The 69667-nt window shown below is 36.8% G+C and overlaps 7 protein-coding genes across 10 annotated transcripts; 6 read left to right on the top strand and 1 right to left on the bottom strand.

The window, feature by feature from the left end:
• Positions 1-10853: 10853 nt before the first annotated feature.
• On the top strand, positions 10854-15086 carry LOC132191050 (small ribosomal subunit protein eS24z-like). Of its 2 annotated transcripts, none has more exons than XM_059606079.1 (6): positions 10854-10968; positions 11091-11175; positions 11385-11426; positions 11554-11724; positions 14558-14644; positions 14762-15086. In XM_059606079.1, exons 2-6 carry the CDS (start codon positions 11101-11103, stop codon positions 14801-14803), a joined length of 417 nt encoding a protein of 138 aa, XP_059462062.1. In that variant the 5' UTR covers positions 10854-10968; positions 11091-11100; the 3' UTR covers positions 14804-15086. The 2 variants fall into 2 exon arrangements, with proteins under 2 accessions (XP_059462062.1, XP_059462056.1); XM_059606073.1 differs by having other exon boundaries at positions 10854-11000.
• A 1637-nt stretch (positions 15087-16723) lies between these two features.
• LOC132161758 (uncharacterized) lies at positions 16724-23903 on the top strand. The gene is made up of 8 exons (XM_059571944.1): positions 16724-16833; positions 16945-17011; positions 21196-21271; positions 21396-21673; positions 21783-21865; positions 22233-22344; positions 23274-23348; positions 23426-23903. The coding sequence occupies exons 3-8, from the start codon at positions 21256-21258 to the stop codon at positions 23615-23617; spliced, it is 756 nt and encodes a 251-aa protein (XP_059427927.1). The 5' UTR covers positions 16724-16833; positions 16945-17011; positions 21196-21255; the 3' UTR covers positions 23618-23903.
• Positions 23904-25915: 2012 nt separating this feature from the next.
• Positions 25916-38265, top strand: LOC132177211 (uncharacterized). Its single transcript, XM_059589465.1, has 8 exons — positions 25916-28506; positions 29562-29694; positions 29809-29897; positions 33033-33271; positions 34688-34774; positions 35579-35678; positions 35819-36032; positions 36119-38265. Exons 1-8 carry the CDS (start codon positions 26269-26271, stop codon positions 37345-37347), a joined length of 4329 nt encoding a protein of 1442 aa, XP_059445448.1. The 5' UTR covers positions 25916-26268; the 3' UTR covers positions 37348-38265.
• Positions 38266-38944: 679 nt separating this feature from the next.
• On the top strand, positions 38945-43326 carry LOC132168055 (imidazoleglycerol-phosphate dehydratase, chloroplastic-like). 2 transcript variants are annotated; one of them, XM_059579125.1, is made up of 9 exons: positions 38945-39265; positions 39360-39484; positions 39821-39925; positions 40287-40379; positions 41425-41499; positions 41736-41798; positions 42033-42142; positions 42896-42944; positions 43041-43326. In XM_059579125.1, the coding sequence occupies exons 1-8, from the start codon at positions 39016-39018 to the stop codon at positions 42921-42923; spliced, it is 849 nt and encodes a 282-aa protein (XP_059435108.1). In that variant the 5' UTR covers positions 38945-39015; the 3' UTR covers positions 42924-42944; positions 43041-43326. The 2 variants fall into 2 exon arrangements, with proteins under 2 accessions (XP_059435108.1, XP_059435107.1); XM_059579124.1 differs by having other exon boundaries at positions 42896-43326.
• Positions 43327-43786: 460 nt separating this feature from the next.
• On the bottom strand, positions 43787-45695 carry LOC132165364 (photosystem II D1 precursor processing protein PSB27-H2, chloroplastic-like). Of its 2 annotated transcripts, none has more exons than XM_059575901.1 (4): positions 45540-45695; positions 45168-45402; positions 44241-44653; positions 43787-44147 (listed from the first exon to the last, which is right to left on the bottom strand). In XM_059575901.1, exons 2-4 carry the CDS (start codon positions 45247-45249, stop codon positions 44010-44012), a joined length of 633 nt encoding a protein of 210 aa, XP_059431884.1. In that variant the 5' UTR covers positions 45250-45402; positions 45540-45695; the 3' UTR covers positions 43787-44009. The 2 variants fall into 2 exon arrangements, with proteins under 2 accessions (XP_059431884.1, XP_059431876.1); XM_059575893.1 differs by having other exon boundaries at positions 45168-45336.
• A 1792-nt stretch (positions 45696-47487) lies between these two features.
• Positions 47488-51156, top strand: LOC132168079 (small ribosomal subunit protein uS13z/uS13y/uS13x-like). Its single transcript, XM_059579151.1, has 4 exons — positions 47488-47616; positions 47734-47894; positions 48617-48805; positions 50828-51156. Exons 1-4 carry the CDS (start codon positions 47614-47616, stop codon positions 50931-50933), a joined length of 459 nt encoding a protein of 152 aa, XP_059435134.1. The 5' UTR covers positions 47488-47613; the 3' UTR covers positions 50934-51156.
• A 1898-nt stretch (positions 51157-53054) lies between these two features.
• On the top strand, positions 53055-68197 carry LOC132183425 (uncharacterized). Its single transcript, XM_059596863.1, has 3 exons — positions 53055-54018; positions 59402-59709; positions 67443-68197. Exons 1-3 carry the CDS (start codon positions 53138-53140, stop codon positions 67793-67795), a joined length of 1542 nt encoding a protein of 513 aa, XP_059452846.1. The 5' UTR covers positions 53055-53137; the 3' UTR covers positions 67796-68197.
• Positions 68198-69667: the final 1470 nt, after the last annotated feature.

Here is a 69667-nt window from a genome sequence, read left to right as displayed (position 1 = left end):
TGCTCCAACAAAATTGAACGAACACTAAATATTAACAATTTGTTCCATATAATAAATTTGCAAGTTACAATCTTTTCCTATACTAAGAGGAGAATAAATTTGCAAGTTACAATGTTTCTGTTAAGGATAAAAATAAGTCTCAAGATAATCTCTAAGTTCAAATTCAAAAGAATCTTCAAGATAAAGCTTCTCAAGATAAAGATTATAAGAGAAGTTAGAATTTAAATTATATGTTTCAGAATTCAAATGTATTTCATATATTTTAGAATTCAAATGTATTCTCAAATCTGTAAATTGTTATCTATTGTAACAACTTTAATTATAAATACAAAGCCTATACCAATGTTAAGGTAAGGTAGTACATTTGAAAATACTTCTGATTATCAAAGTCTTTATGGTATCGGAGCTATTTTTTTGACTCACGTCAGTTTTTCTTTCCTGCCACCTATTTTCATTTTTTTTCTATTCCCATCTCACTACCCATTCAGATTTTTTTTCTCACTCCTCTCAACCGCAATGACTGATGCATCATCTTCCATTGTGGTTCCCACCTCATATGCTACCATCACCACTACAACCACCACTATCCACACTTCTGTTACTCACAAGCTTTCAAAAGACAATTATTGTTTGTGGAAGGCTACTATTGTGCCCATTCTCAAAGGCCACTCTGTCTATGGCTTCGTTGATGGCACTATCAAACCTCCACCCCAAATCATTGAAGTCGTGTCCTCCACCACTGATGGAGTTGAAACTATCGAAAAGCAACAAAATCCAGCGTATGCAACATGGAAGCAGCAGGACCAACTCATCCTAGGTGCTCTTACATCCTCCTTAACGGAGTCCATCCTCACTTATGTGCTCAAGTGTACCACTTCCCGTGATCTTTGGTTCACTCTTGAACGCCTGTTCACCTCTCACTCTCAGGCTCGCCTTATGCAAGTTCATCTCCAACTTGTTACCCTCAAGAAGGGTGATTCCTCCGTCTCCGACTATTTTCAGAAATTCACAGACCTCGTGGATACTCTTGCTACCGTTGATCAACCACTCAATGATTTTGAGCTCACTGCATTTCTCCTTACCGGCCTTGGGTTTGACTATGACTCATTTGTCACATCTGTTACCACCCGTGTGACTCCTATGGCGATTGATGATCTATATGGGCATCTTCTTGCTCATGAGCACCGTCTTTTTCACAATGCTGCAACACTAGATGCTACCCCTGTAGATGCAAACTTTGTGACTAAAAATAGGCCAACCCGTGGACGTGGAGGCCGCCATTCTCCATCCAATTTTAATTATGGCCGTGGTGGGAGATACTCCCAGCAAAATCGTCCACCTTACCAATTTGGAAATCAGCGTGGCAGGGGGCGTGGTGGACGATCCTCTCATTCTCAGTCCCGACTTTTTTGTCAGGTATGTCTAAAAGCTGGTCACAGAGCTCTCACATGTCACCACCGATTTGATGATTCTTTTCAACAAGAGCATACATCAAATGCTCACGCCTATGTTGCTGCACCTCCCTCCCTTGTGGATCACAATTGGTACCCAAACTCTGGGGCCTCGCATCACATCACTTCGGATTTTGCCAATCTCAACTTGAAGGCCGAAGAATATGGTGGTTCTGACCAAATCCGTGTTGGTAATGGTACTGGGCTTTCTATCAAGCATATTGGGACTGCCCAAATTTCTACCCCTTCTCTTCAATTTCAATTAAATAATGTTCTCCATGTCCCTCAAATTCGGAAAAACCTATTGTCTGTGCATCAATTTAACAAAGCTACAAAAACTTATTTTGAATTTCACCCATATAAATTTTTTGTTAAGGACCAAGCTACAGGGAACACTCTTCTGCAAAGGCGGAGTAATCACGGGCTCTCTATCATTCCTCCTTTTTCAAATGTCAATAAAGTGCGCGATCCAACTGCTTTGGTGGGTGAACGTGCGTCTGTGTCAAGTTGGCATTCCCGTTTGGGTCATCCGGCTTTTAGTGTCGTTCGTCGTGTCTTATCTTCATTCAAGCTTCCATTTTTGCAAAATAAAAAGGACTCCATGTCTTGTGCTGCTTGCCTTGGATCCAAGAGTCATCAACTCCCTTTCTCCAAGTCTCTACATCGTAGTAAATTTCCTTTAGAATTAATGTACACAGATGTTTGGGGTCCTTCTCCCATCTGTTCAAAATCTGGTTTCAGATATTATGTTTCATTTATGGATGATTTTAGTCGTTATTCTTGGCTTTTTCCAATTATGCGCAAAAGTGATGTCTTTGATATTTTTGTTAAATTTCAATCTTACGTTGAACGATTTTTTAACAGAAAAATCAAGTGTGTCCAATCTGATTGGGGAGGCGAATACCGCTCTCTCCATAAATATTTTCAACAAAATGACATCACTCACAGACTATCTTGTCCTCATATCCATCAACAAAATGGGGCTATTGAAAGAAAACATCGACATATTGTCGAAACTGGATTAGTTCTTCTCTCTCATGCATCTGTTTCCCTTCGTTTTTGGGAAGATGCTTTTGTCACAGCATGTTATCTTATAAATCGAATGCCAACAAACACTTTACAAAAAAAATCTCCTTCTGAAATTATTTTCAAAATTCAACCTGACTACAATTTTTTGAAGGTTTTCGGTTCAGCCTGTTGGCCAAACTTACGACCCTACAACACAAATAAGTTGCAGCCTCGGTCTGTCCAGTGTCTCTTTCTTGGGTATAGTCTTTTACACAAAGGTTACAAATGTTTGCATATTCCAACCGGTAGAGTTTACTTCTCACGAGATGTGATATTTCAAGAAGAAATCTTTCCTTTTTCCCAGGCTGAAAAATCGCCTTCTTTGTTGTCATCTAATGCATCAATTTTGGGTCCAGCTCCTTTTCAACTCTCTCTCCTCCAACCCGTGAGTTCTCTACCAGCAGCAAGTGTGCTTCTGCAAGCTACTTCACATGCACCTACCCTCACCCACGTCACTCCTCACATGCCAAACAACCCATCTACATCTGCACAAAGACCCACCCGTGCGCCTAGACCAACAACCTTATTAACCGGTCCCTCAATGGTTTCCCAAGCACCTTCCACAAACCATCTATGACAAGTCCCTCTCAAACTCATCAATTTCCTGCCACACCTGTTGAAAATCCAGCCGCTAGCCCACCTGAAAATCACTCAACAACCGTAGCTCACCCAAACTACATTCAACCCGTGAACCCCCTAGTCTCACCCACCCCCACGTCTGTAGGTCCCCACATTACAAACCAAATATCCCTACCAACACCCATTCCATGACTACAAGAGCCAAACATGGTATTATCAAACCAAAAATACCCACCAATAGTACCACAAAATATCCTCTCCTTCATGCTCTCCTAACCGAAGCTAACTTGGATTTGGTAGAACCAACTTGCTACTCTTCTGCCATCAACCATCCGGAATGGAGAAAAGCAATGAATTGTGAATTTGATGCATTGTTACAGAATTGAACATGGAAATTAGTTTCCCCTTCGGAGGCTCAAAATATTATAGGATGTAAGTGGGTATTCCGCATCAAACGACGGGTTGATGGTTCGGTTGAAAGATACAAAGCACGTCTTGTTGCCAAGGGCTTTCATCAACAACCTGGTGTGGACTTTGGTGAAACCTTCAGCCCTGTAGTTAAATCCACTATGGTACGTACAGTTATTTCTATTGCAATTTCAAATGGCTGGGCTATTCGTCAAATTGACGTAAACAATGCATTCCTACATGGGATATTATCTGAAGAAGTTTATATGACTCAACGCCCTGGATTTACTCATCCTCAATTTCCTCTGCATCTATGCAGGCTGCAAAAAGCTCTTTATGGGCTAAAACAAGCTCCCCGAGCTTGGTTTTCAAGGTTAAGCACTCGTTTAATTGCTCTTGGTTTTCATGGTTCAAAATCTGATACGTCATTTTCATATATAAATCTGCTGCCATCAGTGGCAGATCCAGGACTTAATTCTACCAGGGGCGTCAATAAAATAATAAAATATAATGATAATTTTTTTTTTCTTTATATATTATATTTTTATTATAATATGATAAATACAATAAAAAAAAAAATTATACCACAATATATGTATCACAAAAAGCATATTTATATGCTAAATTGATATATTAGTTACCATGTAGGCACTAGTACAAAAGTAAAGAAAAATACAAAATACAAAGTGCCTAAAATTGCATTCTATGCGGTCTAAGAAAAATAAAATCATCAAGTATCAAATCTGAATCGAAGCTTTCAGGAATTTCCCTTTCGATGTAGACAAGTAAATTATCTTCAAGAAATTCATCTTCCATTTTGTTACGAAGTATTGTTTTAATAATTGTTTACTTCTCATACTCTAATGATATTATAATAAAATTATTAGCATATTCCGATAGCTATTAGCCTAAAATGAATTAATAAAAAGAACAAATCTAAGATTGGCAATAATCTTCTGAAACTCATTGATGCTTGACAAAATCTCAAAGTATAAAAAACACACCAAACAAAAAGAAAAATAGCAATATTGTTTTAGAATAAGATAAATAAAATGATGAAAATGAGAGATACATCTCAATTAAAAAGCTTAAATTATAACAAAGACAAATCAAGGCGTTAATGGCTTTAATTATAAGCTTTACTCTCAACTTACTCGGTTGGGTACTTGGATAATGACAAGAAAATGCCAAATATTGATAAATAAACATTAAATTTCTTGACTTCTTTTTTTTAATGTGAAACCAAGAAACCGAAACAGATGGAGGAGTTTTTTTTTTTTTTTTTTAACCTAGGGCAGTAAACAATTTATGCCAAAAAATTACTTAAATTTTTTTTTTTAATTTTTTTTTACCAGGGGCGACCGCCCCCAGGTCGCCCCCTCTTCTCTCTGCCACTGTTCTTAGGAGTAATTATAACAACATTTCTCAAGACGTGCCATGATATGCTCTGCTTTTGGAGTTTGGAACATAAGAGAATATGGGCCACTTTCGCACACATAAAATATCAAATGTGAGATTCAATTCAATATGTTGCGGATGCATGAAAAACAGAGAAAATGAAGAACAGAGTATGCGAGCACAGAAAGTATTCTTTGGTTGAATCACCAGAATTTTGTATTAATGAATAAAAAATTTACAGAAGAGTATTTATACAAAAGACTTTGCTGTAAAAAATACACTCAACTAGTAATAAACTTCTCCACTAAGTTTCAGCTAATCTAACACATGTTTAATCCTAATCCAGCACATGTTTCATGTGTGTTCCAATACAGCTCATGCCAGCTAATTTAACACATGTTTCATGTGGATTCCAATACCACCCCCCCCAATAAAGATGAACAATGTATATTAATAATGTTCATCTTGGATAGAAGTGTTTGAAAAACATCATAACCAAGAGCCTTAGTGAACAAATCAGCTAGTTGATTAGTAGAAGAAACATGAAGTGTTCGAACTAAGCCAAGTTGGATCTTTTCTCGCACAACATGGCAATCGATTTCAATATGTTTAGTCCTCTCGTGGTAAACAGGATTAGCAGCTATATGAAGAGCGGCTTTACTGTCACAGAATAAAAGAGCAGCTTGAGGATGGGGAATCTGAAAATCCTTAAGCAAATGAAGCAACCAAGTTAACTTACAATAAGCAGCTGCCATAGAACGATATTCGGCTTCAGCTGATGATCTGGAAATTGTGGTTTGCTTCTTAGACTTCCAAGAGATTAATGAATCTCCTAAGAAAACACAAAAACCAGATACTGATGTTCTGGTGTTTGGACAACCAGCCCAATCAGAGTCACAAAAAGCCTTTAAATGAAGAGCGGAAGATGCTAGAAAGAAAATCCCTTGGCCAGGAGCTGCTTTGATGTATCTAAGAATTCTATATGCAACATCAAGGTGAGGCTGCCGAGGAGCTTGCATAAACTGACTCAAAGTGTGGACTAAATATGTTAAATCAGGCCTAGTGATTGTGAGATATAGCAGCCTGCCAATCAACCTTCGATACATTGTGAGATCATCAAGTAAGGCTCCATCCATAGTAGAAAACTTGGTATTAGATTCTATAGGAAATTTGGAAGGCTTTGTAGCTAAATGACCAGCATCACTGAGAATATCTAGAGCAAATTTTCTTTGACATAGTGAAATCCCTTGAGAATTTCGAGCAATCTCCAACCCAAGAAAAAACTTCAAAGGACCCAAGTCTTTCAACTTAAACTGAGTGTTCAAAAACACAATCAAATCTGCTATAGCTTGACTATCATTGCTAGCTAGAACTATGTCATCAACATAAACTAAGAGGGCCATAAAAGAAGAACCTTTGGGCATAGTAAATAATGAATAGTTTGCTTTGGATTGAATGAACCCGTGAGCAAGCAGAGTTGAGGAAAATTTGTTAAACCATTGTCTAGAGGCCTGTTTTAGACCATATAAAGACTTGTTCAAACGACAAACCCTATTGTCTCCCTTGGTGCCAAAGCCAAGAGGAGGTTTCATGAACACTTCTTCATCTAGATCTCCATGCAAAAATGCATTGTTTACATCTAGTTGATGAAGCTCCCAGTTATTGATTGCTGCCAATGCAAGTAAACACCTGACGGTGGTGAGTTTAGCCACTGGAGAGAATGTTTCAAAGTAGTCTAAGCCTTCACATTGAGTGAATCCTTTGGCTACAAGCCTTACTTTGTACCTTTCAACTGACCCATCTGCTTTGTGCTTCACCTTGTAAACCCATTTACAGCCAATAACAACTTTGTTAGGAGGTAAAGACACAAGAGTCTATGTATTATTATCTTCAAAAACTTTGATTTCAGCTTGCATTGCTTCACGCCAACATGCATGCTGAACAGCTTGGTGATAGTATTGTGGCTCAACATGTGTTGAAATCGAAAGAAGATAATGTTTATAAGAAGGAGACAGTTTATCATATGAAATGACAGATGAGAGATTATAAGGAATACCTGAATCCATTGGATGAATGCTTTGAGGTGATAAGGATGAAGTAGTTGCCATTTGACAATGAAAATGTTGTAAGTAACTAGGCTTATGTTTAATCCTAGATGATTTTCTAATGGGAATACTAGGAACATGTGTAGTACGAACAGAATCCAAATGTGTTTCATGATTATTGGGATCAGAAACATCATTAGAAATAGAAGGAACAAGATTATTAACAATATAAGTAAAATGATTTGGAATAGAAATAGAATTATCATTATAATCTGGAATAGGATTTGGAAGAACAGTGTTATGATGGATAATATGAGAGAGTTTAAAATTTGGATGATAAGGAAAAACACTTTCATGAAATATAACATCACGAGAAATAAAAATTGTTTTAGTGGACAAATCAAACAATTTATATCCTTTGATGTTATATGGATATCCAATGAAAACACATGGTTTTGCTCTTGAATCAAACTTAGATCAATTTCTAGTGAGAGTTGAAGCAAAACACAAACAACCAAATATTCTAAGATGAGAATAATTTGGAGGAGTTGAAAACAGACACTCATAGGGTGTTTTGTTAGACAAAATAGGAGTAGGAATTCTGTTGATTATATGAACAGCTGAAAGAATACATTCACCCCAAAAAATGAGTGGCAGATTAGCTTGAAATCTTAAAGCTCATGCTACATTTAACAAGTGTTGATGTTTTCTTTCAACTATTGAGTTTTGTTGAGGTGTCTCAACACAACTCAATTGATGAATGATGTCTTTGGATTGGTAAAAATCAGATAGCTAGAATTCAAGACCATTGTCACTTCGAATGCATTTGACTTTAGATTCAAATTGGGTTTCAATCATATGAACGAAAGATGTAATCAAATTTCTGGTTTGAGACTTAGCAACCATTAGATGAACCCAAGTGAATCTAGAATAATCATCTACTATGGTGAGAAAATATTTAACACCATTGAAAGAATTAGTAGAAAAGGGACCCCAAATGTCACAATGCAGCAAATCAAAAGCTTTATTAGAAACAAAATGGCTTACAGGAAAAGGTAATCTTTGTTGCTTAGCTAAAGGGCAAATGGTACAACACTTATTGGAGTCAACAGATATACTAGAATATAATTGACTTAGAAGCTTAAGACGTGAAGTAGACAAATGACCTAAACGGTAATGCCATACATCTGAAGAAACATTCTTAACAGAAAGACTAACAACAGGAATTGAAATACTTGATACAGGCTTTACTAGTTTATTGACCAAATAGAACAAGCCTTCATGTTCCTTACCCACTCCAATCATTCTCCAAGTCAACAGGTGCTGAATAAAACAGAAATCAGCAAGAAAAATGAGACAACAAGAAAGATTTTTAGTTAGTTTACTTGCTGAAATGAGATTGAAATTGAAAGATGGAACACAAAGCACATTGGTTAAAATGAATGACGCAGAAATTTGAACAGTACCAACATGTGTAACTGAAACAAATTGACCATTAGGTAGTTTTACAAATTTAGAAACAGTTGATGTAATTGTAGTAAGAAAAGAAAGTGAACAGACCATATGGTCAGTAGCACCTGTATCTATGATCCATGGATTGTTTTCAAGTTTCGAGGCAACTTGAAAAGATGAAATGGATGAGAAACCAGAGTGTGGAGATTGAATTGGAAAGAAGTTACCTGACATCTGAGACACTAGGTGACTCTGATGTTCACCTGGTTGAATGATTGGTGGAGCCATATCAGACTTCGGCTACAGCAAAGTAAGCAATTGCTGAATTTGCTCCCGGATGATTGGCAAACTTACAGGCAGATTGGTTGACAAGTTACGGGATGACTCAAGATCATAAACTTGATGAACAGAGTGATTGGCAGCAAGTCTCCCTTTGGTAAATTTGAAACCAGGTGGGAAACCGTGTAATTTGTAACATTTTTCAACAGTATGTCCATATACACCACAGTGAGTGCATGTAGGTCTATCCTTGCGGATGACATTCGATTTACTAAATCGAGTACTCGCATAAGCAAGAGAAGAATTGGAAGATGAAGAAGACATTATTAACCATCATGGCAGTAGTATTATGAAACATGGAATCAATCGAACCAGAAATCATCCTCTGGCGTTCATCTTGAACAACCAAGGAGAACACCTTGTTAATAGGTGGAAGTGGATCCATTAACAGTATTTGGCCTATCACATGAGAAAAAGAGTCATTCAATCCCATGAGGAACTGAAGAATATACTCTTGGTGATGATACTCAGAGAGAGTTTCACACAACCACAAGTACATTTACCACACAAACAGATTGGTATTGGACGATACATGAGTAATTCATCCCACAATCCTTTGAGAGCTGTGTAGTAAGTGCTTACCGATTGATTCTCCTGAGTAATTGCAGAAATTGCCTTATGAATTTGGAAAATCCTCAGGCCATTATACTGAGAAAAGCGATCACGAAGATCATTCCACATAGTTTCTGCTGAATCAATAGAAATGACACTGGTTGCAATTTCCTTCGTCACAGAATTGATGAGCCAAGAAAGAACCATATTATTGCAACGTGTCCATGCGAAGTAATCTGGATCAAAAGTTAGTCGTTTTGGCAGTTTACCATTGATGAACTGGAGCTTGTTTTTCGCCGTCAAGGCCATGGTCATGGATCTAGCCCATGTGTAGTAGTTTTCTCCATTGAGTGGAGAGGAAACAATCACTGAACCAGGACTATTACTATGGTGAAAAAACAATGGATTTGAATCCATTGCAGAGTTAACAGAAGTTGAAAAAGTTGAAGAATTCGAAAGATTTGACTCCATGGAACAAGATGAAGCCATGATTGCAAAAAAAAAATCAAGAAGATATCTAAATAGAAAAGAATGAACGCGGAAGAAAATTGAGTTAAAAATTCTCTGATACCATATCAAATGTGAGATTCAATATGTTGTGGATGAATGAAAAACAGAGAAAATGAAGAACAGAGTATGTGAGCACAGAAAGTATTCTTTGGTTGAATCACCAAAATTTTGTATTAATGAATAAAAAATTTACAGAAGAGTAATTATACAAAAGACTTTGCTGTAAAAAATACATTCAACTAATAATAAACTTCTCCACTAAGTTTCAGCTAATCTAACACATGTTTAATCCTAATCCAGCACATGTTTCATGTGTGTTCCAATACAGCTCATGCCAGCTAATTTAACACATGTTTCATGTGGATTCCAATATAAAATTCCCCTTTAGCATGCATGGTCACCTCGTCTTTTTTTTAAAAAAAAAACATATTTATTTCCACTTCTCTTACTATTCAAGCATCCCCAAAAATGTTAAATGAGGTACCTTTGAACCATGCACTTGCAATCATTATGGAGTGGTTCGGCCACTCATGTCAACACAGGGGATGGTTGAGCCACTTTTTTGGCCAAACGTGGGTAGTCAAGTCACCCAAAACCACCTCCATTGGCCATTACGCTGACTAAAGAAAGTGTTTGAGCCACGCCTTTAGCTAAATGGAGGTGGTCGAGCCAAAAATGATTAAAAGTGATTTGAGTCACCTCATCTACATGCATTTGGCTAAAGGGAGATTTTTTTTATTTTGTTAAAAAAAAATTAATATTTTTATTTTTAATAATACTAATATGATATGGAACACATGAAATTGTTGACATGACGGGTCATTGAATTTTTGATAGGAAATAGATAATACCAATTCCATTTATAAGTTGTCCACAACTACCATTTGTGATACTTTTATAAACCAATGGCTATTTGATTCAGAAACAAATCACACGTACTAAAAAAAATACATTTAACCCTAAAAATAAAGTAAACACCTACCGATTCTTATTCGATACTAAAGCGGGACTCGGACAACTCCAGTCCGCATCCGGAGCCTAACTCCCTAAGAAGCCAAACAGACCCAAAGTATTTCTCTCCCTCTTAAACCCTAGTATCATCTAGCAGTTCCAACCAAACGCACCGGCGCCAAGGTGACCAAACCGAAAACAACTATTGCAATACGGTGCTCAACCTCTTCCTCTTCCAACAATTAGGGTTTGCACTCCTTATATTTGTTGTTGAACGAGAGTAGGGTTTTCACTCCTTATATTTGTTGTTGTTGAACGAGAGGCTTTTTTTTCTCAGAACGATAACAATGGCGGACAGCAAGGCGGTGACTATTCGGACGAGGAAGTTCATGACCAACAGGCTCCTGTCCAGGAAGCAATTCGTGAGTTCTACTATATCCTACTGATCTGTTTGGTTGCTGAGAAACTGTAGGGAAAATAGACCCAGAATTTTTTGTATCCTCAAGACAATCATTGGTTTAGTTTAGGCGAAATCTTCATTTTTGGGACATTGGTTTTCTTCTTCCTGTTTAAACTTTTTGCCAACTAAATAGGTTATTACAGCTACAATTGTACTGTGTGTTTGACGCAGGTCATTGACGTTTTGCATCCTGGGAGGCCCAATGTGTCTAAGGTATGAGTTTTTATTTTTCCGTTGTGTATTTGTTTTCTCCCCTTCCATTTTATTGGTATGTACTCCGCTGTTTTTTTTGTTCAATCCATTTGTACACACTCATGATTGATCTCTAATTTTTATAAAGGCTGAGCTGAAAGAGAAGCTGTCAAGGATGTACGAGGTGAAAGACCCCAATTCCATATTTGTTTTCAAGTTCCGTACTCATTTTGGTGGCGGGAAGTCCACTGGGTTCGGGTTGATTTATGATTCTGTTGAGAATGCGAAGAAGTACGAGCCCAAGTACCGGCTAATCAGGGTAATCTCATCTTTATGGCTTTTACATGTAGTGACCAATGACTCTGATATTCCTTGATTTGGATACCATGGTACATGTAGAATTCTTCTGTTACAATTTATATTCTGTTCATATTGTTCATATGCCAAGTTAGTTCTTAGCTAAATAGATTATCTCAAACTAGATTATAATGGTTTTTTTTTTTTTAAGCCTTAATCAATTAACAGCAAGAGTGACGTGATAAAGTTTCAAAAGATTTAGAATCGTGCATATTGAAGGGATATTGCTTTCAGATATTAAAGCAATATTGAGGTGGTATAGTAATTTGAGGTTAATATGGAGGTTTTGTATGTATGTTAAGAATACAATCATGGCTTTACTACAAGGGTTTTACTGGTAAAGTTTGAAATATGAAAACTTTTGATGCACATAGAGCTGTAAGCAGTGTTAATTGAAGACTTCCCATTTTGATTGCTGAAAGCATTGGGCCTTTAAGACGCAACATTGATTTGTTCAGTGCAAAATAGTTGGAGGACATGCACGAGGATTTAAGACCCATTGGTTGCCTGTGTAACTTCCAATAAAAAAATTGGGTAATGCTCTATAAATTAGATATTGATGTAAGACTAGACTCTTAATAAAGGGATATTGCTTTCAGATATTTTCTGCTTGTGTACTTCTATTTTTCTTTCTAGGAACGGCACTAGATAGGGCCAAGCTGTATAAATGAATTATACAATCGATTCCAATTAGCTGAGTTGAGTTGAACTTTTTTGTTCTAGAATACTTGTGTAGAAGATGATGATTTGATGAAGAACTTCTTGTTAGGACCTCCTTTTATCTATCTTTCAAGGTGTTGGTGTGATGTGGCTAGGACGGGTGAATTGTAAAACTGATGGTATGTTGAATATAATTATATGAAATGCTGCTGCATCACTATTGGTATTTAGATATAGTCTCCAATATGTACCACCATTTGTCATGACACTGGAGATTAAGTATACGAGGGCTTGTGCCGGCTTAAGATTGTCCCCAGGCTCTTTTTCCAGGTTGGGTTGGAAAGGAAAAAAGAAGGGGGTGGGGGAGGTAGTAATAGGTTGGAATAATCAACAATGAATGGTACCATTTTCCATGTCTGTCCCTAAATAAATAAATAAAAGAAGAAAGTGTGGGGCTCATTTATGGCCTTTAACCTTTATGTAATTCTCTACGGAGCTTTGCTTATGAACAATGAGCTATATGCAGAGCACATTATTCATATGCTGTTGAGGGGTCCTTCTGTACAGTGACCAAGTGTTATGCTGGTTGTGCTGTAACCCTCCTTTCTTTGGGCTGGGGATAGACTATAAAACTTAGGGCACTAAGTACTGCACAAGTGAAGGTCAGATGGATGAATGGGAATAATAGGAAAGATAATGACTTAGAATGCTTCCTAAGCTAAATGTAGCTGAAGTGAGAATGCTAAGATGGATAGGTGAGAATATAGGTAAAGATAAGTAATGAAGCCATCTGTTTGAAGGCAAGGGTGGCTGCTATCGAGAGAGCAAATGAAAAAGGTTCACTTAAGATGGTATGATTATGTGTAATGGATACTGATCCATGAACTAACAGGAAGGACTTATTTGAATCAAGTTGAGGGAGTGAAAGAAGCAGAGGGAGATTTAAGATAACATGGGTAGAAATAGGGAAGAAGGATATGTTAATTAGAGAAGCGACAAAGATGATTGTTTTAGATAAGGATATAATTGTGGAAAAAGATATATGTGGCCAACCCAGATTAGTTGATAAGGATCTATAGCCGACCTAATCTAATTGAGATTAAGATTTTATTGAGTTGAGTTATTCATTTGCAATTGTAAAACCAATTAAGTTCTCCCTCCCTTACTGTGCTGCAAGAGAGTGTACATTAGATAGTAGAATGTCTTAAATTTCCATTTATAATTTCTCTTAACAGAAAATTTCATCAAATCTAATATGCTGGAATGAGGACTTAAGTGTTGTAGACATTGCTGGTCTTTTTCCCTTCCAATATTGTAACTCTGGATTCCCTCCCTTAATATGCTGGCTCAGATATTTATCTAGGAAAACCCTATGTCTTGCTCATTGTGACTCGTATCTAATTTTTTGTTAGATTAATTGTTTAATTGTTTTATTATAATTGATGAGATGTGGGTGGGATGAAGAGAGAGCGACGACTTAGTCACATGTGAGCAAGCATGTACAAGTAAGATTTACAGTGCTTATATAATGTCCCGATAGATTCAAATGTCCAATTTGTGTGATCTTATGTTGTCAGTAGGAAGAACAAACATTGGTATATTTCTGGGCATAGACTTCTCATTGCTAAGCATATTAAATTTGGACCTATAGATATTGGGACCATGCTTGATCACTGTCTTTTGGAAGTAAAATCAAAGTAACTTGGCTTTTAAACATAAAATTATGTTCATAATGTTTCTTAGAGTACCTTTGGCCCCGCGATTTCGTAAGTCAAAACGTGCATTCGTTTTTAAACAAAATCGTGGAGTGTCTTGTTTGAGAGTGTGCATGAAAAAAAATGACGATTTGAAAATGTGGATTTTTCATGTTTTCAAACTGCATGCAAGGAGATGATGCGCTTTTAAGTTCAAGCACGAGTTTACTAAACTTTTGACTGGGTTTTTAAAGATCACATTTTCATTAACTGCATTTAAAGGCATTTTTTAAACCGCACGTTTTAAAACTATTAAATCAAACTAACGCTTAGGTGTTCTCTCTGCCTTCTTCTATCTCACCCTCTCTTTTTTCACACTATGCAGTGCTTATCCTGTTCTATACTGTGCTAATAAGTAATAACCATTGCTTGTCATTGCAGAATGGACTAGATACTAAGGTGGAAAAGTCAAGAAAGCAGTTGAAGGAAAGGAAAAACAGGGCCAAGAAAATCCGAGGCGTAAAGAAGGTAAGAAGCCATATATGAAATTCAATTATGTTGTCATCTCTCTCTCTCTCTCTTTCTCTCTCTCTCTGGTTGGACTTTGCCATCTCCTGCAATTGTTGCTATTTTTCATATGTGCAGACTAAGGCTGGTGATGCTGCCAAGGGCGGGAAGAAGAAGTGAGATTGTTAAGATTCTGTGCCATCTCTTCAGTTATGCACTAGTTGGATTCCCTGAGGATGTTTATTCTTATTCTTTTGTTAGCTATAATTTTAAGTTTTTGACTTCGTTTTTTGAGGCGTAATATGCTCCCATTGCGGAACTCAAAGTAATGCCAGGCCTTCCTTTAACTCTTCGGTGCTTTTGGTGACAGGTAGATCTGGTGCACCTTTAACAGCAACCGGAATTGTTATCTTATTTTATTTATATTGAATGAATATGGATGCCCTCTTTTAGTCCTGACCAAGCATGACTTCTTAAATCTGTCGAGTATACCAAATAGCATCTCATATATTGCAGTAGTAATGGATAAAAATAGAGCTGACAAATTTTTACACGACTATCGAACATAATATTAACTTAACAAGAAATTAGCAGGTTAGGATTGAAGAGTATTACTTGTTTAATTAAAAGAGTTTGGTTTGGGCATCCATACTTTGACATGACTTGAACTTGACGTACAATATAAGAGCTAACAATTGTTTTACATGAACTTAGTATGGAATTAGTGGATTATGGTTGAGGGGCTTGGCTCGTTTAATTAAATAGGTGGGATTAGAGTTGACGTATATAGTTTTACATTTATGTCTCGACGTGATTTAAAACATTATATTAAATTTACTCATTTTAAAAGTTTAATGATAATTTTAATGTCTTAATTATTATTTTAAATATCAATGATAGGATTAAGATTAATTAGCAAAGATCACTAGACTTCTTCTCGTAAATTTCATTTCTTAAAAAAAATAATAATAAAGAACTATTTTGCAGCATTCATTCAGTGCAAGAAACATAAGGCATTCACTTTCTATTTTGACATCGGCACGTAACGTTGAAAAAAGATTGAATTGTTGGGGCAAAGTGTTGGAGTGTAATTAAAAATAAAAATAATAAAAGTAGGTGTCGGAGAATCTCATATTTTATAAAATTTGAGGGCTGGCCACAACCATCAATTTTTTTTGTTTTTTTTGAAAAAAAGAAAAGAAAAGATAGATTTGTAGTTTAAGATAAATATGCTACTTAGAGCATATAGTTGATGAGTAATGCTATATAATTCATTCTTGTGTCCCTCTAAAAATGATGTGGCTCTTAAAATCAATATTGTGCCTATGATTGATCATTATTAGATTTTGATCAAACGGTGATTTTAAAAGTTACCTCATTTTTTGAGGGACACAAGAGGGACTTCTAGAATTATTCATTATGATACATATATTATGTCATATACGAGTTAAATGTCATTGTCATAATATTATGACATTGAATGTTATCAATTAATTCGATGACAGATTGAGTAGGGACTTATAAGATAAAAACTTAAGAATTTTATTGTTGAAATTAAATTTTTAAATACCAAATTGAAATCATAAGAAAATCTATAACTTAATTTTGATTTTTTCCAAAAAAGAATATCAAATGTGAAACACTATTTTAATTTTGAGTAATGCTAGAGACCATCTTTTTATCATATTTTTATCTTCTTAAAACTGATATGTCTTTTAAAATTACTATTAAATTTTAGATGAATCATACTTGAATTTTGATCCAATAGTAATTTTGAAAGCCACATCACATTTAGGAGGATAAAAAGATAATTCCTAGCATTACTATTTTATTTTATGACAACTATTGTAAAACACTCCTTTCCATTTAAAGTTGCTGATTAATTGTTTTTAACCATTTGTACTGCAAATTTGCAATGTACATAATATATTGCATCATTTCATGCAATCCTTGTTAAAGGGTGGTCGAAGTGTACTTCGTTAACCACGAAAAAGGAAAACCCGAAACAAACACCATTCGTTTCTTATTCGATACTAAAGCGGGACTCGGACAAGTCCAGTCCCCAACCGGAGCCTAACTCCCGAAGAAGCCAAACAGACCCAAAGTATTTCCCTCCCTCTTAAACCCTGATATCTCATATCATCGCGGCTCGCGCAGTTCCACTGAAACGCACCGGCGCCAAGGATACCAAACTGAAAACAACTATCATGGTATGGTTCTCAACCTCTTCCTCCTCCAACTATTAGGGTTTCCATCCATTTGCATCTATGCATACGAAACATGTATGTGTCGTTGAACGAGAGACTTTTGTTTTTTCTCAGAACAATTACAATGCGGACAGCTAGGCGGTGAATATTCGAACGAGGACTACTGTCCAGGAATCAATTCGTGAGTGATACTATACCTACTAATCTGTTTCGTTGATGAGATGAGAAACTGTAGGGATAAAATCCAGAACAACCAAATAATGAAATTTGGTTATCCGGTTCTCTCCTCTAGACAATCATTTGGTATAGTTGCGAAATCTTCGTTTTTGTGAAAAAAAAATTTCTTATTCGTGTTTAAACTTTTTGCCGACTAAATAGGTTATTACAGCTACAATTGTACTGTGTGTTTGACCCAGTAATTGGCGATTTGCATCCAGGGAGGCCCATTGTATCTAAGTTAGTTCTTAGATGAATAGAACTAGATTATAATGGTTTAGCTGTAAACCTCAATTAATTGACCGCGAGAATGACTTGAGAAAGTTTGAGAAGATTTAGTATTGTGCATATTGGAGAGAATCTAGGGTGGTGATGAGATGCTATAGTAATGTAATGGTAATATGGAGGTTATTCTTATAATCTAATGTGGAATCAGGCTTATGAACATAGAAAGTGTTTTTTATCTTATGCCTGTAGTATTTGGTCAGTGTGGCCTTGGTGATTTATAGTCTATATATATGACATTTGTTTGATGTCAGTATCAAAAGCCCAATGGCTAGTTCAAGCGGTTGGGGACTATGCCTTATGAAACGGAGGTCACTAGTCCCTTTGGAGCCAAAAAATTAGTTATGAAAAAAAAGCTTGAAATATGAAAGCTTTGGATGCACATAGAGCTGTAAGTAGTACTAATTGAAGACTTCCCATTGGGTTGCTGAAAGCAGTGCCCTTTAAGATGCAACATTTTTGCATTCATGCAAAATAGTTGGGTGAGGCCAACAAGCTCTAGCTCAAATGGTATCTCCTCTTCCTCGTGAGAAAGGTGTGGAGTATGTGTTTGTGGGTTCAAGACCTACTGGCTGCCTGAGTAACTTCCAATAAAAAAATTTGGCTGATGCTCTATGAATTAGATGTTGATGTAAGACTAGTCTCTTAATAAGGGGATATTGCTTTCAGATATTTTCTGCTTCTGTACTTTTGTTATTTTTTTCCTTTTTGGGCATGGCACTAGATAGAACCAAGCTGAATCATACAATCGATTCCAATTGGTTGAGTTGAGTTGAGTTGAACTTTTTTGTTCTAGAATACTTGTTTAGAAAATGATGATTTGATGACGAACTTGTTTTCAGAATCTTTTTTTATCTATCTTTCAAGGTGTTTGCATGATGTGGCTAGGACTGGTGAATGGTATAATTGATGGTAGGGTGAAAATAAGTATGAAGTAACTTTTTCTTCAATCTAGCATTTTTGTACTCTGGTGCCTATTTGGAAAATGCTGCTGCTGATTCTATTGGTATTTAGATATATAGTCTTCACTATGTACCCCTCTACGATTCAGGGAAAGTGCTAACTAAATTTGTGCTATCATCCCAAAAGGTCTAGTCAGTTTGGAGCTTCCCTATATCACTTATAATGTCTAGTTTCACCTAGTAATAAAGTAATGTGGGACTTAGCATCCATGAGTGTCTTTGTAAACTATCTACTCTATATGGACTACTCATCTTCCCAATATAGGACCGGAGTCTTACAATCTCCTCATCAAGGCTATGATGCTACTAGGCGGTTCTGGTACAATTTATAACAACCCAAGGAAAACGCTAGTCACATATTTGCTATCACTCCAAAATGACTAATCAATTTTGAGTTTCCCTAAAATCACTTATAAAGCCCAGTTTCACATAATAAGTAAGCAATGTGGGGCTTAGTACACATGAGTGTCTTTATAAACTACTAACTTTATGTGGGCTATTCATCTTTCCAATATGGGACCGGGGTGTTACAACTCTCATTTGTCATGTCACCAGGAGATTAAGTATAGAAGGGCTTATGCCGATTTAAGATTTTCCCCGGGCTCTTTTTCCAGGTTGGGTATGAATGGGAAAGACATTTGCCATGTGTCTGTCCTAAAGAAATAAATAAAAGAATGGGCTCATTTATGGCCTTTTACCTTTAGGTAAGAGTAATGCTAGACATACAAGTCTTTTACAAATTTTTGACATGAGTCAACATTTGATTGGAGCCACGTCCACCATTACAAAATTTTTTTAACACTCTAATTACATGTTAACACTTATCAACAAGTTGTAAAAGAGTTGTAGATCTAGCATTATTCTTTATGTAATTCTCTAAGGAGCTTTGCTTATGAATAGTGAGCTATATGCACATCACATTATTCATATGCAATTGAAGGGTCCTTTTGTACAGTGACTAAGTTTTATGCTGGTTTCCAAATGATCTAACCGCCCTTTCTTTGGGCTAGGGATAGACTATACATAAAATTTAGGACACTAAGTACTGCACAAGCGAAGTTTAGATGGATGAATGTGAATATTAGGAAAGATAAAGAACTTAGAATGTTGGGCTGTATAGAAGCCACATGTTCCTAAGATAACTGTAGCTGAAGTGAGAATTTTAAGATGGATAGGTGGCAATATCGGAAAAGATAAGATAAGGAATGCAAATGAGAAAGGATCACTTAAGATGGTTTGATTATGTGCAATTGATACTGATCCATGCACTAGCAGGAATGATTTATTTGAATCAAGTTGAGGAGTGATAAGAAGCCGAGGGAGATTTAACATAGAAATAGGGAAGAAGGATATGTTAATTAGAAAAGCGACAAAGAGGACTTTTTTAGATAGGATATAACCGCGGAAAAAGATGTATGGGGCCAATCCAGATAAGTTGATAAGGATCTATAGCCGACCTAATCTAATTGAGATTAAACTTAATTGATTTGAGTTGTTCATTTGCAATTGTAAATCCTGGGCTGCCAAACTCTATGGTGGTGGCAACACTTTCTATTTTTTTTTCATTTATTTAATAAAATTATTTCTCAATTTTCAATTTTGACAAAACACTCTTCCAAAATTTTAGCAAACCAATTTTCAACTTTTCTCTAATGTGACCCCCACCAAACCAATGGAGGATGAGCAACCTACATAGTCACTTTGCATTTGAGAACCAAGTTATTATTTATAATGACTTCCAAACCAAATGGAAGATTCTTGAGGTGATTGGCAAGCCAATGCTAGAGCAGTAGATTTTCTTGTAATGTAAGACAAGTGAACATGTAATGAGTTGTGGTAAGACACTATTTGCTGGGAACATGGATTGATTATATATTTTGGATCTAAATGAAAATGTGGAGTAGCTATTGGATTATGTTGTTGACTTTTAGCTTTTAAATAGATCTATTAAAATCTCTATTAGGTTTTTAGGGTTGGCTAATTTTGTGTCAAAAAGTTTTTTGTTGTAAGCATTAGGTTTAGGGTTGTGTCGAGATCGAAATGCAGTTCACAAGAAGTACAAAATTGAAGATGGAGCAAGCTCGGTAGATCCCTCATTAGATGCTGGATCAACTGAGCATGTGCAACAAGTTTCATACTAAAACCCATGAGGCTCGATTGATGCTCGATCGACTGAGGTGTTTATATCGCATACAAATTGTGAGGCCCTATGTGCTTGATCAATCGATTTTATGACTCAGTTGACTGAGACCTGCCGCTAAGTGTTTTAAATTAGACTGACTTTGACCTAAAACCTGGAAACCTCATCATCTCATGTCGCGACTTTCCTATTCCTATAGAGGTAGTTTTTTAGTTGTTTTGGAGATGTTTACTCTTGTTCTTGAGCCTAAACATACTAAAATCTTCTCCTAGTTTCTTCTGTGCCGTTCAAACAGAAAAGCCTACAGACACTAGAATTCTTGTTTGAAGCAAACGAGGTTTATTTGTGAAGATGATACATATAGAAGAAGGTAAGTTGTTTTGGAAGCACTATAGTGGGAGGTGAATGTGTCGTTTGGTGGGATTACAAGATTGGTTGTTTGGAGTTACAAAGGTTTTGTAAGTAGAACAATCTGTAGCACAAATTTTCTATAGGGGATGCCTTTTGGGGTTGGCTAGTCCCCAAAATGGTTTTAGTTTTGGAAGAGTCTTTCAAAAGGTTTTCACTTCGTTGTCAAAATCTTTGTGTTGATTTTTTTTATGCTTGCTTTGATTTTGGAATTGATAATTGTTGTGATTGGATTTGTTTAAACTGGTTAATAACAATTTGGTTCCAAATCCTAATCTTCAATCTCCTCTTTAGTTCTTTAGCAATTGAAATTATTCATCACTTCTTATCCTACCCCATTCAAATTTCTTGCAGAAGGACTTGCAAAAAGCAATCTCATTTGTGCCTCTTCTACCAACTGATCCAAGGCTGGCAATGAAGAAGAAGAAAAGTAAGCCCCCACTCTTCCTCTCTAATCTCTCCACAAAATCATGTTCATAGAAAGACAACAACTATTTTTATGCTTTAGCTCTCAAAACGTCGTTGTTTCATTTGAATCACCTGGTTTTGCACAGGTCGCAGAGAGGCAGTGGATGGAGTCCTTGTGAAGGAGGACCATAACGAGCCCACCATTGGAGAGAAGCTCGCGAGTCTAAATCTGATACAAAATGATAAGTCTAAGAGTGATGATTCCAAGATTGATGATGCCAAGAGCAGTGAGAAACAACTGGAGTCTTCTTCTCAGCTCATGCAGCCTCCGACTGCAGACTCAGTTCAGGTGCTGCTCAGGCAGGCGTTACGAGCAGATGATCGTGCACTTTTGTTGGATTGCTTGTACAACCGTGATGAGAAGGTCGGTTTTAGGTTTTAGCTCTCTAGGGTTGTGTTTGTGGTCGAGTAAGCAAGAGTTTGGATTTAAATTGTGTCTTTTTGTGTTTTGTGCTTGTGGTTCTGCTTTGCAGGTTATTGCGAAGTCCATTGCATTGTTGAATCTGGCGGATGTTCTCAAGCTTTTGCAGTCGCTGGTATCGATTATTCAGTTGAGGTAAAACATTCACTGCAGTGTAATTAGGAGTGTATTTGGGTCTGGTTAATATGAATGTGATAAATTGTTAAGCCAATTTAGGTGGTGTCTACCAATTATATCGATTGTATTATAAGAATATGCAAGTAAGTTAGACCTTCTGAGGTCCTGCCTGCATCACTATTCTTATTTAGCAAAACCACGAATATTTGATGGCCTTAAGAACCTGAAGACAACATAGATATTCACTTTAAGGGAATCCTGCGGCTCTTGATAATGTTGGTTTCCCTGTTTCTGTCTTGCTGGTGGTCTATAATTGCAGTTCATCCTTGTGTTTAAACTTCTATATGATATTGAACTTAATTGACTTGTTGTATTTTCATTCCAGGGGTGCAATTTTGGCATGTGCGCTTCCATGGCTAAAAAGCGTACTTCTTCAACATGCAAGTGGAATAATTTCCCAGGAATCTTCTTTACTTGCCTTGAATTCTTTATTTCAGGTTAGAAATGGTTACTTCATTGTGGAAATATTTTAGGTAAACCTACTACAAAGGACGCAAAAAATGTTGATTCCATGCATGTTGGGATGGTTTCTATGTACTTTCCATCGTAGAAGATGTTTGGGTTGATGGATACCAAATTGTTCCTAACTTATTTTTCTTAAATATGATATGACTTTATCATCTTGAGGATTTCATTAAGTGACAAAATCTACATATTTCCATTAATATTGGGCTAATTAGCACCAATATTTCAGCAGGAGAGCTTATCATTATGTGTATAATATGATTTTTAATACTTCTAGTTGATGGTATTTCAAAAATGTGTCTGCAATTTGAAATTCACATTTTCTTGACTTTGGAATTGTATCTTGCATTTCCTTGATATCTAATATTTATATATCCTAAGGAGTATCTCAACCGGTTGGAGCTCACGCCTCATGAAGCGAAAGCCACTGGTTTGAATATTTCATTTCTCCTCCTTGTGATGACAAAAAATTACTCATAAAAGAAATATTTATATATTCCTTGGATACCCGCGTCCAAGAAAGAACAGGAATATGATGACTGCTAATAACATAAGAAGGTTCGTGAAAAATGTTTTGATTTGTATATGAGTTACGTAGTTTTGCATGATTAAATTGTTGATGCGGCATGAATTATAGAAATTTTAACATATTAACAGATTTTTTTGTTTGTTGATATTTTATCTGTCAATGGACCTGTATTCTCTATCGTATTTTGTCCCCATCCTATATCCGTATGCATCCTTCTCACAATGTTGGTTTTGTGGTTGCTTTTGTTTGTTTGGTGAAAGACTAAATGGATTGTATCATAAGAATGTTATAAGAAATCCTAACATACCCATTTGAATTCCTCCCATCTATAATTACAATGATTAGTATGTAACCTTGTACTATATTGTGCAGCTAATCGAGTCTAGAGTATCGGCTTTTGAATCAGCTATCCAACTATCTAGTTGCTTGGACATGCTTTACACAGGGGTGAGTCTCTGGCTGGTAAATTTGTGGTCTGGATTTTTGGAAGAGTCGAGTTTTATTTATGCGAAACTTTTGAACAGGTTGTGGATGACGAGGTAGACAAAAATACCTCAACAGTACCAGTAATCTACGAGGACAAGGATGAAAGTGATGAAGAGATATCTGAAGATGCCATGGAAACTGATGACGAAGATAGCAAGGATGAGGAAGCATCAGATGATGAATTTGATGGTGTTAGTGACACTGAAGGAAGTGACGGCATGATCGATTGATGCACGTTGGAGGCCAATTTGGGTTGTATTTGAGAATTTTGGGCAAAATTTGTAATTGGATTGTAATAGTCTTGGAAATGGATGGTGATATATTTTATTAACAAACGCTTGGAAAGAGCAGAGGGCATTGTGTTATCCTCTCCCATGCTTATAAGGTCCTAACCAGTAACCGTCATGAAGTCAGAAACCTAAACCCTATGTATCCTATTAGTTAGTGCAAGGCGCTAGGTGTCCCAAGTTTTAGTAGAATGTACTCTACTCTTAAGAAAGTTGAGTTCGAGTGATATCTGATCTGGAAGGATATGAGCAAATTGTAGCATGTTTTTGACCATGTTTCTACCTAAAATATTTTTTGTCGGAAAATAAAAACATTTTTTTGAAAAGTGATTTCAATTATTGGTTGAAATAATTGAAATGATTTCAAAAAAATGATTTCATTTTTTTGAAAAACTCACAATTATATCTATATATATACGTTCATATTAAGCTTTAAATTATTATGATAATATCCAGACTAGGTCTTGACAGTAGCTTGGTTGGGTCCCAGCGACAGCGAATCTTGACTAGGTCTTGATAGTGTTCCGAATGGGTTTCGGCAGGTCCCGAGGACATTGTAGGGGGCATATCAAATATTTCTTTACCACAAACTCATCTACATAGAATACATCTTCATAAACATAAACTTATAATGTCATTACAATTTTACAATTGTTGTCATTATATAAAACTAACTTACAGTAAGCCAGCCCTTCAAAAGAAAGGCTTCCTTGCAAGTCTCATGTACGACAGTGGGGTCTTCGTTGACCACCTTCTCATTGACATTAATAAAATTGTTATAATTTTATAGATGGATGTGCGAGTCCACGGTTCAGCAAGTGCAAGCATACTAAGTTACTAACCTTGAGAAAACCCTCTAACTAGTGTTAATTAACTAAACAATTACTACAAAAATGCAGTGTTTTCACAAAAAGATGTATGCATAGTAGTTTTGCAAATCACATGAATTAAAAGAGGTTTAGACATAATAATAACCAATCATATTTTCTTTTGCATTCTTTTTGCTACATAGATAATTTCATATCTCATAATATAAAACGACTAAAACAAAGTTTATAACATGTAATACGAACATTATCTAAATATCAAACTGTGCATATTATAATATGTTTCATGCATATTTAACACAAATACATATACTAAGATGCCCATTAATTTATCATCTTTTTCACTTATTTACATTTTTCAAATAAGTATATACCATCTATTAACTGCTAAGTTGTTATTGTTTAATCCAGCTAGGTTTATATTTTTTTTTTAAATATGGTACATGAGTAATATTTTAAGTATTTTTAGGTGCTTCACTTTTTACTATACTTTAAAAAATTACTAATATTTTAAGAAATTGTAAGTAGTTTTTACTGTTCTTAAGAAATAGTTCAATCGACTGAGACCATACCTAATAAAGCGGAGGTCATTATTTTGAATCACACTCCCCCCTCTTGTGTGGACATGTAAAAAAAAAAGTAGTTTTTCCTAATTTTTAATTTTATTTTATAGAGCATAAGTAATACTTTTTCACTCATATCTCTAATCATGATAATTTCGGTGACTTATCTATATGCTTCATACGACATTTTAATATCTTATCATCATGCACGTGTCGTGTCTGTGTGTTTAGCTCTCCAGTGTGCAGGCGGCAGGCCAATCAAAACGACGGTCGTGGCGGAAACCACTGCAGTAGTGCTCGTGTCTGCAGAGCCACTTTGTCAAACTCAAAAAACGGTAAAAACATACAAAAAGTACCTCGGAATTAAACTGGTGAGGCACCAAAAGCAACCTAGTTTTATCCAAAACAGTAATAGGCCCAAAGAGAGCCTGAGCTCATCGTGGGGAACAAAGCCCAGTGAGTGGCAGGGCCTCTCTCCTTCGTTCTCCACTGACTGTGTCTCATAGTCTCATTCCAACCCTTCCTACACGCGCTTCTTTCCGCGCGTGCAGAGTATATTCCTCGTTTAACTGAGGAACCAATACGTACCAGTACAGCCAAACTGTTAAAACAGCTACCTACCTTTGTTCACGCCCGATTTGATCTAGCCACGTGCCAGAGATCGCAGGGATCTCCGACGTGGAACGATCTCGACCGTTATTAACCGTCAGGACCAGCGTCGAATTCCCAGATTTGGAGGGAAAAACAGAGGAAAAAAAAGAAAAGAAAAGAAATAATAATACGTAGAAGCAATAATGTTGAAATAAAAAGAAAATTGAGAATAAACAAAATATAAAGAGAGAGAACAAAGGTTTAGTTTTCCTAAAAGTGCCATTGCAATCAAAACCCATTGTCTCTCTTTGGCTCTCCAATTAACCTCTTTCGCCGGAAAATTGCGTCACTGATCGGACCTGTCCCAACGGTGGATTGCCGGTGAAGGAATCGCAGTACTTTCCGGCGAGGTAAGGTTTTTGAAATCTTCCTTTGCCAACGGTTTGTGTGTTGTCAAATAATTCATAAATATACGGGTTATTTTGGTTCAGATCTGGTAGTTTTGGTGCGGGATTTTGTTTGGGAGAGAATTAGGGTTTCAATTGATTAATTTGGTATGGAATTGAAGGGCGATTTTGGGATTTAGGGATTATATTCGGGGCATTTGATGTAGATGGAGGACGGTTTGAGATCTGGTGGCCGGTCAGGGCTTGTGGTTAAGAATAGGAATTCTTCAGGTTGCTTAATTGTTAGAAAGAAAATTGCGGATGGAGTGGGAGGGGTTGGTTCGTCGAGTTCTCGGAACGTTTCCGAGTCGAAGAAGAAGAAGAGGTTGAGGTTGGTTAGGAGTGATTCGGGCTCAAGTGAAGAGCTCTCGCCGGCACCTAGGAGAAGGGTTGGCCCCGAAACTGTAAGGGTCTGTAATGGTTTATCTGCTTTCGAAAAGGGTGTTGTAGATGAGAGCGGAATAGGTAGAAAGAGGGATAGGTTAGAGCATATTAGGCACTATGAGGATGGTATATTTGGTAGGAATGGTTTTGATGAGAGCGAAAGAAAGAGAGGTAAGTTGGATGTATTTGAATTTGATGAGTATGATGGGGTTGATGCCGAAAGGATGAGGAGGAAACGTTTCAATGATGGTGGAATTGAAGTTGGGGGTAGAAGGTTTTTTGGAGCCATGGACATGGCTCGGAGTGGGATTGAGAGGGATTATGAAGCTGGGTCGAGTAGACATGGTGTTGACAAGAGAAAGAGTTTATATTCTGACCGAACAAGTGGCTTGAATTTGGGTGATAATGTTGATAATGGTAGGTTTAAGATGAATAGGGATGGACCTCAGCGACCTGTGTCCTTTTTGAGAGAGAAGTTTATGGATCCTTCAGATGAACCCATTAGAGTTCAGGGGAAAAATGGTGTTTTGAAGGTGATGGTAAACAAGAAGAAAAAGTTGTGTGGGCCTCTGGAAAATTTTGATCGCCGGAAAGCTGAGGAAAATAGAAGGGGTTCAAGGACTGAAGATGTTGCTAAGAGGAATGTAGTAATTCCTTCGTCGTCATACTCAGAGAGAAAACTTCTTGAGAAACAAGGTGTACTTGTCCTGCCAAAAAAAAACCAGATGGCTTTGCGGAAATCGTTGCCAAGTAAGAATAGTAAGGGCAGCGACTGGGATTCAGAGGACAGTGATACATCATCGAAGCTAGGATTGAAGAATGTGGAAGCTCGTAATTCTATGAAGAGGATAAGTTGTGAAGAGGAAAAGACTCCTCCATGTGAGAAGAGCCCTCCAACTATGATCAAAGAAGGAAAAGTTAGGCGTGGCAGTGGCACAGAAAAGCAAAAACTGCGTGAACGGATTAGAGAGATGCTTCTAAGTGCTGGCTGGACAATAGATTATAGGCCTAGGAGGAACAGAGACTATCTAGATGCTGTGTATATTAACCCCTCAGGAACAGCGTACTGGTCAATCATAAAGGCCTATGATGCACTTCAAAAGCAATTGAAAGATGAGGATGTTGAGCCTAAACCCATTGAGGAAGGGGATGGATCTTCTTTTGCTCCTATAGCTGATGAGGTACTTAGCCAATTAACTAGGAAAACTCGAAAGAAAATTGAGAGAGAAATGAAAAAGAAGCAGATAGATTGCAGTGAGAATGAAAATGCGACGAAATCTTCTGTAAAAAGATCTGCAAGTTCCAAGCATGATGTGGAGAGCATGGACAGTGATAGCCATGAAGAGAAACTAAGCTCCTTCATAAAGCAGAGTGGTAAGTCCTTGAAGAGTAGAATGAATGAGAATGGTTCTGCCAGTGTAAACTCAAAATGTCAGAATTCTACTCGTCATTTGCATGATAGCATTGAGAAACCATCCTCTGGATCCAATTCCCGTATGCTACATGGAAGAAAAAGTAGAAAACTTGGCAGATGTACTTTGTTGGTCCGTGGCTCTAACAAGGGGCAAAATTCGGAAATGGATGGTTTTGTTCCCTATACTGGAAAACTGACACTGCTTTCTTGGCTGATTGACTCGGGAACTGTGGGATTAAGCCAAAAAGTGCAGTATATGAACCGTCGGCGGACTCGAGTAATGCTGGAGGGCTGGATTACACGAGATGGCATTCATTGTGGTTGCTGTAGTAAAATCCTTACAGTTTTGAAGTTTGAGATTCATGCAGGGAGCAAATTGCGTCAGCCATTTCAACACATATATCTGGAGTCTGGAGTTTCTCTTCTGCAGTGCCAAATGGATGCATGGAATAGACGAGAAGAGTCTGAACGTACTGATTACCACCCTATAGACACAGGTGGAGATGATCCAAATGATGACACTTGTGGCATCTGTGGGGATGGTGGGGATTTGATCTGCTGCGATGGTTGCCCGTCAACATTCCATCAGAGTTGCTTGGATATACAGGTATGTGTACTATATTTCATTGCACTTGGGTTCCTTACATGATGCTGCTTGTGTTATATAACAATGTTACCTGTCTTTTCTATTTTTGTTTTAAATTTCCCATGGTATTCTTTTGTGGGTGATTTGGAAATTTTTAATGAAATGTTAATTAAAAGGAGGTCTATATTGGAAGAGAGGTTTGAGTGACTTTCAAGATATCTTTTATTACTGAGACTTGAGAGAACTTGTGCACAAAAGACTTTGAATCCTGATTGGTGTCTTTCTTTTGTGGTGCCTTGGTCTGGGAAACACTATTGAGTAAGTGAGATTTAGGTTCTTTGGGTTTTAGGTTGTGTGAATGATGGGAGAGTGCAGAAGAGGAGGGATGAACATTGTCTCATCTGTTATTGTTAAGACTTGAAGGCCACTTGTGCACATAAGATATTGAATCATGGAATGGTGTGAGTCTTTGTTGCATGGTTAACTGGTACGGGACCACTATTGAGTGGAGTGAGATGTAGGTTGTGGTACTTTAAGGTAAGTTTGGATTGATGGTTGGGGGGATGGAGGGAGGGAATTTTTTTCTAAAGCATACCTTAGGGTTGGTACCCTAATGCAAGACTTATTTGCTAGTTTGTCCTGGTAGTGTTTTATGGTCTCTACGAAGGAAAATGCAGTTAATGGCTTAAACTAGCCTGGTCATATGGACTTATTCGCTAAGTTTGTCCTGGTAGTGTTTTATGGTCTCTACGAATGAAAATGCAGTGAATGGCTTAAACTAGCTTGGTCATATGGTTGAGCACATGTGTATGGTTGTATGATACCATGATGAATTACAAACTAATATTTGCTATTGATTATCTGAACAAAAAATTCATAGAAGTTTTGGGATAAAGATCATAGTTTGGATTTGTTTTTTCCCCACAGCCTACTCATAGAAGCACAATTAATAAAATTGTTAGATGATGGTGCATTTGTTTGAGTTGTTGTTAGCTTTGGGCAGTTACAGAACTGCTTTACCTTAATTGTTTGCTTCTGTGGTACTTGAGGCATTCTTAGCTTTCTTATTGTTACAGATGCTTCCCCCCGGTGATTGGCACTGTCCAAATTGTACATGCAAATTTTGTGGTGTTGTCAATGGAATTGTTTCTCCAGGAGATGATACAACTGCCTCTTCACTACTCAATTGCAGTTTGTGTGAGAAAAAATGTAGTATTCCTTTTCTTACTCTGCTTTGAAGTTTCTTGAATGGCTTGTATGCTTTTTCTCCTCTTGTTTATTATTACACTGATTATATTTTGGTGGGATTTTTCTCTCTTGTAGATCATAAATCATGCATGCCGGAGGTGGATGCTATTCCTTTTGATTCCAATGGTTTAGTCCCTTCTTTTTGTGGAAAAAAATGTAAAGAGGTACCTTTTTTTTCTCAGGCGTCCTGCATATAATTATATTAAAATCTTAGCATAGTTGTAAAAGTCTCTGTTAAATTGTTTAATTGGCTGTGCATAGAACTTTGAGTCAACTTTGTTCTTAATGAGTTGGTTAGGGTATTACAATTACTATTTCAGTAATCCGTGACAAAAGATTGCTAAAGGTCAATAGGTCATGGCTAGTTGGAATTGTTTTTTTTTTTTTTCAAATGTTCTTCCTTCCCATTTGAAATTTAGGCTTGGTGATGAGTGCCAATCACTCGCTAACATCTGCATACTTTTCCGTGATAATGCTCTTCTTGATGTTATCTTATTCATGAGTGTTTTCTGATGGGCCTTCTGCTGATTTGCGTGCAAACCACATTGTCATGTTCTGGATTTAGTGTAATCTTATGTAACACTGGTGCAGTCATGGCATAATGTTTGCATTATTTGGGAGGTTTTAGACCTAATGACATATGGTGCATTGGTGTGGGAATTTTGTGTATATTTTATCCCTTCCAACCTTCAAGTGTTTAGAAATTTCTCTTTTGATGTAACACAAATAGATCAGGTGGTCCATACTCCCCCGTTGAGTTACAAGTTAAGAACGTGGTTGTTGAAGTTGTGTGCATTGTAGATTGTGTTGTTAGTGGGTCAGTTTGTTAGTAGGAGTTGTAGTCCACTAAGGACTGTTAGTGGGTCAGAGTCCTGTATTTCAGTTATATCTTTACAAATCCCATCCTTAAATACCTACCTTCATAACAAATACAATAACATATCCAGATGATGTCAAGTATTTCCAGTATGTTTTTCCATACTCAAAAATTTAAAACAAACAAACATACATTGCATTTTAGAGATCGAACATGAAAAATCTAAAAAAAAAATAAAAATTGAGTGCCAGATGCATTGCATATGGATATAAAAAATAAAAAATAAAAAATAAAAGGTTTTTCTTTTGTTCTTTTGCTTCTTCTTTTTTGTCATGCATTGGAGAAAAAAAAAATGAAAAGTTTTTGTGCCCGTGTTTGACAATTAGTGAAATATTGTTATTTCAACAATAGTGCAAGTTATTTGTCAATTGTTTCGTATTTTTAAAATTCCATAAAAGACTTTTAAAATAATTGCCAAAGTATAAGTCTATCCCTATATTCTACAAATATAATTTTCTTGTTTGTGTGTTTAGGTGTAAAATTTTTATCCACCATAGAAGACGATTGTGTTCAAATTTCAAATATCATATGTACAGTAAAATAATAAAAATACATATAATGATTATAGCTATTTAAGTTGTTTTAAAATACATAATTAATATTTTAAGTATGTGTATAATTTGATTAGTTTTTTTTCCAATGCATGACAGGGAAAAAAGAAGCAAAAGAACAAAAGAAAAACTTTTTTTTTTCTTTTTTATATCTATATGCAATGCATCTGGCACTCTTTTTTAAAATTTTTTTTTTTTTTTTTTTAGCTTTTTCATGTTGCATCTCTAAAATGCAATGTAAGTTTGTTTGTTTTAAATTTTTGAGTATGGAAAAACACAAAACATACAGGAAACACCTGACATCATCTGGGATCCACTAACAGTCCTTAGTGGACTATAACTCCTTCTAACAAATTGACCCTCTAACAACACAATCTATAATGGACTCAATTTAAACTGCAACGTTCTTAACCTTCTAGAATAATATAGGGATAGAGAGGCTGCATTTTAGACCCAATTGTCACGAAAATCCCCGAACACAGCCCCAAGATTTCCATAGAGAACAGGAAAAAGAAAACAAAAAAACAAAAAACTCCAAAGGTTAAATTTATCCCTTTTTTTACTTGTGAATGAATCAAGGCAAAAATAATAATGAAAGGGGACACTTATTTTATTATGTCACAACTCTTGGTTTGAAAATTTTGAAGGCAATCCAAACAATAAAAAGTGAGACTAAAGATATTATTGTGATTAGATCATAATTTATTGGGGGAGAATATGCCGTTATATAGTAGCAATGAAAGAAACAGAGAGAGAGATATACTATGGAAATGTTGATAAACTATTGAGAAAATAAACATTTAAAAAAGGAATCTAGAACACATTTGAATGGAGATTTATATTGCAATTGTGAATTACACTGTAAGATATTCAAATATCATAAAATGCAGTGAAATTCAAATCAAAGTAAACAGAAAGCAAGGAAGATGGAGATCTAATTGGCGGTCTCAAAAGGCAACTAAATTTTAAAAAGAGATATAATAAACTTACTCTGTGTAGATAGAGTGAAATTTCAGAAGGTTGTGAAACAATTGGAAAGAACAACAGAATAGAGGAAGAGACAGAGAAGTTTCATGGGTAAAAGTAATTGTACAAAGTAACTGAATCGGAAGGGGAGTCTGTGGATCATCTCTTTCTTCATTGTGGGGTTGCGCGCATTTTGTGGTATGTTATTTTCTCTCGTTTCAACATGTGTTGGGTTATGCCTAGAAGCGTCAAGGAGATGTTCGCTAGCTGGTGGTCGGGCAGAAAATCCCGTAGTGCTGTGGTGTGGAAGATGGCTCTCCTTTGTCTTTTATGGTGCCTATGGAAGGAAAGGAATGCTAGATGTTTCGAAGATTTGTCGAGGAACCTTGAGGACCTTGTTCATTTCTTTTTGTACACGCTTTTCACTTGGACTGCAGGCTGGCTTGCACTCTTAGTGATCAGTTTTCCTGATTTTCTTTTTATGTTCTCTTATCCCCTTCTTAGTCGCTCTCTTGTATACTCCTTGTGTACTTGGGTTGCACCCCTTTGCGCTCTTTTAATGCATCATTACTTATCAAAAAAAAAAAGTTTTTTACACTTGATGGCAATTGAGCGTGAGAGAGAGAGCAGTTTGAAAAAATCACATGTGTTTTGATTTAACACACAATTTCATTTAAAATAATCACTTGTCATATAAATGGAACACCATGTCATGATATTAGCCTCTTTGCTTAAAACTCCCCTATATATATATATATATATATATATATATATATATTAGATATCTGGGTAGTGGTAGGTTTCTCTCTCTCTCTCTCTCTCTCTCTCTCTCTTATCACTTTGTAAACCTTTGTATTATATTTCTAAAAGCACTGTGTTGAATTGCATTCTTGTTGCTTCTACAGCTCTTTGAGCATTTGCAGAAGTATCTTGGAGTCAAACATGAGCTGGAAGCAGGCTTTTCTTGGTCTCTTATTCATAGAATGGATGAAGACTCAGATACATCTCTTCGAGGGCTTCCTCAAAGGGTGGAATGCAATTCTAAGCTAGCTGTTGCACTGACTGTTATGGATGAATGCTTTTTGCCAATTGTTGATAGGAGGAGTGGTGTTAATTTAATACATAATGTTCTTCATAATTGTGGGTAAGTTCTAAATTTTATACTTTAGCTATGACAATATTGCTTTGCCCAACAGAATTTAGTGTACTCATCCTATGTATTTATTTCTTTATTCTCTGATAGAACTTATTTTACTTATTAAGAAAAATTATGTATTGCTTTGCCTAAGAGATGAGAGACTATGTGATTGAACGATGTAATCTCCATGAATACTACCAACTTTGGCTTTGGGATTTTCTGTTATAAGCTTTTTGGCTTTTGCTGAAGTGTAGATTAAATTACTGATAGATTTTTTGAGTTTCTGAAATTTTCTTTCTTTCTTTCTCTTTGTTAAATCACAATTTATCCCAAAAGCTTAAGTTAATAAGAATGAGTAAATTTAATCATTTAATCAATACTTTAACATTCTCTCCCACGTGTGGGCTCAAACTCCATTTTATCAGGTGAGATCCAACACTTGGAACATTTAATTGAAATGTACGGAAGTGAATTGATGGAGCAAGGGTTCAAACTCATGACTTCTGCTCTTTTTGAATTTTGCGTGAAAAATATTAGAGAGAAAGAGGAGGCTTATTTCTCATACGTAACCTACCTCGCAATCTTATTATATATAAGTTTTGAGGAATATAACAATGCCTAAAATACCCCAAACCCTAATATACTCTTCTAACACCTACCATCCAGTCTATTATGGAGTTGGACCTAATCATGCATTATTTATCGACCAAAGCATACTCAGTCCAGGCTTGTAGACTACTTAAGATGAAAATTTGTCCTCATTAACATTGTTACCTCTATTATATGCAGGGTTAAGACTCATGCGGTGTCAAAGTAGGGAAGATTTAACATTATCATGTTTAGGTGTTGACTGGGACAGGTCCTAGTGCCGTAAGTGGCTGAATAACAAATTGAGATTGTGTAAATAATTAATCACCCTTAAATTGGGTCCACATGATGTTTATGGGCCCTTAAATTAAGGTTAAGTTGTTTCAAAACCTGCTAGCCTGCATTGGTAGCCAATTTATGTGTGATCAAATGTTTAATGTGATTAGAAACAATCATATGACATTATTCTTTAGTCTGATACTATGGTTTAGTGAACATCATGGTGTAAATATGGCTCAGCATACTGGTTCACTTTTAAGTGTTTTAGCTTTTCTGGTCCACTACTGTTTTCTTACGTATAAATTATACTTAGCTGTTTTGATGTACAACTGGTTCGCAAACACTAAACCTCCTTGAGATATATCACATAGTTTCTGTAAATGTTTCCTTTTGTGTGTGGCTGCTCAGTTCACTAGAATAATTCGCTCACTTTTCTAGAGTATTTAAGCATAGCAAATTCTGTTGCTTAAAGTACCCGTCATCTAGATATTCTTTGTGAAACATATGTTGTCTCATTTTTCTGAAGTTAGTTAGTTTCCCCATTCTTTTTTCCAGGTCAAACTTGAATCGTCTAAACTACAGTGGCTTCTACACTGTTATTTTGGAGAGGGGTGATGAAATAATTTCTGCAGCTTCTATCAGGTAACATACCCTAAACTTCCATGGTCACTGATATGTTTCTACGTTGGCAGTTTATCATTTTTAGTGTGAAGGCATATATAAAGGAAAATATTTATAAAAAAAATTAAAAAAAAAAAAAAGAAAGAAAGATTTGTCCTCTCCCTGCGGGTGTCCCAAAGGAAAATAATATGGTTTATTATTTAATGCACTTATAACTTATCACAGTTAAATTAATTACAATTTTCCAAAATACTTTATGCTTGGACAAAGTTATTGGCTTCTGGAAAATCATGTGGGACATGCTTTAAGGAATCATGCTCCTGCTCCTCCTCTTATGACGAGGGAGCTCTTCAATTGCATCGGTTTTCTTATGAATGCCTTTGTTCAAGAGATTTTTTCTTTGTATCTTTTTTTTATCCCTGCCTAACTGGAATATTATGTCTATGGCCACTACTTTTCTTTTCTCTTCCTCTTCTCTTCTTCTAAGTGAAGCTTTCATGGACTCTGATCTTAAATGTTGGTATCGTACTCTATTTAATAGTTGGTCTAGTGTTGTTATATGAAATGTTCATTGTGCAGATTTCTCATGTTAATTATCCAACATCCCCCATGATATATAAGTTCCTGTTAATGGGATCTTGATTATTCTGAATATGTGTGGATTAGCATGCTATTAAATTCTTTCGATAATTTTTTATTGCCTATTTGTCAGTTTGTATGAGGCAGGAGTTCTTAATTGGTGAGTCTTGAGACTTATATGATTTCTGATTGTGTGTGGATTGTGATCCTTATCAATTATCGTTATGGTGTCTACCACCTGGTTAGGTTCCATGGGACTAAGTTAGCGGAGATGCCATTTATTGGAGTTCGCCATATATATAGGCGTCAAGGGATGTGCCGTCGACTTTTTGGTGCTATTGAATCAGTAAGCTACAAGAACCATGTCCTTTGTCCTTTGTGATTTCACTAGCATGGAAAAGAGATTCAAATTCTTGTATCTGTTTTTTTTTTTTTGACCTTTTTCATTTATGGCATTGACTTCACCTGTCTTCCTACTATATGAAGGTTCTCTGCTCTCTCAAGGTTGAGAGACTGATTATTCCTGCAATTGCTGAACTCATGCATACATGGACTGTGGTTTTTGGGTTCACCCCTCTTGAGGAATCACTCAAGCAAGAAATGAGATCAATGAATATGTTAGTCTTCCCTGGTACAGATATGTTACAGAAGCTCTTACTGGTGCAAGAAAACATTGAGGGAAACACGACAACCAGCCCAGGTATCAGCTGTGCTGTTTGTTGTCTTCCTCTTTAACTCTATATCTGTGGCCTGTCATTTAGGTTCATATTTGTTTCTTTCCAATAGGTGCAAAGAAAAGAGAGTGCGAAAGTAAGCATTCTAGGAGGCCTGAGGTGGAAAATAAATCTGATGTTGAATCTTCAGCTGGGCAAGATTCTCATGGGTGTAGTGGTACTGGTTCAGATCATGCAAAGGAGATAACTGATGAAGTTGCAGCTGCAGATGATCCTCGTGGGTGTGATGATGCTGGTCTGCATCATGCTAATGAGACAAGTGATGAAGTTGTAGCTGCAGATAATAAATCTGATATGAATTCTTTGGCTGATCCTCATGGGTGTGATGATGATGCTTGTCTGCATCATACTAATGAGGTGACTGATGAAGTTGCCGCTACCGACAATACATCTGATATGGATTCCTCAGCTGGGCATGATCCACATGGGTGTGATGATACTGGCTTGCATTGTGCTAATGATTCTGCAGATAATAAATCTGGTATAGATGCTGCATCGGGGCATGATCCTCATGGATGTGATGATGTTGCAGCTGCAGATTCAAGTTTTTTAGATGCTTCCCATAAACTTAAGATTCCAGTTTTAACTGAGCGGGCTATATGTTCTGACTCTCTTTCTGGGGACAAGTTAACTGCATCTGCTTCCAAGGAGAAATGTGAGTCTCCCCCTAACGCAAGCTATGATGCACCAGAGATCAAACAAGATCTAGTGTTGGATTCTCCTGACAAAGATAATAAGCAGTTTTCTTTCCAATGTCCGGTTGTTGCCTTAAATAATACTGCCATGAAGAGTGAATCAGTAGATGTTTCTAGTGAAGTTACAATTCCTGTTTTCATTGAGGGGACTGCATGTTTCGACTCTCATTCAGAGGACAAGTTAGCTCAATCTGCATCTGTCAGGATACATATGTTTCCCTCCGATATAGGTCATGATGCACCTGCTTTGGAAAATGAACCAGTAATGGATTGCCCTGTTGTAGATAATACCCGGTCTTTGAGTGAGAGTGATATGGATGAGACCCATGAAGTAAACATTAATGTTGACCATCTCGAGCCTGTTCCTTATTCAGGGGAAGTTTTTGCTGAGAACATCACCGAGGAGATGAATGAAACTCTAGATGTCTATGATTCTACTCGAAATGGTCGTGGTGAGGGTTCCTTGCAATTTAAAACTGATTCAAATATTCAAATTGCATGTGAAAGAAAAAGCAAATTGCGTGCGTCTGATGACAATTCTGAGAATGATGCACATGAAAGAAGGACTGCATCTGGCTCTGTTTGATATTATTGCAGCATCTGACCAAGTATGCTGCTCTACTAACCCTATTTCTCAATTAGGGAATGCCTCATCTTCAAAAGATTTTAAGTCTTTGGAGCTAATGTCTGTTCCCTGATTCAGATAGTGTGAATAAATTTTATCAGAGTCCAATCGGAAATTCATTTGGCCCCTAGCCTTTTAAGGTTCTAGGTTAACTTTTGTGCATGTCAAGATTAAGTTCTCTCTCAGAAAGTTAGGAAATGTGCCTTTTGATGCAAGTGATGTGGTGTCATATGATCACAAAGTCGATGGTGAAATTGCTGCTCTGAATTAAGCTCAATCCTCGGAAGTTGGAGATGATCTTGTGAAATGCCCTGAGCATGTGACCCAATGCACTCATGCTGCTTCACGGTGTATATACAAGTGTGAAGTGTCTCTCCAAGCCCTTTATCAGTTTGCTATTTATCAAAGTCATCTCATCACATGAAATAGGTGGTTGTGGATGATACTTGAGTAGATCTTCCCGGTTACCATCACCTTTGTTGCTGAATTTGATCGGTTTGTTTATGAGAGCAACAAGACATGGTGCTCTTGATGGTACTCCAGAAACCTCTGAAGTTCCTGCGCTGAGAACCAACTTGTTTTAAGCGTTCAATGTGGGGCTATTGTCATGATCTGAAATGAAAGAGGGCTCTTCCATTTGAAAATTTCAAGGCACTTAAAACGAGGGCTTCCCATGCAATGTTTTATATATATTTTTTAGATCTGTAGATTCATTGGGACGTTAATAATCATCTCTTTGTACGATTAGTTTTTCCTCTGAGCTCACCAGGTTTTGACTTGACTGTTCTTGTTACTCTGCTGTAATCAATGCAAATCTGATATTATTCACTTGTATTAGCAAATTGCTGTAATCTCAATTCTCAAACTCGTATTCTGTCAGCGTTTTGTCAATTAGAAGAATGTAGAAGCTTCATTATTTAGAAACGCATTTTTTCTATGTTTTTAAACCACAATTTTTTGAAATCACACTCCCACACAATCAAAGATTCTTTCTATTTCAAATAAAAATTGGTCAGGATTTAACCGTATACATGATGTCATATTATTTATTTTTTTGAAACAAACTCGCCAACGTTGACATTATTTCAATACTATTAAATAATGTAGACAAAATGAAAAGGAAGGTATTCCGCTAAAATAATACACTTTAGTTTAAAATCGCAGTTTGCTATGTTATGACATAATTTTTTTAATTTTATAAACCATTCTCTAGAAAATGAGGTGTGTTTTTTTAGCTATTAAAAAGAAAAGTCTAAAAAATGAGGTGGTTAATAGAGTTTTTTTTTTTTTTTTTAACATGCTCGCATAAAAGAGGAGGAAGATTCGAACTAGTGATCTTTACTTCATTAAGTGGATTCCAGCCGATTGAGTTACGTCTTGGAACATGGTTAATAGAAATTAGGCCTGACACTTACAACTATTTTGTCATTTTTATTCCAAAAGGTAGCTCAATCGACTAAGATCACGCCTAATAAAACGAAGGTCAGTAGATTGAATCATCCTCCCTCTTTGGACATGACAAAATATATATTAAAAAAAAAAAAAAAAAAACCTCTGCCGTTCCCGTTTGGTTCAGTGATTGACTTTATTCGCAATCTGTGTCAGTAGGCCACTGCTTGGTTTCTGAACATGGAGCTAACCGCAGCTGCGTCTGCGCGTCTTGTAGAATATCCCATCTCATCTCCGCTGCTAAAACCCAGGGTTAGGGTTTCTCAGAGACCTCTCGCTCCCACTCTCACTTCTTTTCCCAAGCGCCCAATTTTCCCACCAAATCATCGCCAGCTCCTGACAATGTCTCAGGACCCACAGAGATCAATTTCCTGTGCCGCTTTGGTCGACGAAAATGGCTCGACGATAACCGCTTTTCCGTTCGGCGCAGGTAACAACAAATTTTGATCCTACAAATTTGGCTTCTTGGTGTTTGTTTTTTGAAACTCGGAGGTGGGTTTGAGTCCTTGTTGGTTGTTTCTCAGGGGCTCGGATTGGGGAGGTCAAGAGGGTCACGAAGGAGACCAATGTGTCGGTGAAAATAAACTTGGATGGTTCGGGGGTTGCTGAGAATAATACTGGGATTCCCTTCCTTGATCACATGTTGGATGTTAGTGATTTTGGCTTGAAAACTTGCTTTAATTTGATTGATTTCTTGATCTTATATTTGTTTCTGAATCTGGGTTTAGCTGTTTTAAGTCGTAGATCCCCAGTTTCAGCTTTTTTTCAAAAAAACACAGAAGGCAAATTTTACTTGCCAGTATATGAATTTAGGGCAGAGAGTAAAAAAAATGTTGATTATAATTTTCTTCTGAGTCCACTCTTAGCTCAGCTGCTATATGCCAACTACCTGAGTTAGAAAACACACTTATGTTGTGATTTTATTATGTGAATTTTGAGTCTGATTGCGCTGCTTGTTCATTTTATTTACTTTGTTTTATGTTAGCAACTTGCTTCGCATGGGCTGTTGGATGTGCATGTGAAAGCTACTGGGGACATCCACATTGACGATCATCACACTAACGAGGATGTCGCTCTTGCCATTGGAACGGTACTGAAAACCCTTGCATCAATTGTTTTGTTATTGCTTATAATTTGTCCGGATGGGACACTGAATTTGAGGCAGTCCATTGCTTTTTTTCTTTTCTACCTAGCATTCAAATAAAATAGTTTTGTATTTGGTCGATTCCCAATTAGTCTACGTTTTTCCTTTATTTAAGTCATTTAACCAATTCTACTTTAGCCTCATATCTCTTTCAAATATATGCTTATGCTTACTTGAGAATGTTATATAAAACAGAATGGACCAAGTTAGGGGACATCCAAAGATCATTCAACAGCTTTATTTTTGGATCCACCTTTTAATATCTCTGGGTGTGAGATGTACCAATCTAGTTTTGCATGTTCTGCAGGCTTTTTTGCAGGCACTTGGTGATAGGAAAGGAATAAATCGGTTTGGTGACTTCTCTGCTCCTCTTGATGAAGCACTAGTACATGTTGCGCTGGTAGGTTTGACTTGATCGTTCCATGTAAATTAATCACATTTTAAGTGTTTCAGTGTCAAAAAATTTACTGATGTTAAGATTAACCTGTGTTTGCATTTGATTGGAAATCAATAGGTATCACCAACTAATAGGATATCCTTTAAATAAATTTTGGCAAAAACACATTATAACATGGTGGCTTTTGGGTCCTTAAATAACTGTCTGAAGCAATGTGTAATTGAGGACTTAGTAACTTTGAAAGTTCTATATTTTGGTAGCATCTTTATGAATTATTAGCGTAGACAAGAAATAGAACATGAAATTGGTTAGAATATTGTCTTAGGACTCAGCTTTCTGATGGTTATTCTTGTGATAAATTAAGATTGTGGATGACGTACTAGTAAAGAAATGGAAGAACAAAAATATAACAAGCACACACAAGGACACAAATATTTATGTGGTTCGGCGTAATGCTCTACGTCCACAGGCGGAGACAAAATTCACTTACAAAATATAGACTGTAACCAAGTTCTTTCTTACACACCCACAAAAACAAAAGGCAACAGCCTCTATTTATAGTGCACATTCAACTGCTTTACCCACAAGACGATGAAACCCACAAGTGAAGAAATGCTTTTAAATTTGCTCATGGAGTTGGCTGGGCAGCAAGTATGAAATAAGGTGGCAAACAAACGAATTAGGATTGGTTACAATAGGGGTTGGGTAGCAAAACGAAGGCTAAAAAAGTAGGTGCATTAATGCACCATAGGCGCTGAACAAGTGTATTAATTACATCATAAATGTGGCTGGAATTCAAGCCCCTCACATAACAATTATCCTGCTTTTACATGTGTGAGGTGAATTAATAGGAGAGCCCCAGATCCTGAAGGCTGAGGCGTATGGGACTTGAGCTATAATGCTATCTTCATATCATTATTGAACTTGTACGCCAGATTGTAGTATTAACTCATTGTCGAGTATTCAATGTCCTCTCTAACCACGTATGCTTTTTTACTTTCTTTTTATATTTGAAATAATTGCTTATTTAGAGGACATTGTTGTTCAGGATTTATCTGGCCGACCACATCTAAGTTATGATCTGCATATACCTACTCAGAGAGTTGGAACATATGACACTCAGGTAGGACTTGTCTTTGTTTCCTTCCCACATCAAGAATTTAGATGTCTCAATTTTTTGTTCTTCTCTGGAGAAGTAGTTGAACTTCCGGCTGAGACATCAACACAATGTGACATCGTGTGCATCTGTGGAAATTTTCTGCAATTTTATATAGTTTATCTGCTTGATTCTTTTATTTTAGTTTTCTTCTTGAACTTGTTACTTGCGGAGATAAGTCATTTGGACTATTTTATTTGTAGTTGGTGGAGCACTTTTTCCAGTCTCTGGTGAATACTTCTGGCATGACACTTCACATTCGCCAGGTAATAATACTAGAAGGTTCTTAACTTTCTCATAGTCAATGTTAAATCATCTGACTAGTTCTTGAATGATTTGATTCTTTGAAACGAAGACATGAAGTTTACTAAAATAAATGCCATCTTCGTGCACTTTCTCTGAATTTGTAGTTGTTTTTTTGCACTTTCGTCCAATTTACATATTTCTATGTTTTTATTAATTTTGCTTGCTGGAATATTTTGATTTTGGTTGAGCACCAGCTTGCTGGAAGAAATTCTCACCATATAATTGAAGCAACCTTCAAAGCTTTTGCAAGAGCTCTTCGACAAGCAACAGAATATGACCCACGTCGCCGTGGGACCATTCCAAGGTTTGTTATTGTCCTGTTTAGTATGAATTCACATTATGATTGCCAATGGTCTATCGACCAAGAAGCACCTACTCCCCCAATAAACATATGGTGGGGTTTGATCCAGCCAAAGTCTGTTATTGTCCTGTTAGCTTTTGGAGGTCACGGGTTCAATCCATCTCAGGCCCTTATAAGTTCTATTAGGTTTGATTTTTGAACTTAACTGTAATGATGATGAATACTTCGACTTGTAGAATAGAACTACTCTTGTTTTTTTGGAATGCATATTTTATTTCTTGGTGTCAGAGCTAATTTGTTGCTTTGAAATCATTTCCTTGGTTCGTCAATCTTTTGCTGTTACCTCCAAATATAAGCCCCTATCAATCCTCCTCTTAATTCCTTCCTAGGTGGTTTCTTTGGAGTTTCTGACATTTTACTTCATGGTATCAATGTCTAAGGAGATTTTCTGAGATTTTGTTGCAGTAACTCCAGAAAATTTTGGAACTTGAGTCATTTTCTATTTTCTTATCGATCTGGTATTTCTTGTCATGTTTACTACCAAGTGTGTAGCACAGGGATGTTTGCTTTGGCATTATGAGGATGTCTCTCATATGCTTATATGCAATACACACACACACACACTCTTTAGAAACTAGTACACTTTAAGAATGTATGGCATGTGACTTATCATTAAAAAAAAAAAAAAAAAAAAAAAAAGGAATGTAATGGCATATGAAACTCAATCTAAATATGACTTCCATTTGGTTCTTGCAGTTCAAAAGGAGTGCTATCACGTTCTTGATTCTTAATCATCATGCTAAAGGTAGATAATGTTAACCATATATCCTCATTTTCCTCAAGCATGCTACTGGGAGAATTAAGTTGATGATCCCACGTGTATTGTGCTATTGATCACTAGTTGAAGCTCCGCCTTGCTGAGATAAAACAATATACAGACATGGGTGCTACTGCATGAGCGATGGGTGTCCAACACAGAAGTTATCAAGGACAGATGGTTGCTTGTATGAGTAGTTGTAGACCTAATACTGTATCGATCAACAATAAATGAGTCCTCGGAGTTGCATTTTGGTGCTCCTATTGTTATCTATTTGTTGTTGAGGCCTATCAATCATTGAACATTTGAACTTGCAGATTTATCAATATACATGGCTTTGGTGCCAACATATTGTTATATTTTGCCCTCATCTGTTGTCATAGATAAAATCATTTTTGGGTTTTAGACAAATCTCCCATCTTGTAGTTATTATAATTTGGCGATCATTGTACAACCTTTGTGTTTTAGCGTTGGTGTGGAATAATGAGTTTACTTCTTATTCCTGTTGGTTGTCCTCCAGAGACAATGGGCTTAACATATGAGCTTGTCCAAAGGAAAAGGGAGGAAAAATCTTGACCAAGATGAGGTGATACTGGTGGTGCCTGCCAGGTGGCGTAACCCTGTGCATTAGTGCCATCTGATGCACGATTGGCCAAAAATATTCCTTGAATTTATGCTACCAAAACAGCCTTCAAGTAGTCTAGTTTAGTTTCGTGCAGGCACAACGAGCTCTCTTCTACAGTTCAGTTAACAATGCTCTTTAACTCGACGAAAAACAATTAAAAAGGTAATAATAAATGAATGCTCTCTAACTCCAGAACACAGAAATATAAAGAAAATTCCACTTAATGGCAAGCAGCAAAAACGACCTCAGTCAAAGGACCAAGTAATATCAAATGGGCATAACTTCAATTTTATTTATTTTTAACAAGGGCATAACTTTAATTGAACAATGGATAAATACATAAAAGATAACAGTCTGGATCCAATCCAAAACTTGGCCAGATAAACTTGATTTGGTAGATATACATCTTGCTGCAAAACGCTCGTGTGTTACAAAAACCCTTCAGCTGTGTTCAGGTCATTTAATATCTCAGACTTAACCTCTTCTGGAAGTGGGGCAGATGGGCCTGCCTTCGAGTAGAAGCTGGCCAATGATCTAATAGCTTTCTCTAACACAACATATGATTCCTACAAGTGAAGCCAGAAAATTGTAAATTCGTTTGTAATCATCCAACAGAAACATAACAAATCCCTGTGCTTTCTAAAGTTTGTCCAAAATACCTCTTGAACCACAGTCTGTTGCCCCCTCCAGCTGCTCAAATACTCTCGAATGGACTCCTTTGCTGCATCTGCAGTGCGTCTAAACTTAGCAATATCCTTGGGGTCTTCTTTTAAGGATTCGCGCAGTGTCTTCAGAACCTCTCTCGCTGACTTCAAGTAAGCCTTCGGCAACACTTTACCAGACTTTGTCTTCTCATTAGGATCAAATAATGATTTGACAGCCCCAACAATTCCTGCATCATCTTCCTCTTGGCCATTTGACTTTTCTTCAGCCCAAACAATCGATGGTGTTAAGCCATAGTTGAAGGTAAGTGTGGTAACCAATGAAGCACCAGTGCACACTATGATATGTCGGCGACTTGATGGAGCTTCTTGAGAGGATAGCACAACATGACTCCTTAATTGCAGTTTATCTGTTGTGTCAAGAGTCAAGAAAGAATGGAGGCATAATGAGGAACAAGAAGAATCATATGAAATTCTTTTCTAAATGCTACAGGAAGACACTAAATGTAGCCATAGAAGTAGTAAATATTTTAACTTATAAATGCCAACAAAATACTTATCAAAAAAAATGTAGCCATAGATCAACACAATGACATTGTATTGAGCTAAGAGACATGACAGGAAGAATGGCCAATATGTAATGCAGGCCTATAGTTTCTCAGTGAAGAAATGGAATCTGAAGATCATTTTCTTCTACAACATTTGTACTTACACCTGTGACAAACAAGGAGCTGCTATGGGTTTTGCAGCAATAATTAAACATTAGGAAGAAACAAATCTAACACTGGAAACACATAAAGAACATTTTATAAGATTGATAACAATGACATGTAATCTGGGAAAAACGACTGAGCCCACTTCATCTATGCCATTAACCACAGGAATTGAAGAAAAAGAAAAACACATAGATATCTTGTTACTCACACTCATTGTCAGGTTTCAAGAAATTCTGCATTCTCTTGGAGATTACAGTGGGGCAAGTCTTTGCAGCAAGAAAAGCTTCCATCTTTGTTCATTAAAAATCAACCAAAGTTGGGTGCAGCAGCAAATGGCTTCAATCATGCCACCCACTCCATGCTTACAGCAATTCCACCTTCACCAACACACAAATACGCCATACAATCTTTCTCATCAATTTCAACTTCACTATACAATCTAGCTATTGAGTTGTACAAATGGCACAACAAAAATCAGCACCCAATTTAGCTAACAGAAATGTTTAAAGAGATGTGAATTATGAAAAGACAAGTATAGAGAAACAAACGGATGCACAGGAACCAAGACTCTATTGCTCACCTGATATGTGTGCCTTAACAACAGAGGCTTCCCTTTACTATCTCTGCCTCGGCTTCTCTTCCGAATGGTTTCTCAGTTTCTAGCGCTGAAGATTTTATCCAGAGGGACACAGGAAGTAGTACTTGCGGAAAAAATGCTGGGGCACAATAGTCATTCCAGTGGGTGTCCAGTGGGTGTGGGGAAGATGAGCAGCGTGCGTGGTTTTTTTTTTTTTTTTTTTAATCTAACCACATTTTGTTTTGTTTTTTGTTTTTTGTTTTTTTTTTTTAACATGTTCACACAAGCGAATAGGACCTAACCACAGTTTGTCCATAGCGGTGGCTTTGGCCTCATTAGGCGTGGTTCACAGTCGATTGAACTACCCCTTGAAGACCTAATCACAGTTTGTTAACTGTGACCAAGTAAGAAAAAAAAAAGGAAAAATACTACGAAATTTTTGTTGCTCCGTAGCAATACTCGTCTCCTAAGGGTTAAGAAATCCCAGCTGTAGACCAAACTACCGCAGGTAAGCCAAGTTCAAAAATTTTTACGTATCGGATATATATGAGTAATTTTAAAATGTTTATTTGTATCCTACTAAGAATAATGTGGTTATTAAAATTACCATTTGATCAAAATTCAATAATGATTAATCACAAACTCAATGGTGATTTTAATAGACACATCATTTTTAGTATAACACAAGTATACTACCTAGAATTACTCGATATACAGGGGTAATCAACTAATCATATAAGGAGGATTATGATCATTTTTCAGTCATCTCTAGTATGATGTATCTTTTAAAATTACTATTAAATTTGAGATGCTCATTTTTTAATTTTGATCTATTTGTGATTTTAAATATAGTATTTTTGTTTTGTTTATTGGGTAAACTTCAAATCTGTATAAAACGAGTAATGTTATAAATCCATATTATATCATTTTTGTGTTCCTTCAAGAATTATGTGGCTCTTAAAATCACCATTGAATTTGTGATTGATCAATATTAAATTTTGATCAAATGATTTTAAAAGCCGCCTTATATTTTAAGTAGCACAAGAATGACACAATCTGGCGGCTATACCTAACTACAAAATTACACTTTAAAACTGTTAATATGGATAAACTTATTGTATTTGATTTGTGGTTCACCCAAATGCGGTCAATCATAAAATTTGAGCCCTAGGGTTATCTTGATTGACAAGTAAATATGCTTTTTGTATTGCTAGTTAAGGATCAAGTCCCTCTTTCTAACCTAATATTTAGTTTGTATATTAGCAATGCATATCATGAAAACTCTTAACGGGTAGTTCAATCGGCTGGAAACTATGCTTCATAAAGCGGAGGTCATTAGTTAGAATCTCTTTCCTCATCTTCTTACGTGGACATATCAAAAACATAACATAAAAAAATAATGTCTCAGTATAAAAGAAAAGCAGTATGTTTGGTAAACATTAAAAATGATTACCTAAAAATATAAATAAGTATTATAAAAAATACAAGAAGGTGAAATTAAATGATTATTCTTATACAGTTGTCTAGTGACAAGAATGATCAAATTTTTTAATATCAGATTTTTACCAAAATTTTTAAAATACATTTAATTATAAAAATAAATTATTTTTTTAGCAAAAAAAATGGTGTTTAAAAATATTAATTTTGTAGCTAATTCTCGATCCTCATTTTAGAAGAATAATTATTCTTAATAAATAGTTATTTATCAAAATAATAATAATAATAATAATAATAATAACAATTGTTTATAGTAATAATGGTAGAACCAAATAATAGAACTTGTTTGATGGGCCCAGGTCCAATTAGGATGGATAGACCAGTGTGGCAACTTCAATAGATCGGACGGTTGTAAGGCATCCTTTTTAGAATCTCGAGCGAAATAGGGAGGTGCACGCATGAATCAGATGTAGCATATAATTACCCTCTAGGGTTTTTGCGGCCTCCACGGCCCTTTAAAACACATCTTCGCATACCAAGTCTCTCTCCTCCGCTCTCTCATTTTGCAGTCTCGGCGATCACTCAGATTCACGGAGAGAGAGAGAGAGAGAGAGAGAAAGAGCAGAGCAAACCCCAAACCATGGTGAGTCAACTCGCTCGCTTATATTTTGGCATATCCTTCCAATTTATGTTGTATTTATTTTTATTTTTTAACTTTTGTTATGGATTTGGTGTTGATTTGAAATGTTGGTTTGTCTAGTCCCTTGTAGCAAACGAGGAGTTTCAGCACATTCTGCGTGTGCTGAATACAAATGTCGATGGGAAGCAGAAGATAATGTTCGCCCTCACCTCCATCAAAGGTATCGGTCGCCGTTTCGCCAACATCGTCTGCAAGAAAGCCGATGTTGACATGAATAAAAGGTAACCTTTCTTGAAAACGATATTCTATTTGTTTCCTTGTCTATGTGGATTATTAGTTTAGTTTGGATTTTGATGGGCTTATTGAGAGTTTAAGCGTAGCACGATTGAGCAATTGATTTTTGATTCATGAGGTTAGTTTTAGAATGTTATGTGAATATTAAAGATGAGCAAACCTCTGCTTAGGAGAATTTCCTTTTTTGTTAGTTCCAGATCTTCTCCGAAAACGAAGAATTTCTAGGTTAGGATTTTCATATAAATTTGGGTTTTGCACTGATATGCTTGAGTTGTTTAATGCTGGAATAATCATTATTTATTTCTAATCTTATCACGCTGCGATAGTCCAAACCGTGATCCCCTTGATGCGCTTTATTTTTAGGCGCTTCTGTTTTGTGCGTGATTTTATGAGGTTCAATTTTATTTTGGAACCTTCTTTCTGATCAAGTCTCTGTGCTTGTGGGGGCAAATTGGAGAGTTAGTGTAATGTTTCATACATTTTGCTATGTGCTTCGTATTTGTGCTTTGTTCTCTCAATATTTTGTAAAATTGGGTATTATGGGATTTTATTAGATTCAATTGTATTTTTGGAGCTTTTGTTATAATAAAATATGTTGTGGTTTTGGGGGAAAATTGGAGAGTTAGGGTAGTGCTTGATGTATTTTTTTTTTCTGCTTCTTGTTTGTGTTTCATTTTCTTGATTTTTATATTTATGGGTTTTGCTGCAGAGCTGGTGAGTTGACAGCTGCTGAGCTTGATAACCTGATGGTGATTGTGGCAAACCCTCGCCAGTTCAAGATCCCTGACTGGTTCTTGAACAGAAAGAAGGATTACAAGGATGGTAAATATTCCCAGGTTGTCTCCAATGCTTTGGACATGAAGCTCAGGGATGATCTTGAGCGCTTGAAGAAGATCAGGTATGCCTTTGTTTATTCTCTCATGAGAAGCATTTTAATCTTGAGTGAAGTTCAGTAATTTAGTTTGGCGGTAATTTGCTGATGGCTTAGTATATATATATTTTTCATGCAAATATCACACAAACATTCCACAAAGTAATGCGGCAGGGTCTAGTAGCCCTTGGATTAGTCTTTGTTAAAAAAAATCCACAGGCTATTAGACTACTAATCCAAGGGCTACTAGACCCTGCCACATTACTTTGTGGGATGTTTGTGGTATGTAGCATTACTCTACATATATATATTGAACTATTTGTTTCTACCATGAGTTGAATCACCTAGACCCAGCCGCAATTTGAATGGATGAGTTTTAAGACGCTTCTTTGTTGCTTTCTCTTCTCTTTCATCTTTTTCGACTCATCTTTCTTTATTTTAAAGCTTCATTCTTTTTAAAGCTGTTAAATGCCAGTGTTCAGTTTCATTGTATGCTGGAACGATTTACTCAATGGTAGGCTGGTGGAACCCTTTGAACTAAGTGAGGGTTGCATGACCATTGCCACAGAAAAATCTTGAGATCATGTAAATCCAGTTGCCATTGTAGCACGTATGTGGCTGGATGGCCTTTAGCTTTTAAGCTTGATTTGAAATAAAAAGGAAAATAAATATCTTGTTGAAGTAAGGAGATTTGAGTTTGGTGTGTATGCGCGAGTGCATCAGTATGTTGCATGCTGAATAATACATGACAATCACTTTGATGATTAGTTTGCCTTGGGTTTTATTGGATGATGACTGCTCCCTCCCCCCTCCAAAAAGAAAGAACAAACACCAGTTTTGACTCAACAAGTTGACTTGTGAGTTTTGGTGATTTGAGAAAGAAGCTCAATTTTATATATTGAGCTATTTATTTCTGCCGTGAGTCTAATCACCTTGGCCCAGCCTCAATTCGAACGGATGAGTTTTTAAGACTTTTCTTTGTTGCATTCTCTTCTCTTTCTTCTTTTTCAACTTTTCTTTGTTTTTTTTTTTTTTTCAAAGCTTCACGTTTTAAAGCTGTTAAATGCCAATGCTAAGTTTCATCATATGTTGGAACGATTTACTCAATGGGAGGCAGCCTGTACAGCTTCCTTGACTCCTTATTTAACAAGGTCGATTATGATTTTTAGCCTGGTGGAACCCTTTGATTTAAAGTGGGGATTGCATGACCATTGCCACAGAAAAATCTTGAGATTATGTAAACCCAGTTGCCATTGTGCCACGTTTGTGGCTGGATAGCCTTCAGCTTTTATACTTTATTTGAAATCAAAAGGAAAATAAATACATTGTTGAAGTAAGGAGATTTGAATTTGGTGTCTACGTGGGAGTGCATCTTTGCATGCTGAATAATATTTGGCAATCACTTTGATGATTAGTTTGCCTTGGGTTTTATCGGATGACTGCTCCATCCCCTCTTAAAAAAAAAAAAAAAAAAGACTGCTCCACCCCCTCTTCCCCACCCCAACCAACCAACTTGGCCAAGCCGCAATTTTTCTATTCTCTTTCATCGTCTTAGAATTTTCTTTTGTTTCTTTTAAAGCTGTTAAATGCCAGCGCTCAGTTTCATCATACGTTCGAACAATCTACTCAATGGGAGCAGCCTGCACAGCTTCCCTGACTCCTTGTTTAACGAGGTTGATTATGATTTTTATCCTGGTGGAACCCATCTAGGCGGGGGTTGAATGACCATTGTCACAGAAAAATCTTGAGATCATGCAAACCCAGTTGCCATTGTGGCACGTTTGTAGCTGGATGGCCTTCAGCTTTTTTATTCTTGGTTTGAAATAAAAATAAATACCTTGTTGAAGGAAATTTGAATTTGGTGTGTACGTGGGAGTGCATCAGCACTTTGTATGCTGAATAATATATGGCAATCACCTCTTATACAATACACCTGTGCAATACGCGATTGGTGTGACATTTTTTGTGCGATATCTGTGATCTGTAGCAACTATTTCGTTAATATTGTTTTCTGATCAGTGAACGATAATTTTTGTTCTCAATGTGTAGGAATCACCGTGGTCTGCGACACTACTGGGGTCTTCGAGTGCGTGGACAGCACACAAAAACAACTGGCCGCCGTGGGAAGACTGTTGGTGTCTCAAAGAAGCGTTGAGATTGTTTCTCCCCTACTGGGATGTTGTGCTACATGTTGCAAATTTTATTTTGCCCTTTAAAATATGTTGGATCTAGGAGTGTACTCTTTATTTTTTCGGGAATTATGCAGTGTTATCTAGCTGTTTTTGTATACCTCTCCGGAGATCTTGAGATTTTTGGTATGTGATTGCATTTGTCAATTATATAGTGGTTAAATGGTCATAATGGATTTTTCCTTTTAATTTATACTTGTTGGTTTCATTAATATAGTTGTGACTGGTTTTCTAGCGGTAATGCTGGTACTTTAAGGTGCTACGGGCAGTAAGTTTGGGTAAAAAGTGGCCTGTTTAATAGTGATTACAAGTGCAGCAGCAGATGATTTGTGGATTCTGTGTTTGTTGGTTGGGGGTTAGTGGCAACTGGCGCATTGATGATTGTGTATAGGCAAAATTGTTATGACAATAATGCTATGGTTTCACCCTTGCTGAAAATGGCAGTTATGATATAATAGAGGGAGGAAGAGAAGGACACCTGTAGTCGTGTGCTAGCCATATGTGAAACATTTGAACCCTGTTAAAAGGCCTAAAATTGTTATTAAATTAATTTGGATTTGACCACTTCCTTCGATTCCGAGTCATCTTCATTGTGCCGCACCGTTACAGTCTTATGTAATATGGGGTAGCCTTGCCCTTTCTTTCTAAAGCTTGCCGCCCCTTTCTAAATTGTGTTGAAGTGTGAGGTCGTACTCGATTTATGCTGGATTTGCTGATTGAATTAGAATATGCTGGCTCTACTATTTAAGGATACTGTTGATTTAACTACCTAGTTGAGGTTGGTCCTAAATGGAGTGATGGTCAATTGTTTTTTGTGAAAATACAAAATTGGCCTCAATGATTACACTTATTTGCAATAAGTTACATGTTGTATACTTGTATATAAATATTATAAGAGTTTCAGGTGGCATGCAAAAATAACAAATAAGTCCATACAATCAACTTTCATCCAAAATTTTAATGGATTCCGTTAGTGTGTCATATCAGGTGTTTAATTATTGTCCAAAATTTTAATAGACTTTGTTAGTGTGTCATGTCAAGTTCAATTATACAATAACACCTGTCTGATCACGTTTAAAGGTAGAGTTTTCATTTAAATGGGTGTTTTCAAAATGCTTGGGGGTAGTACATGCCACGATCACATGTAATCTAAAGCCTATTCAAACAAGCCTACCATAGAGAGCCGGTTGTCAAAACTCGTTCAAATAAGAAGTTTTGTAGGAGACTTCAAAAGAGAATTTTAATTCAAATTGAGATTTTGGAATTCGTAAATTAAAGTACGCTATCAATCCAGGAAATGAATAAAACACTACAGAAGCACAATGACAGAATTTAAAGCTAAACATGATAAGTGAACTCCTTCCAAAGTAGTTAAAAGGTTGTACTGCATGTTTTATTGTATGAGTTTTTAAACAAACAATGTTGTAATATGAAAATACTAGAGTGCTCTAAAGGGAGAGAGAAAGAGTTGGAAGAGAGTTGTGGCTGCGGAGAGAGGTATTGAAAAAAAAAAAAAAAAAAAAGATATTTGCGTTTCGTTTTCTACTCTTTTCCTAGATGAAATGATGTCATTTTAAGATTAAATTATGTAATTTATATATGATATATGGCCGCCTAGGGTTAGGGACCAAAAATTCGCCCAAAACCCATATGGACGATTAAATATTATAGGGGTTGTTTGTTAAACTCTTTCCCACTCCTAAATATTATTTATTTATTTATTTATTTTCAAAACAACCAATATCAAAACATTCTCACTTTTTATATCACATAATTTAATTTTTACTATTATTTAAATAAAAAAAATTACTATAAAATAAATTTTTTTTTCACTTTTTTTTTTTATACTAATCATTGTAATTTTTTTTACAGGGTATAGACAGTGTTATAGTGTTAACAACACACATAGGCTATACCCCCTAATCATCAATGATGGATATCCATCATAGAACAAATTGTTTGACAAATGACATGTTATTTTACTTCATGATCGAACGGCTGCGGATCTTCAAATTGGTTCCAGTCCGTCCATCCAACGCTCCAAGACGTAACATCTACATGCCTAGACTGTTCGAAAGAAGACGACCTTACTATTTATTACTCTCAGTCTCCTCCTCTCCGCTAACTCGCACATATTCTGTCGAAAAAAAGAGAAGCTCCTCAGGCGCGGATGGCCGGAGGTAACCATAACAAAAGCGCGTCGCATAAGCCCCCTTCATCGTCAGCATCCTCCTCTCACCGAAAATCCCGCTGGGAATCCAACAATCCTCCCTCCGAGCAGACAAGAAAACCCGGCGACCCGAAACCCAATAAACCCCCATCCAACCCATCCCCGAAGCCCGGACCTACTCAGAGCCCGGCCCATAACCCGACCTCTCGCTCCGGTCCAGGCCCAGTCCCATCTCCCGGAGCTACGTTTCCGTTCCCGGACCCCGCGGCCCTGGGTCCACCGCCTCCGCCGATCTACGGGTTCCACATGCTCGAGCGCCGGACCATCGTTCTCGCCGACGATACCGTCCGGTCGTATTTCGCTCTCCCGCTGGATTACCATGATTTCACTCCCGTGGACCCCGCCGGGCGGTTCTTTCCGGCACGGCCCGAATTCGACAAGCGGTTCCCGGCGCCGATAAGCCCCGGAGGGTTCACTAGGCATCAGGATTACTGGAACTCGCTAGGGCTCGATGGGCGAGGGCCTGGCGAGGGGTCGATGAAGAGGAAGTACGGGGAGGACGACGAGAAGGACGAGTTCGCGAAGCAGAGGCAGTACGGGAACCCGAATGGGTTTCCGGCGGGTCCCGGTGGCGAGGTTTTGGCCGGAACCAGTGGTGCGTTTGGCCGGGGCGATGAGTATAGGTCCTTTAAGTATATGAGGGTTGGTGGAGGCGGCGGCGGTGGTGAGAGTTTGGGTCTTAAGCACCTCGAGGTTGATCAGAACGCGTTAAAGAAGGCCTTTCTTCGGTTTGCGAAGTTGGTGAATGAGAATGCGGGTCAGAGGAAGAATTACCTGGACGAAGGGAAGCATGGGCGGCTTCAATGCATTGTTTGTGGCAGGTCTGATTATCTTGGGCTTGGCTGTGTTTCTTGCGGTTTTGTTTTGTTTCTTTCAAATTTGCTTGGCTGAAATTAAATGGATAGGCTTTTAGGAGACACTGCATTAGTTGACCTTAGGCAAAGGTTTCGTACTGTGTGCGCTTTTAACCACTCTTTGCAATATAATGAGATCGGCGTCTGTGTAACTTATCACTTTATACATTGGTGCCGTGTTCATTTGGCCTATCAACAAGAGTTATGCCAAATGAGTAGATGGAAAAAGTTTAAGGGAACTTTTATTTTATTTTTCCTTTGTTGTGTGTGAACTGGGAATGGCTATTTAGTTAGTGTTCCATACTCAAATGTGATTATTTTCGTGTATTAGATTATGAAAAAGGATTTGTCTTGGAGTCTCTTTACATATTGTTGAGCTGAGTGTTGAAGAAGTCAAATGCATTCTGTGCCTGTCTATGCATAGGCGACTGTTGCGATATATACAGAACTATCAAAGGTGTTCATCAAGTTTGATATACATCTCGTTTTCGTGTGCTTTTTGTTTTTGATGTCAAGATAAGTTAACTTGACTGATTGCAAGGAGATTTGAAATAAGTGTCAAAAATGTGGTTCTGTGATTGATTTTATGTTTGACCTAATCTGCAATTATTTAGAAATCTCGAGTGTGTAGGTTGATTTAGGGATTAGTATATCCATAAGTGAGCTGTTTGATTTATGGTTGATCCAGTTACAATGTGAAATTGTGTATTGGCAAGTTTGTCAACTGTTATTACCTCAGGATGTTGTTTCACAAAGAGGGCTTTGGAGGAACTGGTCTTGTCATTATATAGGACTTCATAGTGTACTTTGAGGACCACACTTCACCTTAGATGGTTACAATTGGTCGTTTCCTCAGTTTATGAATGCACCTCGTGGGTATTGCTGACAGGTGCTTTTCACATTATGCTTAAGATGCGTGCTGCGTGTGCATGCATGGTGCGCACTTAGAATTGAATAGTACATCGCACTTTTTTTTGTTTGGTCTTGAAGACTAGTCTTGCTTATTTGCTTTGTCATGAAGGAAGGAACTGTCTCTTATTGTTTCTGAAGGGATCGGCTTGTTAAGAAAGCCTTTACTTCCTTATATCTTATTTCTTGATGATCAACTTTGACGGACGAGCGCTAAAGTTGTCAAGGAGTTCCTTTATTCCTAATTTGTTGCATTTCCTGATATAATTTTTTGGTTCTTTAAGATCAGCTTGTTAAGGGAGCCTGTACTTCCTTACGTCTTATTTCTTCATGATCAACTTTGTCAAGTAGATATCTGTTCCTAATTGGTTGCATTTCCTGATATAATCTTTTGGCTCTTTCTCTAGTAAAGTTATGCTTCACATGACCTTTGAGACTACTGTTTGCCCAATATGAGAGTTGAATTTAGGTGTATGATGCTGCTTCTTGCTTCTGTGCCTGAACAACAGATTGTTATTAGGTTCAGCTATTCATAATGCTTCTGCAAGAAAGTTTCTCATCTCTCATATCTTGTTTTGGTCTGTGTATGTATTTGAAGAAGCTGGTTGTATGATCTATTCTATAATTCTAATATGTATTATTCCTTTTTTGAGCTGGATTTCTATATTTCTGATGATCCTTTAGTTGTTTGGTAAGTTCGGCATTTATTTGAGGGTTTTAACATAATCATGGACCAAGTATCTGGAAAAGTTTGCTGCCATTATGTTGTGTTTATTTGAATTAGATTCCTAACGTCCTATCTCCAATAATTCAAAGTCTATGTAAAGTAGACGAAGTGGGAAATAATGAATTTTGATTTGTTCTAAGAAAGTGTTATTGGTTCGAAGAACCAAGAAGAAATAGCATTCCCTGCGAATCCAGGATTTCTATAATCCATGTTATTGCTTCTTTTGTGCCTGAATATTGTCAATCTTCCCTTTGAGCTGTAAAAGTTTGACCATATACTTGCTCGTTTATGTTATATGTGCTTTTCTCCAGTTGCTGCACCTTGCATTGCAGATCTTGTTATTCTAATCTATATTCAGATGGTTTTAATTGTATTGCATTTGTTGCTACTTAGTTAGGAGTGCAGGCATGTAGTACTCAGCCTCTAGTTTTGATGATGCAGGCATATGTTCTTCTTTTTCTTCCTAATTGGAGTCTCTCTTGGCACTTTCTATTGAACTGATTTACTCATAAAAATTTGGAAAGGTGGGTGGATAGGATCACATTAACAGTGTCAGTGTGTGTGGATCAGCATCTAGTTTGGATGATGTATTCAGTTTCATTTAGAGTGGATATAGATCAAAGGATTTTCCTATTAGAAAAGCGGGGGCATATGGGCACTTAAAATTTTAGGGTTTAGAGAGAACAAGAAAAGAATTGAGAAAGAAGATTGGTATTTAGAAAATCTCTGCTCCACCTCTCACTATTGCACTGTGTGTGTTGGAAATAATATAATAGACTGATATACCATCATTGGGAATACTTATTACAATCATGCCATCTTAAAGTCACAATAACTTTGTGTGTGTGTGTGTGTGTATTTATATTGTAGTCGCGGATGCATTATTCAGTTGGTTGGGATTAGGATTAAGGCATTAGCTCTCCATGTGCTTTTGTTTACACTAATTGCATAGTGAGATCAGGTCTCTACTCTTTTTTTTAATCATTAGGAGTGATCCATCTACGCCTTGGCGTAAGAGTTGTACGATGCTTATGACGTAATTTTTAGGGCCTTTATCTGATTATGTGCTGTAGAATGTGTTCTGTAAATGTTAGTGAATAGGGACCTGCTTATGGTTCAAGTTGGTAATCTATATAGTGCTAGCCAACTTGTTGATTTTCGCAACAAAGGTGATGGTCTCTGTTTGCCAGCTGCTGTTGTCTGGGGACATAACTTCTTGCACTGAATATTACTTTTCAAAATGTTAGCAGTCCTTTATATTTTGGGACCTGTGATGCAGGATACACATGAAAGAAGCTTGTGCATTCAAGTTAGTTGCTTTAGTAAGATTGATAGATTGGGAAAACTAATTTCTTGAATGTTACTCATTAGTAATTCAGTGTGTTAAATTGTGAGTCTATATGCAAATGTTGTAGTTAAAATAGCAAAGAACTTATCAAAAAAAAATGTTGTAGTTCAAATGTCTGAATATTAATCACTGACAGTAGCCAATGATCTTGTTTTCTGATGTGTTCCAATGCATTGGAGTCATGCCTTCTTGATGTCATCATTTTATTTTATAAGTAATCGAGATATTATTAAAAACGTAAGGCACTTGTACACATGAAGTTTACAAGAGAAGCCACCAAGCTAGTAGGGGCAAAAAGAACAAGTGGCTAATAAGTTGTACCATGTAATTTAGGTTATGGGATGCACAGTGGCTAATAAGTTTTTCATCGGATTCAGCTTATCTCCTTTCTGATTTTGAATCAGTTCTTTAATTGCTTATCTTTTATGTTTTTTTGTTGATTTAGAAGACAGATGTGTATGGCCTCTCTTTTTTCTCACGTTAATAGATTAGGTGGTGCATATTTAGGGGTTACCATCTCTATGTTTTGTACTGAAACATCTCCAATTGGCCGATGACCATTTTAGTCAGTTGTCTGATAGGTGGCTTATAGTGTAACGTCACTTCCAACTGATACTTGTGTTGTTCTTCGTCTGGAATGTGGTCTTTGTCTTGTGAAGCAATCCATTTTAATGGTTGGACTTCATGCATTTGGTTGGCAGTATCCACTACGTATATACTCTCACTTGTATTTGTATCAATGTCTCTTTGTGTGTGCATCTGTTTCTCTATGTGTATCGGAGTGAATGCAATGTAATTATAGCACATGCTGGAAGACTGAAATTAATTAGTTAGCTCTTCTTGCGGTTAGCTTTATCTCTTTACGTTATGACTCATTCAGTGCAATGTTGCTGGAGTACATGTGCAAGAGTTTCTGCTTCCCTGTTCCCGGCGGCTTTGTTCTTTCGTTCTTTTGTAATTGCAGCTTGACTATTTGACTATTGTGAGGAAGAGGACATTGAACAATGAGAACGTAGAATTGCTAGATTTTCTAAGTGGATATGTGCTTCATTGTGTCATGTGGTCATAGAAGATGTGTTAAAGGTTTAAAATTGTATTACCTGGCTATAAATCTGATTTATACCAGTCATTGTATGGCATCCACATGTTGACAACGTGATTGTATATGAAACAAGGATCTAAGATGAATAATTGGCAACCAAAGAGGGTAGAATGGGAAATGAGCGTATATTGGAAGTGAGAGGTTGCGCTGTAGAGCATAAGATATGGAATATCATATTAACTATAAAGGTTAGTGCATCAGCCTGTTTAACACCTAATCTGTTTTAATTTAAAGGAGTTTAAGATCTTTTGCTTTTATGTTTGACTTGGACGGTTTCTGATTGCTGTCGTGGCTATGTGTTATTACTTACCGAAACATAGGTTCAATTACGCATCTTCTTCTTCTGTTAGTTTACCTGCCATTACATACTGCTGGTTCAAGCTGATTGCCCTTTGTTTTCTTTTTTGGCTACGACGGAAATGATAGACTATATCAGCTGCAATGCTGGACTTAAGCTGATTTTTATTTTCACAAAACTACCAACTGTCCCAATTGTATTCCTATGAAAAATGCGCTGGTGTATTCAATGGTTTAGCTGGCAGTAGTTAATTTACATAAGTTTCTCAGCTTTGTATATGTTGCATTCACTCAGATACTGTTAACTTATGGATGGCATGGCGCTGTATTGTTTTTGTTTTTATTTTTTTTCATTTTGATTGGAAACAATGTCCCGTCTATAAGAATGATGATATATGTTTTTCTGACGTTGATGTTATATACTAATTGATATGTTTCTTAGGCTCAAGGGCAATGGTGCCATACTTTTAGGTTGAGATGTTGGTGAACCTTAATTGTGCAGTTAAATTGGTGTGCATTTTGAGGTCCCTAGTTAGTAAATTGTTCTACTTCCATTTTTATAAATTGGAGGCACCAATCCATCACATCAGATTCGAGTCATTGAAAAAAATGGTGGCTTCACCACAAATTAAAACCAAAAGGATGTCATTTTATGAAACTTTGGAATCTTTCCACGTGATAGAATTAAACTCATCTGTAATTATCTAGTGGAGTAATTGTTTTGTACACAATGGAACAACTTCATTGTTATATACTGTTGTTCTATGATGCAACTGATATAGTTGATGCTTGTTATCTAGCTCTAGTCAATGCTATTGTTTAGTCTTGATATCTGAGATTTTCACTTATTCCCTGGTGAAGGCATTGCCTTCATTCCCCTTATAGTTGAAACATTAAGGCACACACTGATATCTGTAAGGAAAACCTGAATTATATTCTTCAATGCCCTTGATGTGCATAATTTCAGGTCTTCTAAAGACTTTTCAGACATGCATGGTCTCATAATGCACACTTACAACTCAGATAATGCTGACTTGAGATTGGATCACTTGGGCTTACACAAAGCTCTGTGTGTTTTAATGGGGTGGAACTACTCAACGCCACCTGATAACTCAAAGACATATCAGTTTCTATCTGCTGATGAAGCAGCAGCAAACCAGGATGATCTGATCATATGGCCACCTGTGGTGATCATCCAAAATACAATCACTGGAAGGAGTAAAGAGGGGCGCATGGAAGGTTTGGGAAACAAAGCAATGGATAATAAAATTAGAGGTATAATGCGCCCTTTCATTTCTGTCATTTTTGTGCTATTTGTATCAAAATGTCCTTGCGAAAGGGTTGGCCTCTGGTTTTCTAGATCGGATGCATGCATTTGATTTTAGTTGAGTCACCATCTATAGCAAAATTCTTATGATATTTTCATGATTAGTTTTGCTAGTTCCTTATGGGTATCTATAATATTACACCGAACCAACCCATTTCTGTATGCTCCATCTTTTTCTCAAGTAAGACCTTGCTCTATTGTCTCAGTTAAAGAGCACCTTGTAAAAAATTTCTTGTGAAACCCTCTATCTGCGCTACTATTTATTGTCCCTATTCTCATGATCCCCAGCCCACCAATCTCCTCTGAGAAAGGTTTCCATCATTTCAAAGGGTAATTGGAGTGTATAAGGGAGAGTTCTAGGGTATAGTTGCATGCAAACCTCTCTGTTTTAATTTTCATGCCCCACCTTTCTAATGATCACTAATTTGATTTCAAGGACCCTTTTATTCTGGAACTTAGTGATACGTAGTGGAGGGCTTTTTTGTTATGCAGCAGTCTTTGTCATTAGTGGAAATGGCCGTACATAGAGCTGAATGACAGAATAGGATACATGTATTTGACCCTAGGAAATTAGGATTAAGGCCTGATCAAGTGTATATATATTTATTTTCCCTTTTTTAAGTCACTTTTTATTTATTTGTTCTACAGTAACCCCCAGCTTATTTTTTTTGTTAGTTTATGATACTTCATTTTTGTCATCTCATTGATACTCAATTCATTCGCGTGTATAGTCCATTTGTCACTGGAAGAGTTTTTTTGCCTCATACTTGTTATTTGGTAGAGCCCAATTTCTGCTTATTTGTTTTGACCTGTTATCTTTTTTCTTCTTCTTTTCTGTTTTTTTTTTGGGCATGGTTTACCATTCTTCCGGTTTTATGCTGTTTTGTGACGTTAAATTTCCTTTTTGGTAGTTTGGTTCACATTAGTCTTTGCTTTTATAATACGGATAGTTACAATAGCTAGTTAAGTTGGTCATACCATTCCGTATTTTATGCTGTTTTGTGACGTCAAAGTTTCTTTTTGGTACTTCAGTTCCTATTAGTCTTTGCTTTTATAGTATGGGTCGTTACAATAGCTCAGTTGAGTTGGTCGATTATAGCATTGTTCATTTGGGAAGAGTAACATTTTTAGCTTTGTTGCAGATGTGCCTCCCAAGTAACATTCTTAGCTTTGTTGCAGATGTGCTTGCTTGGGAACCTCTAACTGGATTCCCGTACAGATGATTGTGATTTGAGTCTTTGGTCTATTGTTTCTATATGATGGGTTAAAAGAGAGGGTGCTTTGGGGGTTGGGTGGGATGTAGTGGAGAGTGTGTGGAAACTTATATTTGAAGATTCTGCCTGAGCACATCGTTAAGATGCAAAATTTCTGCATTGCATCTTTGTTTGCTATTGTATTACATGTTATTCAAGTTCAGTTTGACTCGTATGGTAATTTTTGATGGGTGTCAGGGCACTTCATTTTTGGTATTTAGTGTTACTACTTAAATGACTATTCATCAGTCTAACTAATTTCGTATTTTATTTTTTCTTTGAATGCTTTAACCTGAACAGTAAGTAACGTCTTTACTGGTATTTAGACGTGAATTTTTGGTAGAGATGTGGTTCTCATAGTGAACACCTTTATGGTGTTGTTGCATATCATGATTGCCATGATCCATAATCATCATTATTTTCGTTGTTTATCAAGAAGTTTGTGTCCTTGGTCTCGTCCAACCACTTCAATTGCTTTCCTTCACTGATGCAACTTTTATTACTTTCATGCACGGGTGTACATCTTTGGCCATGGCCTCCTTTTTTATTTTAGCTTTAACAAAGATTTACCTGCCTTTTCAGAGTCTGAATCTTTGTCAAGCTCATTCTTACCAATGCATACTTGTTTTTCATGACTTTTTTTTATAATAAGGTGAGGGCTTCTACTTGGTTAGGTTGGTTAGGCTGGTTGGTTCAAGGCAATCAGATACCCAATTCTAGGGGTTGTCGAATTATCCGTAGGCAAACACCACAATATTTTGGGGTTGAGTTATTTTAAAGAATTGGTGATGAAATATTAGTAATTATTGATTCCCCATTTAAAGTTTTATGTGATACATTGTTCAAGAACAATGATCTCTTTTCTTTTTTTTTTTCCTTTTAAATTTAAAAATTGTTTTCTTTAGTAAGATATCACAAGCATTCCTTTCTTTGGAAAGCTAGCATGAGTGAAATGCCTTAGTTTTATGGGGTATTTTGGAGAAATATATTAATTATTGGAAGGTTCATAGATTGAGGGTCCAAGCTAAAAGAAGAGTGATTTCCGGATTTTCATAGATGATTCCACTGAGTGCCGTGGGCCAAACTTTTTACGGGCAAAGGAGGGGTGGCACTAACTCAATAATTAGGAGGGAAATGTAGAGAGGTGTAATTTATGAGAAGCGGGTGGGGCCAATATGGTTGGTTAGTGAACTCTATAGTTGTTAATGTATGGTTGGAGGTGATTATGGCTGAGGCTTGTATCAAGCGGAGCTTATGCGAGGCGACCAGGATTTACTACTAGACCAAATCTAAGGCTCAAGGAGGTACTTGGTTGGGGTCTAAGCTCATTATTTATTAAAGATCATGTAACAACTAGGGAAATCATTGTGTATATTACTTATAAAAAAAACACTTGCGCTATTATTCTAAAAGGACTACTCAAGTTGCAATTGAAGCTCCTTAAAATCACTTATAAAGCCCAGTTTCACCTAGTAATGAACCAATGTAGGACTTAGCACCCATGAGCTCTTTTATAATCCATTCATTCTATGTGGGCAATTCATCTTTCCAATGTGGGACTAATTTTCGGGAGTGTCACATTCTCCTCCACTCAAATCCATGACGTCATTGTTAGGGCCCATGTCATGCAGTGCCTCAATGCCACATGATGTTATTAGGTTGCTCTGATATTATTTGTAATGACCCAAGGAAAGTGCTAACCACATTTGCGCTATCACTCCAAAAGGTTTAGTCAAGTAATTTGAGCTACCTAGAATCTCACTTATAAAGTTAGTCCCACTTAGCACTTTATGGCGTTCTTCCAAGCTTGCTAGGATGTATTAAAAGAAGACATCATGAAGGTATTTCATGACTTCCATGCTAGAGATAAGTTTGAAAGGAGGATTTTCGCCCAATTAATTTAGTGAGTGGCATTTACAAAGTTATTGCCAAGGTTCTAGCTAATAGGGTGAAGATGGTCTAGGAGAAGATTATTTCTAAATCGCAGAATGTTTTCATCTAAGGAAGGCATATTCTAGATCATGTTCTTAATGAATGCCTTGATAGTAGAATAGAATCTGGGGAAGCCGGATGTGCTATGCAAATTAGACTTAGAAAAAGCTTATGATCATATTAATTGAGATTTTTTGTTGTACATGCTAAGGAGCAGTTTTGGGGGGACATGGCGAACATGAATAATTGTATCTCTTCGGTGCGTTTTTTGTTTTTGTTTTGTTGAACGGCACTCCCATCGGTTTTTTAGTAGCTCTTAGGCTTGAGATAGGGTGACCCTATGTCTCTGCTGTTGTTTGTCATTGTGATGGAGGCTTAGTAGGATGATATTTGTTGTAGTGGGTGGGGGTTTGTTGTCTGGCTTCTCTGTGGGGACAGGGAATGTTGGTGGGTTTGATATCACTCGTTTTCTGTTTGCAGATGACACTTTAGTTTTATGTGGGGCAGACTCAGATCACCTCCGTCATTTGTGTTGCTGGTTTTTATGTTTTGAAGCCGTTTTAGGCTTGAAGATCATTTTGGCTAAGTTAGAATTGGTTCCTGTAGGTTTGATTAATAGCATAGAAGGTTTGGCTAGAATCTTTGGTTGCATGGTTTCATCTTTGCATATGAGGTACCTTGGTCTTTTGTTGGGTACTTCTTTTAAAGGAAAACCTATGGCATTATTGAGAAGGTTGAGCGTTGTTTGGTTATGTTGGCTAAAAGTGATTGTACTTGTCTAAAATGGGTAAGTAGGATTACCTTAATCAAGAGTACTTTATCTAACTTGAAGACCTACTTCTTGTTGTTTCCCCTCGTGGGTTAGCGTGCCAATTGAATTGAGAAGCTACAATGGGATTTCTTGTGGGGAGGTATGGGTGAAGAGGTCAGATTCCATCAGGTAAGTTGGCCCAAAGTATGTTCTCTGATCATTGAGGGGCGTTTGGGGGTTTGGAATTTGCTTTTGTTCTACTGAGCCCTTCTAGGGAAGTGGTTGTGGCGTTACATCTATGAGAGAGGATCTTTGGAGAAAGGTGGTGGATGTGAAATATGGCAGTTAGTGGGGTGGGTGGTGCTCTAATGAAGTTTTTGTGTCTTATGGGGTGGGACTCTAGAAGTCCATTAGGAAAGGGGGTGGGAAGAGTTTTCTAGTTCTAATTTTAAGGTGGGTGATAGCTCCAAGATTAGTTTTGGCATGATGTGTGGTGTGGGGAATGGCCTTTAAGGCAGCGTTTCCGAAGTTGTATAGCATTTCTTGTATTAAGGATGCTTTCGTGGGTGATCTCTTTAATGGTTCTCCTCAGTGGAATGTTAATTTTGTTAGAACAATGCATGATTGAGGGATAGAATTCTTTTCCTCGTTCTTCGATCAATTGTATTCCATTAAGCTAGAATAGGATGGTGCTGACAAGCTTTGATGGAACCCCTCCAAGAAAGGATTGTTTGATGTAAAATCATTCTATAATGTCTTAATCCCTCATGAGCAACCCCTTCTCTTGGAGGTGTATTTGGCAGAACAGAGCCTTGTTCAGAGTGGCTTCCTTCACTTGGTTTGCCCCTTTAGGTAAGATCCTCATAGTGGACAACTTAAGCAAGCGGAAGATCGTTGTAGTAGATTGGTGCTGCATGTTTAGGAAGAGTGGGGAAACCGTTTATCACCGCTTTCTCCATTGTGAGATAGCTAGTGCCTTATGGTACTCTATTTTCGGTCTTTTTGGCTTAGCGTGGGTCATGCCTCATCGTGTGAGAGATCTCTTCACTTCTTAGAGAAGGAAGATTGGTAATTCTCAAAGTGAAGCTTTGTGGAAAATTATCCCGCTCTATTTGATGTGGTGAATTTGGAGGAAAAAAAGAGAGATTAGAGCTTTGAAGATAGTGAGAGGACGATGGTGGAATGGCCTTATTTTCCCATACCCTTTTTCAATGGATAGCTGCTTATGATTGTTTGCACATTTCATGACCTTTTTTTTCTCTTCTTTTTGTTGTTGTTGTATTGTTTAGGTGTCTTATATACACTTCTTGTGTACTTGGGTGCACCTTTTGGTTTTTAATGAAATCCTTTTACTTGCATAAAAAATAATAGTAATCTACCCACTCCATATGGACAATTCATCTTCCCAATGTATGAGACTAATTTTTGGAGTGGGCAATTCATCTTCCCAATGTGTGACTAATTTTTTGAGGTGTCACTGTCGCAGACCAAGCCTAAGAATTGTTATGGTGTCCCCCCCCCTCCAAACACCAACAACTTCCCAAATTATAAAATTTGTGTTATTGGTGATGTTAAGCCCTGCCTATAGGTGAGGGTTTCCCCAAACCCATTCAAGGACTCTTCTTATCCAACTCAGATTGAAGAAGTCTGGGATCAAATTACCTAAATCATGAGCTCGTGGATGATATTAATGATTGAGAGCAAACATGTGCAGGTCTCTTTTATGGTTGCTACTGTGTCAATTGCAAGTAATATTATACAATCGTCTTTTCCGGTTTCCTTTCGTGTCCCTCCCCCCCCACCTTTTTTTATTTTTTTTTATTTTTTTTTTGTTTATAAATTTTACAAAAAATTGCAGGCATGTTTCAGGCATGTATGTACTGGCTTGTGATTTTCAGCCCATGCCTAAGCTTGAATGATTTTGCACCATGTGGGTTTGCATTAGATGAATGAGCCATTCCAACATGTTCTCATCCTATGTGGTTCAGTTAACGTAGTCGATCCACAGCACAAACCCACAAACTCGAAGTCGCTGGTTTTAACTGGGTTTGGACCTGCCTGTGTCCACTTTTTAGGTTTTATATCCACATGATCGGTTTTGGTTGTACTTCTTTTCTTTTAACAGGAAATGGTATTAAGATCATGTTTGAAAGCAGCCATTTGTGTCAGTTGAGTTTCATAATATCTTGCTATATCTCTTGATTTGGTTGGTGCACCAACTCCACTCTCTTCGTCCGAGTATTGCTTAGCATCTACTTGTTAGTTGTTGCCAGGCTTTTGATAATCTGACTTTTACTGTGATACATATTTCATATTGGTAATTTTGTGGCAGATAACTTGGTTTTTCCTTCTTTTCTTTTTTCTTTTCTTTCTTTCTTTCTTTCTTTCTTTTTTTTTTTTCAAAAAAAAAAATCTTATTGAAGATTTAACTCCCAAGTGAAAGGAGTTAATGTAATTTCACTAGCAGCATTTGTTTTAATGTTTGGAATTAGTGCTCTTTTTTTTTTTTTTAATATATATATATATATATATACATACTAGTTTTTTATGAGTCAAAGAAAAGCTGAAGAGGTTTTGGAAATGAGCTTTTAGCCACAAAAAAAAAAAAAATACAGAATTGCTTCAGAGAAGTTGTCAAATGTGATATATTTGGATTCACAACTATTGGGAAAAGTTCTGAAAACTAGTTCTTATTTAGTAGAATATTGGGATCTATTTAACTGTTGGTGAAGATGATAAAACAATCTTAGACAGCTAGCTGAAAGAAGCATGTGAATGTTCAGCCGTTCATAATCTAAAGAAGATTCATTTTAATGTATCTAATATTGTTCCAATTGTGTTAGGAAAGCTAGACATAACTTGAATGTTTCGGGTCTCATACCATGGGATTAAGGTAATATTAATGCTGCTTCCATTTTATGAAATGGCCTGCTAGCAAGTAGATTATGATTTTCCTTTTAACTTATATATTTAAACTTATTGGAAGAAAAGGCTAAAATGAGGAAGTTTAAGCTGCGCGCATCAGACGTTGCTGGTCAATCCAATTGGATTTCTTTGTCCAGGTGGAACCCACTTATGGTTTCTAAATTCTATTTTAATCATTCTAACCTAATAGATTGTTGGTTCCTCATGTTACATCATGTTTGCTGACAATTCATCACAAATTGGTTATTGTCAAGTGTTAAATGGTACTTCCTTTGTGTTATAGGGTCTTATTATGTTTTACTGTTCCTTTATGCTTTAGGGTACCTTGATTTGCATGTCTTGTTTCTCCCTTCTCCTTCTAGTTAGGAATTTTTCGACGAGTATATTTTTCACTTGTACTTGATGTTGTGTTTGCTATCCATCTCCTAATATCATCTGGTGGTAATGGTGTTTGAGCCTGCATTTTGTTCCATATGTTTTTTTGATCTTTCATATACATTCTAGACATGATTTTTGCTTACACTTTGTGAGAGTGTTTTGACATCTAACCTGTAGCCATCAAGCAAGAGATTAATAATAGTTTGGTGTTTTTTGGGGGCCTTCGGGTTTCTTTTGTAGAGGATCTGAAACTGTTGGTTGGTGATTATGGAAATTGCCTTGAATTGTGACCCATATCATTAAGTTCAATAACATTTGGAACCCTAGAAGTTATTTCAATTACCTTTGGTGGTTACCCTTAAGACTTTGTAGAGTGCACTCAACTTATGAAACAACAAAGCCCTTTTGGCATTTTTTTCCCTCATTGGTCTTTGTGTTTCAGATCTTGGATTTGGGAGTGGCAAGTCAAAGTCTTTGTATGGGAGAGAGGGTCACCTGGGTATAACCCTCGTTAAGTTTTCTGGTGATCAATCAGGCCTTAAGGAGGCGATGCGGTTTGGAGAATTCTTTGAGAAAGAAAATCATGGACGCAGGGCTTGGGCTCGCCAACAGCCCGTGTCTTTTGGCAGGGATGACGAGAAGAACCCAAACCTTATGCAGGTGGACGAGAAGACGGGAGAGAAAAAGAGGATCTTTTATGGTTATCTCGGAACTGCTTCCGATCTGGAGAAAATTGATGTCGACACGAGGAAGAAGGTCGTGGTTGAGAGCCGGAGGGAATACCTGTCCAAGTAGATTCTTGGTGACAATGATAGGCATTGTTGTTTTTTCTAATTTATAGGCACCAAGTCTGGAGAACATCTGATCCTTTGGCCTTCTATTTGTTTTATGATGAAAAACTGTAATGTAACATGCCAACAAATTCTGATGCCATATGTCGTGCAGCCTCCTTGAATGATGGTGCTTCTTCTTGGTAATGCAATGGCATTTCTCTGGTATTAGATGGTATTATTTCTAGCTACTGGTTAACTCTGCAGATGTTCCTCACTGACTAATTTAGTGTTTAGAATCCACGGATTTGTTTTTGCTTGAAAAGAAAAGGAAAGATGTATGGAATATTTGTTTAGAAAGGGTTTCAAACCCCCATAGGTATGTACAACAATTAGCTATTTAGATTTCTAGTAATTCGGGTAGCTATTGTGAGGGAGTCCGTGTAAAACCCAGCTGACCAGGTAAGTGGCCGAGCAACTTAAAATATGTTTGTACAATTCGGTTCTATATGATCTTTTTTAATAATTGTTGAAATTGCTAATAATAATTTAGACAACTAATTATTGTTGGGGAGGACTATAATCCATGCACGCCCAGAAATATTATGAAACATGAACAAAGCCACAAATACTTGCTACTAATAATATTCCAAATATTTTGTGTTGGGGGCTGTAAGTAACCAACACAACTAGACCCTGCTGATGATATTTCCAAGTGATTTCTTTGTGGGGCTACAAATGAATCGATTGAATTAATTCAAGTTTCAAAAGAATTTGGTGCTTATTTCGAGATGTCTTGACTTTCTAATAAGAATTCAAAAATTTTTTGGACAATAACAGTAAAAATGTCAAATCCGTCGTTGGTTTATCTAAAGTTTTCTTTTATTATAATGATTTTGTCTGTCAGGTTTCATCAACATTCACTTTTGGTTTAAATATGGCCAAGCGTGGACAAAACTGTCATTATCACTAGGTAGATTTAATGATAAACAAGTGTTGGACTTTGCTGATTTTCCTTCATATTAATCGAGTATTTTAAGAAGACGTCCAAGGTGCATGAAATCATTCTCAATTATGGCTTTCTAATTACATCCGAGTTCTGATAGTTTAAATTTCAAGTGGGGGGTAAGTAAAAGTTGGGCCGCCTTCCATTATTAAACATCCAACACAACTCCTAAGCTAAAAGATAAATATCTTGTGTGCCCAGAACCCCACTTAAACTGGGCTGGGAATACGCCAATCAAGACAGATGGGCCCCTTAAATAGCTGGCCCAGTTTTACGTGTCATCACTGGTCCAGTACAGTTCTTTTGTGTACACACTTCATCTTGCTCTCTTTTTATGAGGCTACGTGGCCGAGTTTATTCTTTGTTTAAGAAAAAAGAAATATATTAGATGCACTCTGAACTCTCAACTCTGCACTTTTAAGCACATAATTTTTAATGTGGCGATAAAAATTATCATTGGAAAAAAAAAAAAAAAGGTTTACGTATCTCTTTTCAAACTATAAATAATTTGCAATGCTGTTCACAAAAAAAAAAAAAAAAAAAATTGTAATGTACCCCCTTCTATTTAAAAATAATATAAATAACCTTGATAAAAAAAATTATATATAAAAAAAATAAAAAATAAAAAATTGGGTGTCTTACACAAGACTCACGGCGGCTGTGGGTTTTGCTTTTTTGTTTTTTTGTTTTTTCCCAAATTTATAGGTAATTTGTCTTTTGAAAAAGATTTAATGCATTTTTTGTTTTTTTTGCGAGACAAAATAAGTTCATTGCAATTTTCTAAGAATAATTGCAAATTGCCTGGTCATTTAAGGGCGGTTTGAATACTTTTTTCTAAAAAATTAAAAACTAATAAATAGTATCACATTAGCTCATTAAATATAAATGAGA

The sequence above is a fragment of the Corylus avellana genome, chromosome ca1, assembly GCF_901000735.1.
Source record: "Corylus avellana chromosome ca1, CavTom2PMs-1.0".
Classification (NCBI taxonomy): Eukaryota; Viridiplantae; Streptophyta; class Magnoliopsida; order Fagales; family Betulaceae; genus Corylus; species Corylus avellana.
Note: the sequence above shows the minus strand (reverse complement) of the source record. Positions and strands in the feature narration are given on the sequence as shown.

What these genes read in the sequence shown, in the direction of transcription:
- LOC132191050 (XM_059606079.1), top strand. Translation starts at nt 11,101, where the DNA reads ATGGCGGACAGCAAGGCGGTGACTATTCGGACGAGGAAGTTCATGACC. An exon ending in CCAAGTACCGGCTAATCAGG is followed by an intron (nt 11,725 to 14,557) that starts GTAATCTCATCT and finishes TTGTCATTGCAG; the next exon opens with AATGGACTAGATACTAAGGT. An exon ending in AAATCCGAGGCGTAAAGAAG is followed by an intron (nt 14,645 to 14,761) that starts GTAAGAAGCCAT and finishes TCATATGTGCAG; the next exon opens with ACTAAGGCTGGTGATGCTGC.
- LOC132161758 (XM_059571944.1), top strand. An exon ending in TGTACAACCGTGATGAGAAG is followed by an intron (nt 21,674 to 21,782) that starts GTCGGTTTTAGG and finishes TCTGCTTTGCAG; the next exon opens with GTTATTGCGAAGTCCATTGC. An exon ending in TGGACATGCTTTACACAGGG is followed by an intron (nt 23,349 to 23,425) that starts GTGAGTCTCTGG and finishes ACTTTTGAACAG; the next exon opens with GTTGTGGATGACGAGGTAGA.
- LOC132177211 (XM_059589465.1), top strand. Translation starts at nt 26,269, where the DNA reads ATGGAGGACGGTTTGAGATCTGGTGGCCGGTCAGGGCTTGTGGTTAAG. An exon ending in GTGGAAAAAAATGTAAAGAG is followed by an intron (nt 29,898 to 33,032) that starts GTACCTTTTTTT and finishes TTGCTTCTACAG; the next exon opens with CTCTTTGAGCATTTGCAGAA. An exon ending in TTTTTGGTGCTATTGAATCA is followed by an intron (nt 35,679 to 35,818) that starts GTAAGCTACAAG and finishes TACTATATGAAG; the next exon opens with GTTCTCTGCTCTCTCAAGGT.
- LOC132168055 (XM_059579125.1), top strand. Translation starts at nt 39,016, where the DNA reads ATGGAGCTAACCGCAGCTGCGTCTGCGCGTCTTGTAGAATATCCCATC. An exon ending in TGACACTTCACATTCGCCAG is followed by an intron (nt 41,799 to 42,032) that starts GTAATAATACTA and finishes GTTGAGCACCAG; the next exon opens with CTTGCTGGAAGAAATTCTCA. An exon ending in CGCCGTGGGACCATTCCAAG is followed by an intron (nt 42,143 to 42,895) that starts GTTTGTTATTGT and finishes TGGTTCTTGCAG; the next exon opens with TTCAAAAGGAGTGCTATCAC.
- LOC132165364 (XM_059575901.1), bottom strand. Translation starts at nt 45,249, where the DNA reads ATGGAAGCTTTTCTTGCTGCAAAGACTTGCCCCACTGTAATCTCCAAG. An exon ending in CTTGAAACCTGACAATGAGT is followed by an intron (nt 44,654 to 45,167) that starts GTGAGTAACAAG and finishes TTGACACAACAG; the next exon opens with ATAAACTGCAATTAAGGAGT. An exon ending in AACAGACTGTGGTTCAAGAG is followed by an intron (nt 44,148 to 44,240) that starts GTATTTTGGACA and finishes CTTCACTTGTAG; the next exon opens with GAATCATATGTTGTGTTAGA.
- LOC132168079 (XM_059579151.1), top strand. An exon ending in GATGTTGACATGAATAAAAG is followed by an intron (nt 47,895 to 48,616) that starts GTAACCTTTCTT and finishes GTTTTGCTGCAG; the next exon opens with AGCTGGTGAGTTGACAGCTG. An exon ending in GAGCGCTTGAAGAAGATCAG is followed by an intron (nt 48,806 to 50,827) that starts GTATGCCTTTGT and finishes CTCAATGTGTAG; the next exon opens with GAATCACCGTGGTCTGCGAC.
- LOC132183425 (XM_059596863.1), top strand. Translation starts at nt 53,138, where the DNA reads ATGGCCGGAGGTAACCATAACAAAAGCGCGTCGCATAAGCCCCCTTCA. An exon ending in CAATGCATTGTTTGTGGCAG is followed by an intron (nt 54,019 to 59,401) that starts GTCTGATTATCT and finishes GCATAATTTCAG; the next exon opens with GTCTTCTAAAGACTTTTCAG. An exon ending in AATGGATAATAAAATTAGAG is followed by an intron (nt 59,710 to 67,442) that starts GTATAATGCGCC and finishes TTTGTGTTTCAG; the next exon opens with ATCTTGGATTTGGGAGTGGC.